This window comes from Amblyomma mixtum, chromosome 2, assembly GCF_055824585.1.
Source record: "Amblyomma mixtum isolate Tamu chromosome 2, ASM5582458v1, whole genome shotgun sequence".
Taxonomy (NCBI): Eukaryota; Metazoa; Arthropoda; class Arachnida; order Ixodida; family Ixodidae; genus Amblyomma; species Amblyomma mixtum.
In genome coordinates, this window is record NC_143013.1 from 236,203,488 (window position 1) to 236,275,576 (window position 72,089).

Below are 72,089 nucleotides of genomic sequence, written 5' to 3' on the forward strand. Positions count from 1 at the left end.
ATTAACGGTAGAGACAAAAATGCCCTTTTTATCTAACCATGTTCTAACGGGTAACGTACCGGTGTGTAACTTAAAGAAAAAGGTCTTTGTACACGGCGAGTCTGGCATGTTACGTACTTTTTTCAGTACGTCATGCCCCGGTAAACCAAAATACAGAGAGCGGTACATGGGCGGAGGGAAGAGCATACTAATCAAATCCTTATACAACTTTTTCCTCGAAGGCTCAGGGTATAAGCATGAATAAAGGCGCATCTAGGGAATGCATGGGTTTCATTAAACAAAAATGAAAAAAATAACGTAAAGAAACAAGTAAAAATAAGAAAAGAAACACAAATTAAAAAAATGAAATTAAAAAATATATATGAAAAATAAGAAAAAGCAAACACTGCGCCAGGAAACGATTTCGCCTTGCAGCACTCTAGAGAGCCAAAGTGCCCCCTCAACTTTTGTTACATTTTTTCTGACGTCAGGCAGATACCATGGCCGCTGTCAGTGAGCCGCGAATCTCCGGCGGGTCAGAAACCTCCGCCCCTAGCAGTGAGGCCTGCGGAGGAGCGCCGACCTTTCAGTGTGCAAAAAGTGACGAGAGGAGTAAAGGCGCGGAGGCGCTGAAATTTTAAATTTGACTACAGAAAACTCAACGGAAACAAAGCGCCCAAAAAAATTCTTGCTGGACAATATCCGTGAAGCGGCGTCCTTTATGATCCCAGCCGTACTGCAAACTTTATTGAGCCCCTTCCAGACCCTTTTTAATATCAACCCAACTTCATCTTTTCAGCAACCACCAGCGACATCGTATTTTCTTTTTGTTTAACCCCTTCCCGAACCACTACACGCTGATCACTCGGAGTACCATTGTGGAAGCATTCATCGTTTTTATTATGGTTTTTCGTTTTTCGACAGCTCGAACCATTCTTGAAGTATTGCTAGTCTTTTCTAATGCTTGGTTTGGCAGTGAGCATTCAAACCTTTTCATATGTGGTCTAATCGGTTCAAATACGTACAACGTCTTCGCTCATCCTGAAATCAAGCTGGTTCTCGCCCGTCCTTGCCAGCTTCTTTGCCTTGTACGATTTCTTTCGCGCTACTTTTAGGCATCAGAATGAGGCTCCTCCTCCCTCTTTGCTTCCCTTCTTTCGCCTTTCTTTTTGTCTCTAAGCTGTCCCCTTGAGCACCCATCAGGCCCCATCTGGACCCGGCGCCGACCATGGGCATCCCCCCCCCAAAAAAAAAAAATTAAGGAGGAGGTGCTGGGCTTATTGTTATCCCTAAGTTCCTTGGAAATAGGTAGCCACCAAAAGCCCCACCAGAGGCGACGCTAACGCAGGGTAAATAACTTGACCATCCGTATTGTCGGAATGCCGACGAGTAGACGTGCGCAATGGAAACAGGAGACGGCCGCGTCACTCCTTTAATCTTACAGCCTCCGCCCAGATTATTTCTGCTTAACGGTCGGGTAGAATTTCAACCTCCACCACGTACAGTCTTAACAAGTAAGCTGTGAAGAGACCGAGCTCTGTGATCGATGCCAGAGCCTCCATGTCACCCTTGAGGCTCAACGTTGCCAAGTTCCTTTCACCGCGATATCATGCGGGGTGTCCTTACAACGTTGAGACATTCATTACCGAGAACTTAAGGGTTGGCTCAGCCTGCAAAAAGAATGAGCTGCTCGAGAGTTTCCTCGCGTTTCAAGAGAGTGCGTCTATGTGTCATTCGTCTGAATGCACAGACCACGAATGATGCCACGCGCATCGTCTTGCCTAAGAGGAAATGACGCCAGGAAATGCGTAACTTCTTGCGTTCCCTTTGTCCAAGAAATCTCTATCTCTCCATGTAACGAAACACAAGTGCTAAATGATGGCGAGAAGAGCGCCGCTCGCATTAGTCATCACGCGCCTGGCAGCGTTCTTTAAGTCACCGCTCACATGGGGCGCCTAGATACGTGCGGGTGCCGTAGCGATCTGCGAGTCACTAAATATCTGTGTACTGGAGCGTACTTTCCGTTTCAGGGCATTTCCTTTAGACAGCACAAAACAATGTGAACAGTGATGGTATCTTTTTGCAACTAGAGCAGCTCGGCTAGTTGGTACAGAAGGCAAAACTCTTACCTAAATACGCCCGGGGCTGTTTCGGGCCTAACACGCGGTATCTAGCTGTAACATTTGGTTAAAAATGGCTTGGAAGTAAGCATGTTCAGTTAAAAAGCATAGAATTTCTTCGCCATTTGCGCCTTCCTCGTCGCAGCGGGTTTGGGAGCTGAGGAACACACAGTTCGGTAGTTCTGGACATGTGTTTTGCCCTCTGAACTTGTTAGGACATGAGAAGACTGCATGCGCGCTCGCCGCAATGATCTCGCATGAGCTTAAGGAAGCTTATCGTATTGACAAATCAGGTAACATGCATATCGGTAGCCCCTCCATGGCGTTTACCCAGAATCAAATAGCATTTATTCTGCACCATGTTCTGGTTTGTATTTATCGTTTGTTTCGGTTTTTTTTTTCTTTTTTGTGCCACCTAGACGGCCGGGTCATTTTTTACAGTTGCGCTGGTGTTTTCTTTTCTTTTTTTTTAGTGCGAAAGCATTTCTGACAGCACTCTCCTGGTTTCAGCAGTGTGTGTCTGTGTGAAGCCTCTGAGTAGCAAGTGCAACTGACTAACTGGTTCAAGCGACATATCAGTCGCTCTCTGATTAGGCGGTGGCCTCCACTTGCAAACTGAGGCCGTAATGCGCCTTTCCTTAAATCATAACTAGCGGAATGTTTAGACGTTTAGGCTCATTTTATTTTGAGGAAAGCAAAAGCGCAGAAGTGGCTCCAGTGGTCAGTAGACGCCTCAATAGCGTTTTGAGGTACCTGGCGGCTGTGTCCCCCTCAAAAAACTGCGCTTTCGCATAACATTTCGTGCTTAGCAGTGCTAGGTTGCCAGCTATTTTCTTTCATTTTTTTCACTTACCCTTTCTATTGAAGGGCTTCGGGCTAGTTGCAATTTTAAAGAAAGGCTTAGCGGGAAACAGAGGATCAAGGAACAAAGAATTGACGGGAGCTAACTGGCAAATCAAGTTTCTATTTCAGGATTGCTCTTGGGGAAACGAATCTGAATCCCTAGCTGCAATTGTAACCATATACACAGAGATTAGCTGTGACTACAAAACCGGAAAGACTTGTCATAGAACAAAAAAGATGTACAAAAGCATTAAACCATTTTTGCTTTGAAGATGAAAATCTGAAAGCCTTACCTTCCAACATGAAAGATGACAAACGATTTTACGTGGAATTAAGCAAGTTGGAAGGGACACCTGCATCACAGCTGTGTTGATTGTTTCCGGTGAAAGTAACGTGTTGCTTAATTCCAGGTAAAATTATGCTAATCGTAAAAGGGCACGTGCGTCAGTGATAAATTGGTTGCTATTGTGATAAATAAATTAATTCGCCTAATACCAGTCAATTTTTTTTGTCTTCTTCGACAGAGGAAGCAGGGCTTTCAGGGTTCTTTATCTTCACGGCAGCTAGAATGCCCTAACGCGTACGTCTTGATTTTTTTGCTGTAATGTTAAAGAATCCCATTTGGTCAAAATTTTTGGAGCCCTTCACTACGGCATCCCTCATAGCCTGAGTTGCTATGGGACGTTAAAACCCAATAAACCAATAAAGCATTTTATGTTACATAATGACAAATCTTTCCGTGTGCACGACAAAATAAGTGCGGTTGGACATGCCTACTGTTTTCCGCCAGTGTGTTTCTGGAATAAAACCTTCTGTTGTCAGCTAGCGCTCGTCCTGAGTTCGTGCGCTAAGCTTCTCTGTCAAAATATGTACGGGGCGTGTCACCTAAACTGGTTGGTAAATTCTTAAAATAGTTCCCTTTATTTAAAGCTAGCTTTTCATGGCATGCTAATGTCGTCGGTAGCGGCCACCAGTAAACAGCTGATACGTGTTAATTACAATTTTTTTCACTCAAAATCTTCTAATTAGCTTTATAACTTTGACAGCTAGGCTCCCCACTTGTCGGGAGATTTGTAGGCCGCCATTCCTGACGTACTACCCCGTTCTTAGATGTTCGAATACGCCATTCTCGCCGCAGCTACAAAAACAAAGGATAAGTCGGTCGCAGCGACTAACCTCGCTGGTAGGCTACTAAGTTATTCTTGTTTCCTACTTGTTGTCTTCTGAGCGCGTTTGATTGCTCTTCCACATTCCATTGAGCTCGCTTGCTGTGCACTTCTTTCGCTGGCGGAGGCAACCTAACAGTGACTGGCCCAAAGACAATGTGCCATGAATGCTACGTACATCTTTAAACCGATCGCCTCCCGCGTCACCATCTTTTATCCCCACTAGAACCTATCCGTAGTTTAGAGCACCTTTGCCCCACCCTAGGTTTCCAAGCGGCAAATAGACAGCAAGAGGGAAATTCAAATTTTTTTTATTTGAACAAAAAGTCTGGAGTAAGAAAAATCCCGGCTCTTAGAACCCTTTACTGAATACGTGACGCATTTGAAGATGCAGATAAGTAAACACGCGACCTACGAATTGGGCACAGTGTGAATGTATTGGATGAGGTGCTAGCCACTGCAGTCCCAACTGCTGGCGATGACACCAGGCGTCAAAAAAAGTGGTGGCATACGCTGTTTATTATATGAGTGCGCAGGAACCTGTGAAGTGGTATTCAGTGCTGCAGGAACATTACGGCCAGCGAAGAAGCTCTTGCATTCAACGTGATCTATATGTTGTCAGAACACGTTAGTTCATACCGTTCATGAAACATTCTCATCACACTGATTATTGATGAGGATGATAGAACTAATTGATCGCACGTTGCAGCAAGTCTATCTATAGTCGGATACAACTCAAGAAGGAAGCGACTTTCCCCGTCAAAGGACCCCCTTCCAGCCAATGGCGTCTGCCCATTTACACGAACCTGCTAGCGTGAGAATGCACGGAGCGGACTGTTCTCGTCCAAGGAGGGCGGGGACTCTTCGCTTTTATCTGCCACTCCCTGCATTTTCACTCTAGCAGGCTCACGAGAACCGGCCAACGCCATTGGCTGGAAGAGTGTCGTTTGCCGGGAAAAAGACGCTTCATTCTTGAGTTCCATCCCTTTTTTACCCTTGAGTTTCTATGAAAACAACATAAAAGAAAGAGAGAGGGAGCCCGGACCAGCAACGCTTTCCCAAGCTTAACGCCAATTCAAGAAAACTACAGCGAATGTTTACTAAATTCAAATCGAAGCGAAACCACAGATTTGTGCTGCGTAGAAAACAACGGTGAGCAGGCAGTGCCGCGGGACGGAGCAGATGGAAGTTGGCGAAGACGACGCTCTCCAATGCACAGCGCGAGAGTAGTCTCGCTGAGCGGCCCTTAAAAGAGATCTGTTCAAGCAGCCGTGGGTTCGACACTAAGTCATGGATAATGATTCAATTTATTTTTCCGTTTTTCATGGTTTGATCTATAATTCAACTTAAGGTGAAATTTACATGGTCCGCAATTGAAGCCCGAGGAGTGAAGCTTCCGCTTCAATAAATGAAGAGAAGCTAAATGATGAAAAAACAATCTAAGTGTAAAAGCAAAGAAGTAAAAAACAAAACTAATAACAAGAAGAAACCGAAGTCAGAGCACAGTAAAAGTCGCAGGCAGAGAGTCTAAGCACAGAGTGCAGACCACGACGAAAAAAACGAGCATGACAAATACAAAACCACAGCACAGTCAAGGTCACTGTAGTGCGGGACTACTCGAGTCTTTTTTTCTTTTCGGAGGGTGCTTGGTTGTGTCGCTCGACGTTAAATCCGTCGCCTTTGTTTTTGTTTGCTTCTCTCGTCCATGCGCTTCGGGGAGCTTGAATGGCACAGCATGAACAATAGGGCATCATGCTGACCGCATACTTGACTTCGCATACTTGACTTGACGGCTTACATTGACCGCATACTTGACCGCATACTAGACAACATACTTGAATTGACATCCAGTGACTTCGTGCGGTCCATTGACAGCATTTCTCGGGGTGCCAAGGCCTCAGTGTGTTCAAGAATTCAAACATTGTTACCATTCCGCAACTTCTAAAGCGAGTTATTTCGTCTCTGTATCTGCGATCCAACTGGCCGGATCATCATATGGACGCTGGGATAGGAATAGTAGTACAAGCGACCCGCGGTTCCTCGCGCACTCCACTCGATGCCATCGGCAAAGCTGGCGTGCTGACCGTTCAGGTTAAGGCCGTTGAGATTCGACAAGTGGCACCGGTTGTACCACCACGCTCCGCGGTACTTGACGGCGCAGTTTTCCGGTGCCGGTGCGTTGTCGTTGTCTCGGTCGAGAGTGGTAAAGGCCATGTTGTTGCCGTCAGTCAAGGAATCCCAGCCTGCGTGTGGCACATGTGGCTCATTGTATTGATGTCGAGAGACAGGGCATCAGGAACGGCACAAATTTGCGCATTGCGCGTACACAGAGTCTGTCAAAAGTTACCATGCACCAGCGTCTGCTTTCAGGCGCTATAGTCGGGAAGTTACGATACCCCCGAAGCGCAAAATCTCTATAGAGGATAGGAGAAGTATCCTTGTCAGCTCTGAGAAACTTGAGATACCTTTATTGCTATCATAGGTGTGGCAGGATATACCGCAGAAAAGCACACCCTGTGGCCTGAGAACATTTGACCACCCTGTGCCTTGCACAATGACGGTAATGCACCCTATCATTTGTGGCGTAAACTCACACGTTTTTTTTTTTTAAAGAAGCTACAGAGTAATTCATCACAATGAAGAAAAAAGCAGCAGACGAAATGCTCGTGCTTAATTCCGGAATTATCCCACCAGAACAGGTTCAGCCCTTCAAAGACTCTGCATTGGAAACGTCGGATAAATGTTAAGAACTTCGAGAATTTCATCGTTATTGATTCTTTCAACGTATAAATGCAAAGAACTGGGATATTCTAAAAAAGGGCGCTTACCGCATAATACAACATACATCATTTTGATTATTTATAAATGTCTACGAATGGTAAATCTGCATCAAATCTATTCCATCGCTTGTCAATGCATAATTACAACGTAAAATTTTCAGGCTGTTTAGCCGTCACGCTTTAGTTTTGTGTAACTCTCTTCCGCCAGCCCCTCTACATCTTTCGGTGCCCACAAGTTGTCTTAATCTTTCAATAAATTCTCTGGAAAAGGCAGTTTCTACAATCATGGTGGCAACTGATACAGTGATACCAGCAGGCTTGAAAATTATTCCCATTTTTACGCTTTGCGCCATGACTGATACGGCGGAGATTACAGGGATTAAGAGCAAAGTATATATATGTACCGTCAAACATGCTCTAGAGATCTGTTTTACAGCACATTAGTTCCGCACCAGATTTTTCAGAAAAAGGAAGCCCAGTGACTCTTTTCTTCTGAACCATTTCTTACGTCTTCCATATAAGAACACAGTGATTTATTTTGGGGCCTATTCAAGGCTCGATTTTAACCCACGAGAGAGCTGCTACATCTATGCGTCTGAGTAACAGGTTGCTCTTGTAAAGGGATTCAACGGCAGCACAAATTATCAACATCTGCTTGACAATCACAGAATATGCCAACTGAAGACATCATCTCTTACTCTGTGTCACCGTGTTATCTGCAATTTCTGTTCTCAGATTTAACCTGCCATTTGAGTTAAAGTTTCGCGCTGCTGTACGTGTACACCGTACGCTATGCAATGTTGCACTTAGCTACCTCGCGCCCAAATATATATAGGATAGTGATAAATATTTAGAAAAAACAAACCTATTTATAATTCACGTGAAGAAAATGCACGTAGTAGTATTCCTGCAAATATGGCACTGCACAAGTAATCTAAATCACAGTTCGTTATTAGAACGCTTTTCCATCATCCATCCACCGAAAGTTCATCCATCTAAATCCCCGTCGATCAATGGATACCATACACTCAGCAGCGTAAGATGCACTCGTCTAAAAGCGTAGTTAGAGCGATACACGTTGGATTGGAGGGATGGTTGAGTTCAGTTCAATGGCTTATAACGCCTGAATCCAGCTGCGCCCATTTTAAATTTTGTTGCTTCATCGATTGTGCACAGTGCCCTTTCGACTCTTCCCTTGCAAATACACGCACAATTGTGCCCTCGCACTTTGTCCGCTTTCAAAATAATTTTCTGCTGGACTCGCTTCACGTACCAGGCGGTCCCAGGAGCTTCCCAAGTTGCAGCTTGAAGGACTCTTCTTCGCTGCCCACCCGGAAACTCTCGTAGTCCACAGAGACGGATTCTCCCGTGGCGTTTCTGAGGACAATCCTCAGCTCCATGGCTTCAGGATCCGCCGTCAGAGCGTGTAAGGCCTTGTTGCCTGCGCACGAGGAACGTGTCGGTTTAAGATGCAGAGGGATACACTGTGAACTAAGATGAGTCTAGCTGCCAAGGATAGTAACGTTACAATATAAGCACGATGAGAGTAGTCGATGAGAGTAGTCGTCCAGGATTCATGACCTGTCCTTGACCCCCCCCCCCCCCCAAAAAAAAAAAATAAACTCCTACTAAATCAAGGTTAAAGTTGAAACACTCCCCCGCTTACACCTTGCTAGACGCGCAAATATATATGCCGCCACTCTCGGTTTGAAAAGTATTACTTTCTGACGTGCAGTATATAGATAGCTATAAGTCAACACCTTTCGACACCAATGCAAAATACACCCAACCGTCAACGAGAACAAGTGCTATTTTTGCGATGAATATTCCAATTAATGCAATATAGTTTGGATACCAATTAAACAAACACATTGCCATAATAACAAATCTTACGTTTGAGCAGAGTGAGGGAGGGCTGACCAGCTCGTAAAAGCCATCAACGGTTCGTCAATAGGCAGTACTAGAGCCAAAGTTTCCCACTCATATAATTTGTTCTCAATAAATAATTTTCTTCCCCTCCTTCATTGTCATTGCTTTTAACATTTTATTAAATATCTTACTGCGACGTTTTAACATAATGAGCACCTTAATATGCTCCTAATATTTTCGCAATAAAAATTTCCTCCCGTCTACTCGCGCCCCGGCAAGCCCCAAACCCACCCTATTTCTCTTTTACCTCTCCCTTTTTAAACTCTACTCCGGGCCTTACTTCTTATGTTCGGCCACACTCTCCGCTGAGTGACTGCATTGGCAGATAATTTCCTAGAATTAAAGTGTGAAAGGAAAAAATATGGGGAAAGGAACGAGAAAGCGGCAGTTTTAGCCAGCCTTTTAGAAGTTTTAATAGAAACTACTTATTTGCACCTTACTAATATGAAAGAAGCTAGAAGATATGGGCCATGTCGAGGGACTTGTGGGGAGCCTAACAGTGGTTGTCTTCGTGGTTATATGACATATAAGTTCTGTTTTCTTCTACTTTGTACCAAGAAAAGCAAAGGGGAAATTACTTTTATATATGTCTTTCCAAGGTTGACCATTGTCGCAAATCATAGCATAATAGTTTTCAGGCGAAGGATGATTTTACAGAAAGTAGAACGAAGGAGCCGCATTCCGCCGGTAGAATCTGAACACATGACCTGCGCATGTCACCTACGGTGCTGTACAAACTACGCAGCGGCTGTCTGTATGCACTCGAAAGTATAAAGTTACGGAATCGCGGCCCTAGATAAATTTGCATATAATCGTATGGGTCATGTCGAGTTACTTGTGGGGAGCCTAACAGTGGTTGTCTTTGTGGTTATATGGCATATAAGTTCTGTTTTCTTCTACTTTCTCCGGAATTCTCTGTCATCTAAAAATGATTACACCACTAATTTCCCATCTGGATCAGCACCTATAAGAATTAAGTGTTACCTCAAGTTTTCATTAGTTTCAGTGACTGTAGGCTTCTTTCGCATGTGCGCAAAACCGATCCCCTTATTGTTATGTCTTTGCGCGCCTTGCGCGCTCATTTCCTGCCAAGCAAGCGCTACAGCGGCGACTACTTCCCTAAAGGAAATTGCATGCATTCGCCATCGGCATCACACTTCGGTTAATACGTACAGGGTAGTCCACTATTAGGGGGAACACACCAGCGCGATGCCGAGCTCTTCAGAGCGCTAGTGCGTCCTACACAGTGGTGCATCGAAGCTGACTGGTGCGGACTGTCAAGGACATGGAGGTTGTTTTTCAGGCCGTCGGTTATTTCTCCTCAATGCGCGGCCATGACGGGTGCACTCACGCCTCGAAGTGCGCGGCCACACGCTCCCGTGTTCAGCGCAATAGTGGACAACCCTTTATGTTGAAATTATGCATCAAAATTGTATATAATTTCTAACGATTCAAAGGCAGAAGCTGTACTCCATATACAGTGGCCCCAGAACCAGAATTTGCGAAAGTGGCTTTCGTACCGATCCAGTACTCTTTGGTTGGATCGCCGAAGCCTGTGGCATACTCCGTCCAGTTTCGGTAGAAGTAGTAGGCGCTGTTGCCGAACTGTCCACGTCTTTGAATTACCTGCGTGATACAAAAAGACAATATGATTACTCCAGCAGATTATAGCACAGCAGTTCTGGAACCCCACCATGTGAACACAAGTGCTTTCTTTTTTTTTAGGAAAGGGGGGGGGGGGGGGTGGCAGAGTCGATATGCTGAGCAGTTTCAACGCGCAAGGATAAAAGGTAGAATCAGCGTGGTAGAGAAACTCTGTTTTGCATGAGGTTTATTCTTCGGCATTTTTGTTCATTTACTTTTCTTTCTTTGGTTTTTGCAGCCGTAGCTGCTAGAATGATGTTTCTGCGAAACGAGGCCTCCACCTCGACCGTTTCAAACTCGCACTCTCCAACTGACTGCGAATGCGCGGAAGGATGGAGAGAAAAAAAGGAAGACAGAGAGAGACTGTTAGGAAATACTCGCTATCGTTTACTCTCGCCGCCAGTAGCTCAAGGACACCTAAAACGACGCGCGCACGAGAAAAAGTTATCCCTGGGTCTCAGGAAAGGAACGGCGCCAGTACCAGGTGCCAGCAACAGTCGCCCTTCTCTGTGCCCACCTCAACCGCAGCTTGAGGGGAAGAAATGAAAACGGAGTGGAAAGAGAAAGAGTAAAAGGGACGTTATAATAGGCAGCTCAGGAATAATTTCGACCATCCGGGCATCTTTAACGCCCCTAGGCATCCCACAGCCTATGCGGGTTTTTAGCACTGTGCGATGCCAGCGCACGTTAATGTCGATCCACTGCGCATTAAAGAACCCCAGGTGGCAGAAATTATCCGGAACCCCCCAATACTGAGTTCCTTACAGCCTGAGTCGCTTTGGGCAGTAAAACACCATAACCAAAACCACTTATCAGTTTTGGCGTTCGTCGTGGCACTCTCCGCTTATGATATTCAAGGGATGGTTTTCAGAACAAGATTAAGAACCTCTAGACGTGCAGTACGCTACTACTGATTTAAAATGGCATGTATAACGGCAATGTAACATTTATCAGCCTGAAATTTGAACAAGCTTACATGAAAAAATACTTAACAAAATTACTCCTAAAATTTAATTAAATTACATTAAAAATTGCTTCACCATTAATGACACAAATGTAATGAAATTACTCTTCACATTCCTGCTCACATTGTAATTGCTTTTAAAAAGTAATGCGAATACTTTTACATTACTTTGTAGTTTTAATGCATATAAAGAAGTAAATTGGTCAAAACTCTTTGAAGCATTCGGATTTTCTTAATTTACTGCACCACACACAGGCAACTGAGCTTCAAAGTGAGCTTCGAATATTTTTACGCTTTTCTATTACGCTATTTTTTGCTATTACGCTATTTCTATTAGGCTATTACGCTATTTATATTGGCTATTTCTTGCTATTACCGTATTACGCTATTTCTTCCGGAGCACTACCCAGGCTGTAATCATGGACATAATCATCATCGCCCTGACACACACGTTCTAAAAATCATACTTCTGCTCCTCACATTTCTTAGACCTGTTCGCGTCGCACTTTTGTACTCTGCTTGTACTGCACGAGGCAGCGCGGGGCTTTAAGTACGCCTAACATTTCCTAAAGGAAGCAGTGTTGCAGGTCTGGTAAAACGTCAGCATTCTTTTGCAAGTTCATCGTTTTATGTAAACAGTCCAAGTGATTTAGATAGGCATGCATTGAACGTAGCTAGAACTGAATCCTTGTTTATGGTCGTAATTTAACGCATATTACCGTGAGAGCCGATTGCCTTTTATGGTAACAGACTGGATTCTAAAAGAAGGCAAGGGCTGCAGGAGGCGTGAGCGAGTTGTATGGACGGATAATGTTAGGAAGCTTGGGGGAATAACGCGGCCGCAGCTGGCGCAGAACAGAGTTAATGAGAGCTACATGAAAGACAGCTTTGTCCTGCAGTGAGGATTGTGAGGTTCATGATGACGATGACGCCGACTGTGAGAGCACAAACTGGGCACTTCACTCTTCTTCCCTATCTTCACCTTGCAATCCGTCCTGCATACAGACCGCGTATGCAACGTTCAGCGAAACCGGTGCTGCTGACGGCTTCTTCTTGCCACCGTATTTCACACCTGCTTCAAGGCGGCATTTCTGCTTATGAAGTGTCCAGTAACCACGAGTGCTCCATTCTATGCCCGGCACCAGGAACAAAGTCGCTGCATGACAGCTGTTCTAAAACAACTAGGCCACTTTATATTTTCGGCCTAATGTACATAGGCACCGACTGGAAGTGTATACACTTTCTGCATGGTCGTAAATTATGTCCACACGGTTCAGCTTGATGCAAAACATTTCATTGTGTGTTTTCGATGCATGCGAAATTTCCCCCTCTTGGGGCATGCCACCGAGATCACCAGAACATCAAAAAAAAATATCTTTTTTTCTACTTTACTTTAACGCGAGGCTCCTGCGCCTACCTGCTGCACTTCCCGCAGATTTTATTAACATACTCAAATATGAAAAAAATCTAACCACAATGCCATTCATCACCCCAGAAAACGTTCCACTTTATCAATTGCCTTCCAGGGCAGTGCAGTCGTCCAGAACGCCAGCCCGACGTAAATAAAATTAGTGTTAATATGTAACTATCACTATTTCCATCATTGACCCAAATGACCACCTCTGCATGTTTTCAGAGAAGCTCACGCTTTTGTAATGGCCCTTTGGAAAGTCATTGATCTCATGCCTGCATTTCTGGGACACTCGGCTGCTGCTACAAGTTTAGCCTTTTCTACCATGAAGTGAAGATACATCTCCACTGCCTCCTTAAATTTGACTCCGCGCTGTTTTCAGGCACTCCTAATACTTGTGCAACATTTCTATGCCTTACCACCCTACTTTTGCCACCTGCGGCTGTGAAAGAAGAATGCGGCACATATTTTATGATTTTGGTAACTTCCTCATAATTACAGCTGAAAGCCTTACGCTGCGCAGCGTTATAGACCGCTATGAACATCGCCTCCACAATGAGAGCAAACTTCTTGTGCGATGGTTACATCGCTCACCAACCCTGAAATAATATCGGGCGTTGTCTCAGTTCTTCATGGTGTCATGCTTGCGCGACTAGCTGTGATATTGCAGCGCCTTCCTTTGTCCTTTTATCATCCCCCTCTTTCCCCTTCTCATTCCCACTTCCCTCGTTCTTGGTAAAGAGTAGCAAGGAAAAATGACCGGTGAAAAGGACATAATGGGGCATACAACGTGTATGAATAAAGGAAACCAAACAAGCTTTTGAAAATTCTTCAGTTGTTTGACAATCCCGCGAATAACTAATGAGAAGTTCATAAAAGTGTTATAGGACAAAGCAAGGAATTTATTTTTCAGGTGCCAGGTTTTAAACGCTACGATGGACTCGCGAAATGATGCGGATGTGTTTATCGCATACTATATGTTCCCCACTGCTGGTTACAATGACTAACGCGAGCAGAGTTTGCACTGAATTGCGCGATTAGCACATTAGAGTGTAGTCTCAATAACACATCACATTTCTTCCTCCTTAAACCTAACCAATTTGTTTGGTCACGAAATTATGAAGCAAGCAGAAATTCGGAATAGGCAGAAAACTCCCAAATTTCTCGTTTTACCAAACAAAGTACCTTTTACTTGATTATTAACACTTGGACCGGCCTGATAACGAAAACTAGGCAAGCTGACTCTCGCTTGTTCACGCATAAATTTCTCTCCTACGAAGACGTTCCATAGGTTCCTGAGTTACACAGCGAAAGAAGTTGTTACCAGGTGCCCTCCAAACATTCATTCATACTAACCGTCCATCCACCACCATCCGTGTCCATGTCGCAGTACACAACCTGCCCCACCAAGTCGTCAGCCCGCACGAAAATGTTGTACGTGCCGCTTCTTGTCTGCCCCGCGTGCAAGTGATCGGTGCAGTGCCGGGGCCGTATGCTGTCTGCAAAGAGGAATAAATGATACACAGAGTTTTTTAACCATATTAGAAACAAAACCTGAAACTAAAACCGTTTAGAAGGACGTCGTCGAAGTTTGGGAACCCTTTGAGCTGAGCAATCAGCTGTTAACAGCGTCGTTCCAGTCTTCGATCTTCCCGCCTCTTTTGTTGGTTTTTTTGAACAACTTTAGTTACTCATCCGAATGCCGCAAGCCACATTAGAATCCAATAACCTCCAAAATATTGCCCAATCAGAGCTCCGGATTTTGATGCACAGATTCTATGGAGAGTTTACAAGTTTGTATGAGCAAAAAGTTGAGATTGTACGCGCATTCTACATCCCAAAGAAGCTTAAAGTCCGCTTTGCTCTTCTTAAGGCACAACTTTGCTCTCCTAGCCGTGTGGATTATTCTCTAGAATCCATCGCGGGCACATGAATGTGGAAGTGGCTTTCAAGTGGTAATCTAAATGTTTCTTTTCTTTTTCATTCAAAAACGGAGCTAGCGAGAAAATTATTTCACTGTTTTTGAGCACATTCTCCAATACGTGGAAATCACGTGATTCAGAGTTTTACTAAAGCCTGATTCTAAATGAAAAAAAAATGCATGTTGACCCCATGCGTCGGTTTTTGCGCCTTAGCATGAGGGCTGAATTTCATGCCGCCTAGCAGCTCTCCAGGAGAACTCAAAACTGTGGCATTTACTATAGCGAGTGCATATATAGGGTCAATACTTTCTGTGTGGAAGACGCTCCTGATGAAGATTTGTAATGTGTCTCTAGCTGCATGAGCTTTGTCTGAGCGCGTACTGTAGTGCTGCAACAGTACACCAGGGGTAGTATCCTATAAGGATTAATTATTCATATTCCATTTTTCATCCTTTTGGTCCTCTGAAATTGGTCACGGTTGCTCGGGAGCTGGCTGTGGCTTTCAACTGTCCACGGTCTGCGACCGGATCATTGGCTCATTGGCGACCGGACCTCGTCATTGGCTGCATATCGCAGCTGATGAGAAACTGGTGCCTTCGGCGAGTGCCGAAGGCTATCGTCGACGCGGGGTCATGCCACATTGTGGTTTCTGTGAGTGGCCGCTTTCTGCTTTTGTATGATTCTGGCGCTACGCGGACATCCCTCCAAACCTAATGGAATATAGATATCAATATCATAAGTATCCTTATAAAATACGGCCTGATATGTCAGCAAACTGGCGTGGATTGACTTGATTGCAGGTTTCAGGTTATCGTAAGTAAGGTCACAGTACAAATCAGTGTTTAGACTTAATCCCATCAGGATGTAATTAACCACGACTGGCTCTGTATACTTACTCTCTACAGACCAAGAAGAGAGCTGGTATATATGAGTTTGCCAGCCAAGGGTGCCGTTCAAACCTTCATCGAGTTTGGCGGCGGTATACATTAAAAATATATCGTATATTGCCGATTATAAGTCGACTCCGGTTATAAGTCGACCCCCCCAACTCGCCACCCCCTTTGTGAAAAAAAAAGTTAGAATCCGAAATTAAATCGACGCTGCCGCACCCTGCGGTCCTAGCTCGCCCAAAAAGTTTTTCAGAAGGCCGAGTCATAAAGAAACATTTATTCGTCCACGAGACATCTCTGACTCGTCATCGCTTGTGAGGTCACAGTCGCGATCGATCATCATCTTATGAGCCACACTGTTGCTGCTGGTCGTCGGAAGCGGTGCCGAGATGCTGCTCGTGGAAAACGACGAAGGGACGTGCAGAAATGCATTTCTGCGACGTGCAGAAATGGCGTCAGGCACACAACAACGTTGCACAACAACACGCGAAAATGCTTCTCGGCTCTTGTGACTGGTCACGTGTGGTGCAGTTTTGGATTGGATTGGATTTGTAGACGCCCATTTGTATTAAACACTGCCAGCCCGGCCAGCTTTGGCCGTTTTTCCTTGGAACGCCCACGGTTTGTCGATAACAAGTTGCTATCGTATTAAAACAAACCTTTGGTGCATATCTCAATTAAATTCAAGTGTTTTAAAGTAAATCCACTTTCGCACCATGTCTGACAACTATTATAGAATGACGAGCGCACAGGGTGTGATATTATCCGCGGCTCGGTCGAAATTACTTTTGATCCCGCATATAGGCCGACTTTAAGACTCCGCATATACGTCGACTCCGATTATAAGTCGACCCCCTAACTTTAGAAGGGCATTTAAAGAAAAAAACGTCGACTTATGTGCGGCAATATACGGAATTCCCTTCGGCTTAAAAAAGATCTACTGGTCGGCTTCACAGAAGGAGACTGGTTAATGCTTCAACTGTGGAACAAATTGTACACATGTAGTTATCAGCAATCGCGACGTACAGCGGTAGAGCACCGGACGCGTAATTCGGAGGTCGTGGGTTCGGATCCCACCGGCGGCATGTGGTTGTTTTTTCTTCTGCTTTTCTAATCAATTAGCTTTAAGCGATAACATATTCAGTAATATTCTAAATCGAACAACAGCACAAAATAAATAATTAAATTAAAAATCCCCTGTGTCCCTTGGTTTCTGTGGCTGTTGGCTTCTGTCATATTTATAACGAGCCCCTCAAATCGCCTTCCCTCGTTTGCTTAATTGCTTAGCGAGGGCCTCGGTTCTGGCAGCCTTGACGCCATAGGAAGCATAAGAGGGGTCTCACACAGCTCCTACCCTCGCCATTCGATGACGTTCTACGTCACATCAGCGGTAATTCAGGACGTGCTACGTCCGCCGCTTAAGAACGTGGGTGGCGCTGATGAACACCCTAAAGGTGAGGTTATTTGTAAACATAAATACCCCCGAAAGCAGAAGAATTGACAGCCGTCGCCGTAGCTCAGCGGTAGAGCACCGGACGCGTAATTCGGAGGTCGTGGGTTGGGATCCCACCGGCGGCATGTGGTTGTTTTTTCTTCTGCTTTTTTAATCAATTAGCTTTAAGCGATAACATATTCAGTAATATTCTAAATCGAACGACAGCACAAAATAAATAATTAAATTAAAAATCCCCTGTGTCCCTTGGTTTCTGTGGCTGTTGGCTTCTGTCATGAGTTTATAATGTCACGTGACGGAATGGGAACGGCAAAGATACCTACAAAGCAAATCATGACGGAAGTGCCGCAGCAAATAAGTGCTGCGACAAGCGCCATGCTTGGCTTGCCTTATATATGCCCACCGAGAGCATCGCACTGTCTTGCCCGGTGAGGCGTTTTTTTGCACAAAGACTGTGGGCACCCAAATGATCGCAGAAGTGCCTTACACGTCGCGTTCGAATCTGGGGGCGATCTTAACCGAATTGCTAGTCGAAACTTGCGTCAAAAAGAAGTCAGGAGTCGAACTGTCAACCAACAGTTACACGGGCGTCTAAGGGAGCCGGTCGGCCTTGCCAGTCGTGGTCCTTTTCGCTGGCATATTATAGCCTGGAAGTACCCAAGGCGCCTTTGCCGGTATAATGCTATCATGTTCTCCGCAAGTAGTGTAAATAAGTGGTGATTACCTTCCTGCTAGAAGTTACCATAAACGAGAGGACGACAGGAAAGGGGGAGTTTTCACTGTTCCCTGAAACGTCATTTCGAGCCCTAGATTGTTCCACGGTAGCTTGAAGTGTAATGCAAATATGTTTACGCGGACTGCCCATTTTTGTGAATTTAAGTATAGTTGGACGAATTACTTGCGTACTTACGAAAGTACACATTAAATACATTGCCAACATCAAAATGCGATTTCCTGAAATTCGATTTCGAGCATTAGGTTGTTCAATAGCAGCTTGAAGTATGCAGCAAATATGCTAAGGCAGACTGCCAATTTGCTAGAATTTAAGTACCCATTGGGCAAATTAATGGCGTATTTACGGAAGTACACTTCAAATACGTTGACAACACGCAAATCTCATTTCCCGAAACGCAATTTCGAGCACTCGACTGTTGAACGGCAGCTAGAAGTGTGCTTCAAATACGTTCAAAAGGACTGCCCCTTTGTTAGAACTGAACTATACTTCGGATGAATTAATTTCATATTTACGAAAGGCCACTTGCAATACATTGACAAGATTCTAAAACTGCATACATAGTTTTTCACGTATTTGAAAAGTGATCGAAGTATGTTTTAAGTGAGGTATTTCTGGCATATTTTAGGAATATATTGACACATGCATTCGTAGAAGAGACAGAAGTAGCGCATGCGCTAGAAGAGGAAGAAGTTAGTTGGCTCTCTCGCGCGCGCTCGAACCACTAGGAGACCGCCGCAGGTTTTTCGTCTCTGCGCGGGTGTTCTTTTTGGCGTTGCACGCTACAGTTTGGTGGAGCAGTTCTGGGTACGCTTCCCGACCTGCAAACTCCGTACAGCGTCACTACAGACCTCACACCGGTTCACCAGCGACCCAGCCGCCGTCTCCGCGGAGAGTCGCCTGAATTTGGGCCCCTTCCCCCGCCAACAAGGACGACGCAGCCTCGACCGCCGAGTCCAACTGACATGGCCACTGACACCAGGACCCAGCCGCCGATCCAGCCTCTACCGTCGAGTCCAACTGCCATGGCCGCTGACACCAGGCCCCTGGCGCCGATCCTTTGCCACCCACCGCGAACACCGCCATCTTTTCACGGTGACGTGTTCGAAGACGCTGAGGACTGGCTGGAGACGTTCGAGCGGGTCGCACGCTACAACGGCTGGTGCGACGAGCGCAAGCTGAATAACGTCTACTTTGCCCTGGAAGAGTCTGCTCGGACGTGGTTTGAAAACCACGAGGCTACACTTCCCACCTGGGAGACGTTTTGCCGGAGTCTCCTGGCTACGTTCCCCAACGCTGACCGCCGGGAGAAGGCCGAAGCTGCGCTGCACTCCCAAAATCAGCGCACGAACGAAAGCGTGCGCATGTACACCGAAGACATGGCCCGTCTTTTCAAGCGCGCCGACCCCAACATGACAGAGGAGAAGAAGCTGCGCCATCTCATGCGTGGGGTTAAGCAGGAGCTGTTCGCGGGCCTCGTGCGCAGCCCACCCCGCACGGTGGCGGAATTTCTAACCGAGGCGACCACGATGGAGACGACGCTGCAACAACGGGCCCGCCAGTGCAACCGGGACATCAACTGCATGGTGCCCGAAGGCTTTTCGTCGTGTCTCGGCGGCAGTGCAGACACCTTGCGTGAACTAATTCGCTCCGTTGTCCGGGAGGAACTGCAACGGACCCATCTGCCTCAGGTTGCACCTGCGCCGCTGGCAGCGCTGTCCGAAGTTGTCAGGGACGAGGTGCGACAGGCTGCGCAGGCACCTCCTGTCCCCGAAGCGCCATCCCGGTTCGATGACCGACCCACGTACGCATCTGTTGTACGTCGCACGACAGGCTACGGTCCCATTACCCCAACGCCTGGCGTGAGCAACATCGGCACATGTCACGCAAGCGTGCCTGGCTACGGTGTGACCCCGTCGACCTCCGTGAGTAACATCGCCACGTATTCTGCAACCGCATCTGCTACAGCTGGGCCACGCCCTCGCAAGTCGGATTTGTGGCGTACACCGGACCGCAGGCCTCTCTGCTACCACTGTGGGGAGCCTGGTCACCTCTACCGCGCCTGTCCGTACCGCCAAGTGGGCCTTCGCGGTTTCCATCCTGACGCACCCTGCCCTCAGAACGGCGAACGACCGCATGAGATTGCACAGCATCTCTGGGCACGCCAGAACCCTGCCTACTCTGGAAGGCGCGAGTCCCGTTCCCCTTCCCCTCTCCGTTATCGCTCTTCCAGCCCTGGCCGCCAGAGTAGCTCTGGTGGCCGTCGCTCGCCGAGTCCGCGTCGGGAAAACTAACACCAGCGACCTCTGGAGGCAAGGCCGCTGACGTCGGGACGTGTCAAGATCCTCCATCGCGGAACCCTCGAGCCGACGATACCCGGACAGAGAGAGGCAGCGACAGTATCAGATACGCTGCATCCGATCTGCGTGTGACAATTGATGGCACTGACATTACCGCGCTGCTCGATACCGGTGCTGATTACTCTGTTATGAGCCGTGCCTTCGCTGGAGAACTTAAGAAGGTTCTGACACCGTGGACGGGGACCCCCATTCGCACCGCTGGTGGCCACCTAATTTCCCCTGTGGGCAAGTGCACGGCTAGAGTTGGGATTAGTGGTTTTACGTACGTTGGTGAATTTGTCGTACTCCCCGAGTGTTCCAGAGACTTGATTCTGGGGAACGACTTCCTGCAGTCGAACGGCGCTGTGATTGACTTTCAGGAGGCACGTGTCACGTTCTCGACCAAACAGGCCGTGGCGCGCTTTGACTCCCGCGATCCCTGCAGCAACGCTCTGCGCATTGTCGAGAACGACGTCACGGTGCCGCCGCGGTGCAGTGTTCTGGTGCTCGTGCGGAACGACCTCTTTCATGACTACGAGGGCCTAGCGGACAGCCATAGTCCACTGCTGCTTAAGCGGGGACTTGCCGTTGCAAGAGGTCTCGTCCAACTACGTGACGGCCGCACCCACGTCCTCCTGACTAACTTTGCCAACGAATATCAGCACCTGGCCAAAGGCATGGCTATTGCCTTCCTCCACGACGTTGCTGAGGTTCCAGGTTTGTGCACCGTGGGAAGACCCTCTCGGGAGTATGCTGGCCCACATCACGTTCTTCAGTCAGTCAGAATAAATCCTGCCTTGCCGTCGGTTCAGAGGGATCTTCTGTCGGCCCTCTTGGCAGAATTTGCGGACTGTTTCGCTACGTGCTCGAAGGTCGGCCGAACTCCACTCGCCAAGCATCGTATCATCACTGACGAGTCTACGCGACCCGTCTGCCAGCGCCCATATCGTGTTTCCCCGGTGGAGAGAGAAGCCATTCAGAATCAGGTTGCCGAGATGCTTGCAGACGATGTCATCCAGCCGTCCACTAGTCCGTGGGCATCGCCTGTGGTTCTTGTCAAAAAGAAGGACAATACTCTGCGTTTCTGCGTGGACTACAGGAAACTTAACAGCGTGACCAAAAAGGACGTTTACCCGCTGCCCAGGATAGATGACGCGCTCGACCGATTGCGGAACGTCAGATACTTCTCGTCATTGGATCTTAAAAGCGGGTACTGGCAAATCGAAGTGGACGAGAGAGACCGGGAGAAGACGGCTTTCGTGACGCCTGACGGCCTCTATGAGTTTAAAGTGCTCCCATTTGGTCTGTGCTCAGCACCGGCTACTTTCCAACGCATGATGGACACTGTCCTCTCCGGCTTGAATGGCAGTCCTGCCTGGTGTACCTGGACGATGTCGTTATATTTTCGCCCACCTTTGACCAACACTTGGAGCGGTTGCGCATTGTGCTACAAGCGCTCAAATCCGCGCAGCTCACCATCAAAGCCGAGAAATGCCATTTTGGCTTTGAGGAACTTCGCTTTCTTGGTCACGTTGTCAGCGCACAAGGTGTTCGCCCGGACCCTGACAAGACCGCTGCCGTCTCAGGTTTTCCACGCCCAACTGACAAGAAGGCCGTTCGCCGGTTTTTAGGCCTGTGCTCCTATTATAGGCGCTTTATTCAAGATTTCTCGAAAATCGCGGAACCGCTGAACGCACTGACCCGTGACGACACGCCCTTCCTCTGGGGGACCGACGAAGAGGCTGCATTTGTCGAGCTTCGCAGCCGTCTGCAAAGCACTCCGATACTCGGCCATTTCGACGAGCATGCTGCCACGGACATCCACACTGACGCCAGCAATGTTGGCCTTGGTGCAGTACTGATCCAGTGGCAAGACGGTGCAGAACGGGTCATCAGTTATGCTAGTCGGACACTTACGCGCTCCGAGACCAATTATTCTACGACGGAGAAAGAATGTCTTGCAGTGATATGGGCCATCTGCAAGTTCCGACCGTACCTCTACGGACGACCCTTCCGTGTGGTAAGCGACCACCACTCCTTATGCTGGCTGGCGAGCCTCAAAGACCCCTCAGGACGCTTGGCTAGATGGAGCTTACGCTTGCAAGAATACGACTTAACAGTAGTTTACAAGTCTGGCCGCAAGCATCAGGATGCTGATTGTCTGTCGCGCGCGCCTATCCCAATCAATACCGAAGAAACCACCGATGATTTTCCTTTCCTGGGCTCTGTTAGTACCACCCAAATGGCGCAGCTTCAGAGGGCGGACACGGAGTTGGCGCCGCTCATCGATTACCTCGAAGGCAGTGAAGCTCCCATTCCGCGTGTTTTTCTTCGAGGGCTTCACACCTTCACTTTACGGTCTGGTGTTCTCTACAAGCGCAACTTTGCCAACAGCGAAGAAGTGTTCCTACTTGTCGTACCATCACAGCTGCGGTCTGAGATCTTGAGTGCCTGTCATGATGCACCATCCGCCGGCCACCTTGGAGTCAGCCGTACACTCGCGCGGATTCGACAAAAGTATTATTGGCCCAGGTTACTCCCATCGGTGCGGGCCTACGTCAAAACATGCCGTGAATGCCAACGTCGGAAGACTCCTCCATTGAAACCGGCCGGATTTCTTCACCCCGTCGATCCACCGAAGACCCCTTTCCATCAAGTGGGCATGGACCTCCTTGGCCCATTTCCGAAGTCTTCGTCTGGAAAGCGTTGGATAGTCGTTGCGACTGACTACCTCACACGGTACGCTGAGACCACGTCTCTTGCCAAAGGCACTGCTGCTGAAGTGGCGCAGTTCTTCGTCCACAACATTGTCTTGCGTCATGGAGCACCCGCCGTTGTTGTTACTGACCGGGGAACTGCTTTCACGGCCCGCTTAACCCAGTCCGTGATGACTCTGACGCACACGAGCCACCGACGTGCTACGGCGTATCACCCGCAGACAAACGGGTTGGTAGAGCGACTCAACCGCACACTAGCCGACATGCTATCAATGTACGTTGACGTCGAGCATCGAACTTGGGACGCCATTCTGCCGTACGTAACGTTTGCGTACAACACCGCCCTGCAGGAAACAACCCGACTGACCCCCTTTCAGCTTGTCTTCGGTCGCCAGGTGACCACTCCGTTGGATGCTATGTTGCCCGTCGACCCTTACTGCGACTCTGACGCTGACATCGACGTAGATACCTTCGTTCAGCGTGCTGAGGAAGCGCGTCAACTGGCCCGCCTGCGCATCCACCGTCAACAGGAGGCTGCCGCCACTAAGTACAACTGTGGACGCCGTTTCGTCAGTTATGCTCCCGGCGATCTTGTGTGGATTTGGATACCTGTTCGTCGCCGCGGGCTCTCTGAAAAGCTGCTGCGCCGATACTTCGGCCCTTACGAAGTAGTGCGCCGTATCAGTGATGTGACTTATGCAGTAGCTCCCGCCCCGACAGCTTGTTCATCGCGCCGGTCGCACCGAACTGAAGTCGTACACGTTGTTCGCATGAAGCCTTACCACGACCGGCTACCTGACTGAACTGCGGTCCACTGCAGCTGTGTTCTACCCTTTCGCTGACTTTTCACTCCCAGCCGCATCGTGTCGATGCTGCAGAAGAGGGGGGCAGTGACACATGCATTCGTAGAAGAGACAGAAGTAGCGCATGCGCTAGAAGAGGAAGAAGTTAGTTGGCTCTCTCGCGCGCGCTCGAACCACTAGGAGACCGCCGCAGGTTTTTCGCCTCTGCGCGGGTGTTCTTTTTGGCGTTGCACGCTACAATATTTCGAATACCAAGCATGAAATTTCAGGCACGTATTTCTTACATATTTTTAGTGCATTCATGAATACAAAATATGTTTAAAATACAATTTAAATAGCCCACCATATATTCCAAACGTATTAGTTTTTGCTAAGGGAGTTGTAAACCTGAGGCTGTTTTCAATACTGATGAGTTAAGTATTTTCCGTTTTGGACACTTGATCTCCTGGCAGTGGTTACTTACGTTCGGTGATGTAGCCGCGGCTTTCTAGTGTCCGAAGAAATGGACGGGACTGTTATCCCACGAGCGAACGCACGTCGCCATTGCCTCCATATCACAGCCAATTGTTAAGCGGTACGTGCGGGGTGTGACGAAGAGTATCATCAGCTTCGGAACCCGCTACCTTCATATTCCTGTGACTGACCGCTTCCTGCTTTCGTCTGGTGCGGCTGCCACGGTCACGTCATGCCAAGAAAATTGAAAAGGGGCATTCATTTCATATGGATTGTTAAATAATTCGACCCTGCTGAAGTTACAGACAGACATACTGGACGTGAATTTTTCGGGGAAATTTAATAAGCGTTAGTGACGGTATTTTCACCGCCATGCTAAAGCAACAAGGTGGGCTACCTCTCCTTGGTGAGTGGTACAGCATAACCACAGTAGAAAGACATACGACAAGGCTAACTTTTGTCACCTGATAAGGTTACTTTTTCACCTCCAAACGTAATACGTGGTATAAAGTGCGTTCTTTCCACAAATATCTGCGATATGCTGCATACACGAGAACATAACGTTCTTCTTTGCCATAAATAGCAGCTCTCAAAAGTACTTCAAGCCACAAAGCACACATACCACCTCTATCACTCCTTGTTGCCGTTGGTTTATCAAATGAAGGCGCAAAAAATCTCGTTCTATTGAATCAAAAGCCACAATTCGTCATGCATGTGCCCATATGACTGCTGTGATAATCTCTACACTGACTGCGACTGATTGCGCGAAGCGTGCACGCTTAGTTCTTACGCCATGTCTTCGCCGATCTAGCTATCCGCGGTCTTCCCTTCTTAAAGGCGCTAAAAGAATTGCAAAACATGTCTTCAGGATGATTGCTCTACTTTCATCTAAATCTGCTGAATACACGAGAACATAACGTTCTTCTTTGGCATAAATAGCCGCCCTCAAAAGTACTTCAAGCCAGAAAGCACACATACCACCTCTATGGCTCGTTGTTGCATTTGGTTTATCGATAGAAGGTGTAAAAAATGTCGGTCTATTGGATCACAAGCCACAATTCGTCGTGCATGTGCCCATATGACTGCTGTGATAATCTCTACACTGACTGCGACTGACTGCGCGAAAAGTGCACGTTCAGTTCTTACGCCACGTCTTCGCCGATCTAGCTATCCATTACCTTCCATTCTTAAAGGTGCGAAAGGAATTATTGCCAAACATGTCTTTGGGATCATTGCTCTACTTTCATCTAAGTCTAAAATACCATAATTCCTGGAAACTTTCCTTACCGTGCACACATCTCGTAGCAGTTCTTACTGCCACTGAGATAAAGGCGTGCAAAATATAACAACTCGCACATTTATTTCAAAGAAACCTTCAGCATACCAGTCCAGCTTGAGTGGCACCCAAGAGTAACATAAAAATGTGAGCTTACTCTTGATGTCGGAGAAAATCGTCATGAGTTCTTTGACGCGTTCTTCGGCCTGTGCGATTGAAGGCTTCGGTACTGTAACAACCATCGCACTCGTTGCGCACAGTGCGAAGCAGAAGACAAGAGGCTTATTCCAGGCCATTGTCTCAGAACGCCCGTGCACCTTTCGGCTCTAGAATGTAACCTTCTGGGGGCAATCCCTGCGAACGGCAGAAACGGCCAATTACAAAAACAATGCTTTACAAAAACGATGAGTTTTTACTTCATCAGTTTCACAACGACAGCTCAATTAACACATCGTATAATGAGTCAAGCAACGTTTGAGGACGTGCACAACATCTGCCCTGTTGTTCTGGTTTCAATGGACTGGAGTTCGTAACGCACTATGGTCGTCTGTCTAGGGTCAGTCGAACCGTCAACTGAGCCAGGGGTCGCATATTGTCTCGATTATTTCTTATATTTATCCCTTTAGCTCTTTTCAGCTGGCTGAGAGCACTTTCTTCTACCAGGGCCGATGGCATGCATTGCTCCCTGCCTATCAGACCAGGGTCACACTGAGGCTGACATATGTATAGCGAGAGGCCTGTATCCCTCGGACAGGTATACAAAGGGCTGCTGATGAACTGTGCAGATGTTAAGGGATAAATCTAAGAAACAATCAAAAACATTCAACATATTATGAAGCTATAGCTTCAGCTTATCCATATCTTCACGAAAATTTAGAGCGCTTAAGAGCTGCATTCCATTCAAATCGAAAGAACCAAGAGGATGTTGTACGTTGACCTCTACAGATGGCAGTCGGTGCGAAACACAACCGCTGTCCCAGATCAAGCATTTTTTTCTGCTTTTGATCCTCTTTTTACCTTTAATGAATCAAGCTCGTCGATCATCCAGTGCTACTAGAAACAATAACTAGCCTTAGCTCAAGATGATTAGAGTGTAGGTATCCTGAACACCGCACCAGTCAGTTTGCGTCTACGTTGCTAAAAGGCACGTGGATTTGTGCGTCAAAATCTGCTAACAGCGCATGCTTCAAAGCGAAGCTATTCGATGTCACTTAACTAGCGGTACGTGCGAGCAGCTCACTGAAACTCAACAAGAGATATTCAACGTTCTTCTCAGCCGTTATACTGCGTAGGAAATGTCTAGCTTGCAGTCACTTAATGCATTAAAATAATAAAGAAGTAATACTGCCGAAAATGCCGCCATTATTTTATCCCATATTTACTGCGCGCTGACGACAAGCAGTGCGTTTTGACGCTCGAGCCAAAAAGAACTGAACTTGACCAAAACGAGCGTGCTTCGTAGTGCGCCCACACAGTAATTGCGCTATTGGGTGCCGAGTAAAAATGGCCACCAACAGCCGCCACTAAGTGCAGGTACATTTGAACTGGAGTAGTCATTACTGCGCGTTATACCCCGCGCCATACCGTATGATGGCAATTTAGAAGCAGGCATAGAAGGTCGAATTCCTAAAGCCGTCCGGAAGAAAGAGCGGTTCATTGTCCCTCCGTATCTTCGGCATCATATCGACGACAATCGCACTTTGTCAACAGCCCGAGCTAGCTCCACCGTCTCGCGCGCGTTTATCGCGAGCAAATATGAAAATAACCTTTTCGTTCTCAGCCTTCTGTAGCTGACGACAGGGCGAGAGCTTATTCAAAACTGCATGATTTCAGTACCGCACAGGGAAGTAAAAACTCCAGCTGTTTCTGTGCGCATATTCAAAATCCGTATCTTGTCCATATGATTCGCAAAACGCGGCGTTAAGTCCTGAATGGCAAAAATAAAGGCTCAATATGCGTTAGGAATTGGCGACGTCTATAATTGCTTCTCTTCGCATCAGTGATGAGGGAGTTATATAGTAGTTGAGAGTGGAAGGCTCTGATGTTAACATCGCTACGAAAGGTGGTTTACAAGACATAATTTGCTGGATACAGCGTTGCCTAGAAGAACGTCTCTTTTCAAGAAAAAAAAAACGAGCAGAACGCTCGTAGTTATTTGCTTAAGTCCAAACAAAGCATGATAACATTAAAAGACTAAATGGCGGATCCTCAACTCATGGGGAACCGTAACAACATTTTTATATATTTCTGTCGTATTTATCCTATCTAATAGCATTACTCCAAGGTATCTCTGACGACTCAAAACAGGTGTTGATAAAATGCCATGATCAGAGAATAGAGCACTTCGCGAAGTCTCTGGCTTCAGTGGCACGTTTTTGTACTTATTCACTGAGTCCCGTCTTTTTCCTCAGAGAAAAGATACTTCGGGCACAATAAATAGGCATTTCGATGATTGCAAACTGCAGGCGGCAGCTCATCTTACCGGGTGCAAAGAGCAGTAGCTTGAACGTACCTGACAGTTGTCCACGAGTCTGCACTTTGCCGAGACCGTCCTTTCCCGAGGGAATCCTCGCGCCAAATGATAGGTGCGTCTGACTTCACGCGACGGCAGCGCTATTCGTGCAGCACCAGTCGAGCCTTCGCGCACTACTGGCCACCGACTGCCAACTTTCGCACCACTAAGCCCATTTGAGACGGAGATAGAGGAAGAGAAAGAAGAAAGAGGGATATGAGCAGGCCGTTGTCGGGCGCCCCTTGACCGTCAAGGACGTTGGCTGGAGGCAACAGCCTCTCAGCATTTTCTGAGTACCGCACATTACTCTTCGGGCCCGCAACGCATGTGGTCGTTCTGCGGCAAAGGAGTGGTATCGATTGCACGAGACAGTGCAACCGGAGCATTCTTGCTTTCCTCTGGCACAGAGGGCCGCAAGCAGGCAGGAAGGTAGAGGAGCAGCGATGATAACTGTCTGAAACTGCGCCAAAGAAAAAGAGGAAAAAGAACACGTAAAGTACAGACCGGCGCCTCATACGTGTTCACTTTTATGAGTTTTGTCTGTCTTTGTCCTTAGTGCAGTTTTACAGTTATTTCATAATGCACCAATAAGCCGAAATATAACTTCCCACTGATGATTCACGTTCTGGCTGACGGTCACTGACAGCTCGTGCTATGGTTGGTCTTTTAACATGGATAGGGAAAGACGTTATTTAAATAAGGACTACAGCAGCCTAGGTGGTAGCTCGACACTAATTATTTACTAATGTAGCACAACATGCAAAAAAAAATATAAAAAATGTACGGTGCATGCGACTGCCTCGTCAGCTTCGTTCCTGTCTGTATGCGGTTATTTGTGTTTGGAAGTAGCATCAGTGCTTTGAGTGGCTGAGAACGTAGCTCTGGAGCCCGGAGTACAGTCTACCTGGTGCCAAAAATCAATGCCATATCAATGAGGGGCGAAGAGGACAGGTTCATAGCAGAAAAGGGGGCGACAGGCCGTAGCGGCAGGAAGGATACCGTATTGATGGGAGGCTATAGAGAAAGTAGAACGAGGAATATTTTAACGAAGCAACAAAAATTGCGGATACGATTTTATCATTTATAATAAGTGTTCCCCGACAGCCAGGTTGCGTTCCTTTCATCAAGAGGGCTTCAGCGCTGAGAAGTTGTACTGGCCCACTGCTTCCAACGAAATGAGGTTTAAAGCATGATCTCAGAGAACAGTTAGGCATTGCCTACTGCTTCCGAAGGAGGGTAGTGTACGGCTTCTCAGTTATCTGTGGGGACCTACGCAAGGCCGAGGGAGCTTACGCGCAGGACGAGAAGGAGCACCTCCCATATCAGAATAATCAGGCCAATGTTCTTGTTATGCGCAACTGAAAATAGTAAATCTCGCTAGTGTAGCAACTATTTGCCAACTACTGTATTGAGAAGTCATTCTCATAAGATACAACAGCGGGCCGCCGTGGCGAAGTCTGTAAAACTGATCACTTGTCATGGAAGATCTATTGGCAACCCGATCGGAGGGAGAAATTGTATTTACCAAGTGCGTTTTATTAACTTTTCATTCTAACAAATTGGCCTCATTTCGCTTATCATAACAAATGCTTCGTTACGGTGCGGGAGGGGTCACTATCCTCCGGTTTAAATCTGTTCCTGGCGACAATTTCCGCCAATTAGTGGTGCCATGGGCTGCAGGCATAGCTCCGTTTGCATCTAAATTTCATTTCAAACAAAGAAAAATATTACAAACGTCGCTTTATGAATAAATCAAGATCCCGCGCCTACAAGCGAGACCTAGAGAGGAGGGAGGCTAAGCTAAACAAGGAATAACGAGGAAAGCCACCGACGACGCCTTTGAGCGGATGCTGAGAGGAAAAGGTGGCTGGCGGCGTCATTCCCGGCGGAAGCGAGTGTCTGCCACACGTGGTGCGGCTTCTGCTGGAAACGTTATCGCACTTGTGAGTGTCGCAATTTGACAGCTCGTGCGGAAAACCCCGGAGGCTAAGCAGTCGCGTCAGCGATTCGATGCCTCTTTCGAGTCTGCAGTCAGACGTTGCCGTGTTCATTATGCCGTTAACGCGATAGAACCAGTCAGTCAACACAAAGTTATCGGCAATGACAAACAGAGCAAGGAGAAGAACGTATCGTGTTGCCAACAGGGACGCCGGCAAACAAATTCATTGGCGTGGTGTGACTGGCACAAAAAACAAAACGGCATTTTTTCAACACAACAGAATGCCTGTGTGGTCTGAAATGTTCCGTCAAGCGCCATTAAAAACACGTTTAAAGCACAGCACTGCTAGTTTTAGTGTAAGAAATCGCATGAAACCTATGCAGAATTGCCACTCATGAGTTCGCTTTACTCGTGAGTCGTGGATGCCTGGCCCATGGATCAGGTCGTTTAGGACATTTGGCGAGTAAACACAGGAAAGGTGCCCTCATGACACGAACACGACTTCGTGGGTATACTATTTACAATCTTAAACGAGTATTGAGGTTGCCCTTGAAGGAGTAATTTTTGCCTGCGCAGTTCTTATCCTGTTTGGAAATCGTTTTTGTGTTTTGGGGCGCGTTGTGCCCGTCAGTCGGGGCACCATGCTCACGAATGGAGCGCCACATGTTTGTGCGATGTGTGTATATGTGTGTCGTTTCTTTTAGGCCGCCTGGCTGAACTGTCAAATTTGACAGCAGAAAAAATACACTAGTCGCAGCGGCTAGTGAGACACTCCTTGGCAAGCCTTCAGGAGTCACGATTGCTGAGGCCACCACCCAGGCATTTTCATCGTTGTTGGAGTGAGCACAACGGTGAATGACGTGCCTAAGGAGTACAAGAGCAATAGTGCAGTGTACTGAAGAAAAAAGAATTTTTTTTGTGCAGAGTGGCAAAAAACTAGCGAGTTTAATCTTGACTGCAATGCAACCTAGCTATCGGTCCTGCAATGAAATCAAGCTATAGGTCCGATTAGTGTTGCTTTGTCATAAAGGCCGGCATGAACGTCAAAATATTCTTTCAAACGATGAGAACGCTTTTATTTCTGTCCGATATTGTGCTTTCAGGATGTCCAGAGCTTATGGTAAGAGGGGAAAACGAAAAATATCTACAAGACGATTACGAGCCCTCAACGTGGCTATTCACCGTTACTGGTGCGAGCGAATGCAAGAATTTCGGAACATGAACCGCAGCGGTAGCCTATTTGCTGGAGCCTCCACCTCGTATGCCGGACTTGTCGGGTAAAATCCCCAACGCACCTACAACCTAACCGTTTGCAGGAGGTACAAGCTTTTCCATAGCCTTGTGCTCGGCTCTTCAATGATGAAATGACCTGGGAAATGTGTCTCTGACCCCGCAGTTGAACGGCGCAACGTACCGTGTCCCGTGGCGCTCTTTAGCGAAAGATGCAGTTGCACCATTAAATTCGAAACCATTATCATCTTCAGGTTCAGAAAACGATGCTTAGTTTGGAAGAGGTGCTGGTAGTTAGGGGGAGGGAGTGGGAGCTCTTCATCTTCTTCTTCTCCTCAGTAAACATGGCATAAACGCACGCGTGGATGATGATGATGATGATGATGTCCTCAGGTTTCTCGGTCATACAGGCTCTTCATCTTTGCGTTATCATCGTCTTCTTTTGTTCTCCTCGTTATGGTGCCTTGTCGTATAGCTTAACCCATTAGCGCCCAGCTTACTTTTGAAAGTACAGTTAATTTTTAAGATTTCAACAAGAAATATTGAAATTTTCTTTTCAACTAGGTCATGGATTTATCACCAGGGGATTGATCGACGCGCCTTAACTAAGAATTCGTGTTTCCTCTTCTTAGTATGTCATCTTTCTATGGTGAAACTTCACGATGTTTGTTTCCCAAGAACTGCATCGGTAGTCGCTGCCTTATAATTTTTTCGCGGCCACGTTTATGTGCATATTACGCTAATTTCAAGTATAGAGCAGCACTTAAGACGAAAGTAAACAATGGATTCTTTGAATGTTCCGCAACATGGGCTTTTTTTGCACTATCATGAATTACATGCTGCTGTACTTTCTATAGTACGCTGGGTCTTCCTGTGTGCACAACTGCGCCTATTTATTCCATGTCATAGATGTTGAGGTTCCTTGCAATTCTTAAAAAAAAAACTTCGTCGGCTCACCGAGGCCTCAGAGGCTGCTGTACATGTCACTAGCTATCCTGAATATGACGATGGTGTGATTTTTATTGGTTATAATAAAGTTTTCGTTATAAAAACTGGATGTTCTGCAGAATGGACGGTTACTCTCATGCATCTCACACCTACTCTGGAAAGTCCTTGAGTTCTGAAAAGAAACTTTTATAAGCACGCGTTGTCCTGTCATTGCCTGAGGTGATTTCAATGCTTAGTGACCATTTCATCTTTTTATGGCACTTTTTTTACCAGCCAAGCCATTCTGATAACTCTCCGCCGGGAGGAATTTCGGGCTACAGGAACCATTTGCCAGAACGGGTTTAGGAAGTGTCCACTTGGCCAAAAGAATGCAACAGAGTTGTTAAAGCCAGGAAAAATTGGTTCTTGCTTCAGTAGTGTATGTTACGTGCTTTTATTGTAGTCTAAGGACAACAGTGTTGTTAGTATGGCCTGAAACTACAACAGCATTCAGTCTAAATGTTTTGTAAAGCGATGGTTCCCTAGAGCGCACAAAAAACAGGACTTTTTTAAGCCAAAACTCCTCTCTTTTTACAAAAGTGGCATGGCAGGTGTCGACCGTCCGAATCAAGCCGTCAACTGCTGCTACATCGGCATCAGAGACAAAAAGTGGCGGTGGCTGTTGACGCGAAAGCTCCACTTTGCAATTTTGAACACCTGAACAATCTACCGAATTGCTAGATACGGGCTTGCTGACTATTTTTGCTTTGGTAAGAATGTTACTCATCATTACCTACGCGTTGACAAGCAGCAACCAGAGGTTAGCAGACACTCTGGCTCAACCGTGTATGATGCTTCTTTGAATAGGAGAGCGATTCCTGCGCAAATTAGAATAACTGCGGTGCCAGTATAGCCAGAAAAGATTCATGAGGGCCTGCAAGAAGTTTTATATCACCCTGTGTAAAATCATGGGCACATTAACAAAATTCACGCCACCAAGTAGGAGTGGAGCGCAGTAACCACATGTGCTATGGGGAAGACCCAGTGTACTATAAAAAGTACACCATTGTAACTTCGGAATGAATGAAGCAATCGTAACAAAATTCAGGTAATCTGTTTTTCTTTATAAGAGAGCATTATGTGCTAAAAATGAAGAACATCCCTCAATTAGATTGTTTTTGGGCCCTAATGGGTTAATGCGTAGTGCCACTGTGTGGTGGCCAGTCAGCGTGAAAGGTGACGTGTCTTTGTGATGTAGACGCCAAGGGCGCAGCAAAACGAGCAAGAGATCGGCACAGCATATGATGTTCGACTGCATTCCACCTAATCCCGGCTCAAGTCCTCCTCTGTACACTAAACCAGCAGAGTTAGTCGCTAAATTCTACAGTATCACAATGTTCCCGGGTGTTAAAAAGGACACCCTCGATATTGTGCAGAATTCTTCAGCGCTAGAGAAGTTTGAATGGTACGCAAAGGGCGCGAGGATTTGCTAACGTATTAATTACGCATATTTTACACAACACAATCATTGTTACTTGGCCGTCTCCGTTGCGTACTGCGTAATTTTTTCTTTCCAGGCGATGAATGGTCTCCTGTTGTCACGCCGTCGGACTGAAAAGCCACTGAGGATTAACGACTGACATGCTGTCTGCCCTTCTGAGCAGGAAAAACACACTCACCCAACGGTCGCAACATGTTGTATTCGAGCCCTATTTGATCAAAATTTGTATATCAGCCGCTAACTAGTTGTTTTGAATTTTTCACTGACTGTTTAAGAAAAAGCTTCTTAATGGTTATCTTGCTTTCTATAATCTACAGGCTTGAAATATACATCCATCAAATTATTGCGAAAGCATTTCTGGCAGCACTAAGCGGGTTTCAGCAGTGTCTGTCTGTGTGAAACCTCTGAGTACAAGTGTAATTGGCTTACTGGGTCAAGGGACCTCAGTCACTCCCTTAGTAGACGGTGGCCTCCACTTGCAAACTGAGGCAGTTATGCGCCGTTCCTTAAATCATAATTAGCGGAAGGCTTAGACTCCATTGATTTTGAGCCGCCACGGTGGCTCATTGGTTATCGTGCTCGGATGCTGACCCGCATGGCGCGGGTTCGGTCCCGGCCGCGGCGGCTGAATTACTATGAAGGCGAAATCCTTGAGGCCCGTGTACTGTGCGACGAATGAACAAAGATAGGACGAGAGCTAACTGGAAAATAAAGGTTCTATTCCAGGAGCGCTCTCGAGAAAAAGAACCTGAATCCCCAGCTACAATTGTAATCATGTACACAGAGCTTGCAGTGACTACAAAACCGAAAAGATTTGTCCTAGAACAAAACGAGATGTAGGAAAGCATTAAAGCATTGTTGCTTTGAAGACAAAAATCTGAACGCCCTACCTTCCTACATGAAAGAAGACAAACGATTTTACTTGGGATTAAGCAAGTAGGAAGGGACACCTGCGTCACAGTTGCGTCGATTGTTTTGGGGGAAAATAACGCGCTGCTTAGTTCCAGGTAAAATCATGCAAATCGGAAAAGGCCACTTCCGTCAGTGATAAATCGGCTGTTATTCTGCATAAGTAACTTACTTTGCCAAATTTCTGGCAACATCTTTTGTGTTCTTTGATAGGGGAAGGCAGGGATTTTAGGGTTTTTTATCTTCCCGGCAGCAACAATGCCTTAAAGTGTGCGTCTTGATTTTTTTCTCCGATAAGCATTTTACGTTACACGACAAATCTCTCTGTGTGCACGGCAAGATACGTTTGGCGGCTGTTACATACTGCTAACCCCCCCCCCCCCCCCCCCCCCTTGACAACACAAGAGATGACGCCTCGAATGCCCCATTCAGCGAGAAGGTCCCTAGCATTTCTCAACAATGAAGCTGCGGAATGGAGAGTCAACTAGACGAACTCTGTACTTTACTGAGTATCTATATTGTTCTCCGCTATTAGGTGAAACACTTAGCACAAAAGCCAACATTTCAACTGCTTGCTCAATTTACCTGAAGTTTCCTCTCAATGAATACTTTAATTTCAAGACACCTGTATTAAAAAGCCCCCTATGGGAACACATTTATTATTTTAACCAACTGAAGGACAAAATAGATTATTAAATACCTGTCTTGATTTTTAGTCTCAAAACATACCTACAGACGCGACCTAATAAATATAACGCCAAAAGCTCGAATCTTAACTATCTGGAAATGATATCACTACAAATCACCCATTTGTCTAGTGAAAAAACTGCAGGAACCGGCTAACGAATATGCCCGAAAATGAGATTCAGAACACCGAACCCATCTCTGCTTCTGTCTCCAATACTTAAATATATAAACGCTAAGCGGAAACATAATTTAAAGCAAGGTAAGTGTTCCAGGCAATCTGTGCAGTTGAAAACCACAGACGGGCTCTCCGCAAGGATCAGGTTAAAATTATTGAAGCTGTTTTCGAGCAGTCAACGCCGTTTTTTGAGCACAGCAAATATCGTGAGTACCAACTGGTAAACCTAAGACTAAAGTTGTTTGGCCCCACATTACTTCACAATCACTCAGCACATACGTTAGGTTATTCTGCATTACTACGCTAAACTCCGATGGTGTTTGCATTTTAAGGACCGATTGCTTCCTCTAATTGCAAATGATTCCCTCCCGAATATAGCCGGAGATGAAACCACTACATGCGTCTTGGAGTGGTGAATATGGAAAAATATCGTATAGATAAATTTCTGTGTCACTTTTTTGCAGTATGTCCGTCACACGCCACCTACGTGTCTGCTCTCTACAGGTCCCTAAAATATGGACGCTTTGATAACCAGCCGAGCAAAAGCTTGGTTTTTCAATTATTTTCCTCTATATATGTCCAAAACAAACTGCCCGCCGCAGATTACTTTTCGTCGTTTACCGTCACTCATACTTTTACAGATGACTCTGCTAATCGGCACATTTCCGCTTTATCATTTCTTGTTTTCGACCCCTTGCTAAGCATCCTGAATTTGAGGCGTTTGTCGTCTCCTGCTTGTGAGTGTCCTCCTATCTTCCAGAAACCGCTACATCGTCGCAAACTGCTCTGAACTTACTCTATACTTACCCACCTGCCCAGTGCTTAAGCATCCGCATCGTGGGCGGGAGGTGCAGAAAAAATGCGTTAGCCCTGACGCTCATTAGATACGCTGCCTCGCACGAAGTTGGCTTTCCTTACACTTTTAATAAAGGCGCTTGTGTCTAATACAGTCAAGTTGTAGTGGATTAGTTTTCAGTTTTCATGGTTATTTTCTCAGGTTTTTTTTTTTTTTCGTGCTTGTCAAACGCCGTCCGTAATCCACAGTGTTCGCTCTGTCCAGTATAGAGCTCTGATTTATTTTATGATAAAGAACAATAGTGCTCTTGCTACCCTTCGCGAACTCGCGACCGCGTTCGCTGTGTTCTCCTCACCGCACTTCAGGACAACAAAGTGCCCCCCTGAATATTTACTGCACATGAGATAAATGACACTTTTCATTTGGGTGCCAGCACGTCGGCTATTATATGTTGCCTGCACGAGGCTACTCTGCGAAGCCGTGTAGCATCGCAGAAGCCGGCGTTCTCAGAGGCTAACAGAAATGCAAGGCTTGCATTTGCGCAAGACCACTCATCATGGACGGGTGCAGGACTGGCTCTGCGTGATGTTCTCTGACGAGTCAACTTTTTTAACACGTTGGTGCCAGCATCAGCGAACTTGGAGAGCTGTAAACACCAGGTGTGTATTTTCTGCCATGTGAGCATGTAGACTCTGCCACATTTGAGGTAGAATTCCGTCAAGGCAATAGCCGTCATGTTTAAAATTGCTACGGGGAAAGAAGTTTTTGTTATATTCTGGGACCTATCGATACTTGGTCCTTATCTGTATACTCTTCGTGCTACGTTTTTGTTTAGGCATTTTCGCCGTCTCTGGTGATGGCAAAATTATATCATAGCCACGAAATCCTCGGTTCTTTTTCTCTGTTCAGGTTCGAGCCCAAGAATCTCCATCGCGTTGCAAGCAGCGGCCGTTGCTCCGTCAGTGTGTGGGGAGTGGATGTGCAAGGACGGCCTTGGACTGTTGGTTCGCCTGCACGAAAAATTTCATGCCGCAGCTTACCGCGACGTCATCCAGAGCGTCGTGGTGCCCTACGCCCTGGATGGACCATTTCCCGACGGGCTGTACTATTTCAACAGAACCGCAGACCCATACACACGTCCAAGTCAGTTACCTGTCTGCTGGAACAACTGGGAATAATGTTGATCAAGTGGCCTCCGCAAGGCGCTGACATGAAATACTGGAGAATTTGTGGTGTGTTATGAAGAAGGCCCTTTCGTGGCGGCCACTCCAGGCCAGCTCCCAGGATGCTTTGTGGGCCGCTGTGCAAGAGCAATGGGAGCGCTTAAGGACTTCGGACTTTGCGGCCCGGCTGTATGAGATCATCCCTTGGCTAATGGCAGCGGTCGTTGCCGCTAGAGGCGATTTCACGAAGTGCTGACTCTTTGTCAGACAGCTGCCTATTCCTCACCGGAAGAGCGCTACCGACCCCTTGACGAGGCCTCCCTGAGTGTCTCGTGTATGTCTGATGCCCAGGTTTCGCGCATCCATATAGTTACCCTGAATAAAGTCTTTTCTTTGTTCAATGGCGTACGGAGAATGTACCAACTTTTTTTTTATTTGACAAGTGTGCCATGATGCATAAGTTGAGAAAGGGTGAGAGAACTGCAGGCGGTAAAAAGTCAATGAGTGAAGTCCATTTCTCTTAGGTAGTCCATGCACGTTTGACTTTTCAAGGACAAATAATGCGGAAGGTAGCAACGTTGCACGCTGTCGTGAGTCTCTTTTCTTGATTCCCGTGAACCGGCCAACGCTTGTTTCTTCGCGTCGCAGACACACGGGGATAACACGGCCATGAAGGATGCAAATTCAAAACGCTGGCTTCACCCAAGCGGGCCAGAGCCGCTGCCACCAGCGGCACTGTGCTGCGCAAGTTTCGATACGTAGAAAGAATGATTGTGGCGCTCCAGGGGCGAAACGCGAAAAGGAAGGTCAAAGAAAACAGAAACAAAAGTATCCTAAACCGAATGGGCTCGACTATGCTACCTTTCGACAGACTGATGCTTAAGTGGGACCTTTGGCCAGGCTTTCCGCGGGGCGCATTTTATTTGACGTTGAAGTTCGTGGGAGTGAAATTACTTGTGTAGGATGGTATGGGGGAAAACTTATCATCTTTCCCATGTATTCGATTTGCTGTTTCTTCTTTTCCTCAAGTTTTGATACACTGAGCGTTTGAGAATTTACCCAACCGGTTTTTGTTCCCCCTCAGGGCGGGGACATACCCATTAAACGAGGCTGTGTTGGGGGAACCGGGGGTTGTTTACGTCAGGTGTATCTGCGAGGCAGTGAGGCGCAAATAGTTTTCTCCTTGCTGTTCTTCTGCGCTGTTTTAAGAGTAATTAAGCATTTAAACTGACCCGAAGTTCACTTCGAGTGATGTGATCCCACTTCGAAACTGGGAGTCGCTCTGTGGTTATTTACCATCATCAACATTATATTCTTCTCAACAACATCAAGAGACAGCGAAGAAGGTCTCAACTGAGTGTTTTTTTCATTACCTTAATTTCTTTCAGTTTCATCATCATCATTTATTTAACCTTAAGGGCCCTTGGCATAGGGCATTACATTACCATCACGCGTTCGGCTAATAACGCTAGACTACATATATACGCCACTTTCATCAGGATTTATTGAGTTAATGTTGATGCCTGTGCGGAAAATGACGGCTCATCCGGGATGAGGGGCACCACTTTCTCCAGCCGTGGGGGAATTTGATGCCTCGTAACAATTTTTTTGCTGATGAGGCCTCTAATGTTCTCGCATCAAAAAAGGAATAAGAGAATAGGCGCTTCGCAGCAACTGCATCCGCCCAATAATATCTTGGTTATTAAACAGCTCTCATGAATTAGTGGGGGGGGGGGGGGGGCGTAATCTAAACGCAACATCATGGATTAGACTGCGAATATCTTAGTGCGTCGTTTCTTGGGGGGAGAACGGAGGGGCTGTTTATACAGCAGCTCAGTATATTGAGTATTCCGCTTTATTTAACTGCGCCACCATCACTTCAAACATTTTCAGTATGAATGAAGGATTTCGGTTGCCTTTAAATAACGCAGCAGGTGAACACGCACGTTTCGTAGCAGAACGAACATCTATAAGGCTAGAAATTTTCTTTCTTGCAGGTACATTTACTGTTTGAAACATGCGTGTTTCGTCTTGCAGTTATAGCTTTTCTTTCACGACATAAGTTACAGTTTCTACCAGGTGGAGTAGCCATGGTGGCTCAGTGGTTATGGTGCTCGGCTGCTGACCCGAAAGATGCGGGTTCGATCCCAGCCGCGACGGTGAAATTTCGATGGAGGCGAAATTCAAGAGGCCTGTGTACTTTGCAATGTCAGTGCACGTTAAAGAACTTCAGGTGGCCGAAATTTTCGGAGCCCTTCACTACGGCGTCTGTCATAGCCGAGTTGCTTTAGGACGTTAAACCCCAGTAAACCAATAACCCAATCATAGCCTCAGTCGCTTTGGGACGTTATACCCAGTAAACCAAACCAAACTAAACCTACTGGGTGTCCCAGGTAACTTTAGCCGCGTTTTAAAAAAATACCGGGACACAATAGTTCACCGTAACTAAAACTATATTGTTCTCTGGTATATATCAGATATTCAAGAATTTTTTATTTTGTTCTAATCAAAAAATATAAACTGTAAAAAATAATTGCTTAGCAATCGCTTTAAGGATAAAAACTCTGACGTCAAAAATTGTAGAGCGTCCGGAAAAACGTCTAATAGATGATTTTGTTTACATTCTCTTTAGATTGGTGTTTTCCGCGTTAACATGAAAGCACATGAAATGTAAAAAAAAAACGCGCCGCCATCTCCTTGCCCACCGCGACATCGGTGTTCAAAACCGTCGAACTCGTGAATGCAGCTGGGTTCGAAGGGCGCCACGAATACGGCAGCTCAAAAGGAATGATGTTGGCGCAGACGAGAAGATTGAAAAGAACTCTAGCTGCAGGCCGCGTTCACTTATTTCACTTTGTCTATCTAGCAGGTCTTCTCGAGGCATGGCAGCGAGCTTTTGTGTCAGTACGCCCTCATTATCACTGAGAGACAAGGAGTTTTCTAAGTCCACGCGTGTTAATGCTTCCGGTCTCCCTTCCTTGCTTGTTTTTCTTGCGCGGGCACATGCTGCGCCACTGCCCCATTTGGCTTCTTTACCGTATGTCTTTCTTGACTTGTCGATGCTGAACGCTTTTCAATACACATCAACAGCAGTCCAGCAGTCATATTGTATACCTTTATCCATTTGTGTATTCGTTTCTTGTTGCTGTTGAACTTGATCTTCGATGTTAGTTTTCAAAAAAGTTGTTATACGTTTTTTTTTTCTTATGCACCGAATCGAACGTTCATGCAATGTTTTCGAAAACCGACTTTTGACGTTAATAACTCACGTCTCTCATTAAAGCACTATATGTAGGGCATCGAACGCGCAACGAGGTAGGAGGTATAGTTAGTCGGATAATGGTATTCCTGTAACGCACATAGTGAGACAGAACACCAGCAGATAAGGCAGTAGGCAGACAATGCGCTACATTCGCAACACGGACTTCTAGTCAAAAACGAGAGTCATATGTGCAAATGCTTTGTAACAATTGCTCGCCGCCTGGCTGAAGTGACCTGCCACGGTGGCTTGGTGATTATGCTGCTCGGCTGCTGACCCGAAAGACGCGGGTTCGATCCCGGCAGCGGAGGTCGCATTTCGATGGAGGAGAAATTCTAGAGGCCCATGTGCTGTGCAGTGTCAGTGCACGCTAAAGAAAGCCCAGTGGTCGAAATTATCCGGAGCCCTCCACTATGGCGTCCCTCCAAGCCTGAGTCACTTTAGGACGTTTAACCTTATAAACCTAGACCTAAACCCTGGCTCAAAAGCGGTGATGGTCACCAGACAAACCCGATACTCCCGCCCCCTTTCTCTGACCCCGTTCTTTGCAAAGACTAACTTATTTCAGCACTCTTTCTTTCCGCAAACCATCAATGACTGGAACAGCTTACCAGCTTCGTGTGTATGGTCTCTTGACCTGATAAGTGACCATTGTTAGTTTGTTTTTTAGTTTGTTTTGTTAGTTGCTTTATCTCTTCCACGTCATTTCGCGCTGCTCGTGTTCCGTTCGCACTTTACTATTATTGCTCAATTTGTGGTCTGTTTCTGTATCCACTCCTACTTGGGCCTCACGGCCTGCAGTATGTCATAAATAAAAATAAATAAATAAAATAAACAATTAGTTCCGCCACCATCTTTTCTCTTTCACAAAGACACGCGCACTAGACAAAAAGCGCGGAGCATTTCTTATTGAAAAAGAAAATATTAGGGCTCAAGCCATGGGTCTGTCCATTAGCCTGTTTTCTTTTGAAGACAGATATTTAATAATCGCCTTGCGTTTTGTGCCAATTGCGCAAGCACTTACTAGTTTTAAGGTGTACAGGCCTTGATTGTAAGTTTCGCACAGGGCCTGTGCGCCTGTGATTGTAAGTTTCGCATAGGGCCTTGATGCCCTCGAAGAATGTCAAGACAACAGGCCAATCATATAAGCTGTCTGTTCTGGTACCATATGGTACGGACTACATGGTACATGCGGTTTAATGGCTCCAATCTGCACCTACCTTAAAAGAGGTGCCGTAGTGGTCAGGGATAACTTCGGCCACCGGGGATTAATATGCGTTGACATCGCATATCACGCGAATGGTTTTGGCATTTCACCTCCGATCTAAATGCGGCAACCACAGCTAGCGCATGTTTACCATTTCTGGGCAAAAAATTTGGAATATCGGAATATTGCAAGGCACTGTTATAGAAATATTGAATGTAATAATCTATGCTTGCGATGTGCAGCAAAATCTTTCAACCTTTTTTTCTCACTTCCACCGAGTACCTAAGACTGCCACAGAAAACCGGAACCGGAAAATGCGGAACGTTTTTGACGATAGAAAAACGTTAATAGCAAAAAAATGCGACCCTGCCGAGCGAAGATCTGCGGATGTATTTATTGACTGTTATATTGAAACCTTAGGATATATAAAAGAATTGCGTTCATAATTTTTTTCCCGCTGAAAAAAAGGTTTTAGCCAGAATTGCTCGGTATGTTTGATACCACGACGTAAAGTTCTGCAGCCGGACGACATAGTCAGTGAGTGTCACTACGGCGAGTGAACTGTCTCCTCGTCTAAAAAAAAAACAGTAAATGTACTCGCTACCAACATTCGTCCCTCTCTTTATTGTTACATAACTAAGCCGAAGTTTGGGTCCTAATAGCAAGTGATCACCAGTCAGACGCTCGCAACTTTAGGTTTTTATTAGGCAACGTTTATTTTCCAAGGGTCTGCAAGTAATGCAATGCCTAACTTCTTTAACCTGGAGCCTATATTATCGATTCGGGCTGTCCTGACGTACGAGTTCTCATCAGGTGTGACCGAAATATGTCCAGCTGTCAGGGTACAGTATGAGTAATGTGAGGAAATACTTGCTTTGTTTTTATATGAGGCGAACAACATTCCATGAAAAACGGGTAGGGGCGGAAGGTAACTGAGGTGCGTAGAGACTGGCTAGCCACGCTCTGGGCTTGCCAACGCCTCGAGGTCACTAGCCTTTTTTAATGAGCTTCTCCGCATACGCCATAGCTGGCCGTATCATCATCTGGACGCTGGGGTAGGAATAATAGTAGTCCCTAGAGGGTTTTCCTCGGATCGCCCACTCAATGCCATCCGCGTAGCTGGAGTGCGGTCCGTTCAGGTTCAGGCCATTCAAGTTTGCCAAGTGACAGCCCCTGTACCACCAGGCTCCGCGATACGTGGCGGCGCAGTTTTCGCCTACCAGGTCGTAGTCTCGGTCGAAAGTCGTGAAGGCGAGGTCGTTGGTGTCGCTCAGCGCGTCCCAGCCTGCGTATTGTGCGGCACATTGGGCTGAGTGTCAGAGGGACGGTGAAAGTCAAACAGAGTATATCAGCTAATGTAGTCGCAAACAGCAATGAAAGTCACCCGTTTCATAATTCAGCGTGCTTTCGGACGCAATGACTTTGCCCCGTGCGCCGTTACAACTTTTACTTATTTACATGATGTAGGAAAAATAATTGGCATCTTTTTTTAAAAAAGTGTCTTGTTAACAAATATGGAACTGTTCAGATTTGGACGTCAGGGGTTCTTTTTCCTCTGTTCGTTAATTCTGCTTTCTCAGAAAACTGCCACAATTACAGAGCTAAGACCGAAGCGCAACGCAGTCCGTTTTCTCGGCAACCTTGGCAATACACCGCCGATATTAAAGACTTTAAATACATCCAGGCGTCTGCGATAACGGCCTCTCCGCTCATCAAGATGTAACACACGTGGCAGTTGAACTCTCACCTGGAGGCGTTCGATAATGATCGTGGGGAACTTTTATACCAAGCGTTATTAAAATAGGGACGAGGAAACACAACCAAAGAAAAACTATAAACAACAGGCAATCAACAGCAGATCATATCGTTTACAATAGCGAATGCAGATGGGCTCGCAGCGCTCAGAACGTGTCATGTCCATGCTGATGCATGCTGGTGCTGGGGCAGGAGAGACGGGAATGTCCGCACGCAGTGCTCGGCGCATCATCTAAGTTCACGGAAAGCCAGATCCTCCGGTGGCCCCTCAAAAGGACGCTATCCAGTGAATGAAATCGACTTGTTCACATGATATCTCATTGAAATATCTGGCGCCTGCCACGGCCCATGTGCAGGCGTGAGTTTGTCCCGCTGCCGCGTTGCCCCGTCCATTTTGTTTCTTTTACCGTGACAGCTGTTAATGCCAAGCTTTCAATTATTCGAGGTCGTAGTGACGGGCCCTGGTCGTCACGCATGGTGTCGTGACAAAGAGGCACTCTGATAGACAAGATTGCCAGTCTTGAAAGAATGACGAGATTCGTGATCGCATGCGATTCCCTCCTTACATCCCTGTCTATCAATACTTCTTTCAGACCGCAGACTCGTCTTAGATTAATCGGTCCATAAGCGACCATGCATGGCTTCTGCCTAATCTGAGCCCTCTAACTCCCTCTGGTTACTACGCACGGGTATACTCCATCACTATCGCCTAAACCCCGAAAGTTACGAAACACTCCGACTACCACTGGAATTTCACACTACCTCAGCCATCGCTAATTAACCGGTAAACTTCAGTATCCTCGGCGGTAGCGTACACCGTCAAGATATGATTATGTGACCGATCACGAGACGATCGTGGATTCATGGTCGCGTGACCTCTGACTTGTGCTAAGCACTTGGCTGCCTTCCCTCAGCAGTAGTTGGGGTACTCCTGGTTGCTGCCATATCTGTAGGTCCCAGATTTTATTAGACGGCTTAGACACTAGCAAAAGGCACGCAGCAACACTGCAGAAGCTCTCATTGAGCTCAGCGCTTTACGCTGCAGAACATAAACAGCTGCCATATTTTTATTTAGAAAATCGTACATGACTATTCATGCAAGAACAATCTCTGGATCGTTGACTTTCACGCTCCATTTACAGAGGTCAGTGTGACGTTTTCGCATTTCTTATGCTTCCACTTGAGAAAACCTGCGCTCAGTCGACTTCTGTCACGCTGGGACGTGTGTTTTCAAAAAAAAATTCGCCCATCCTGCCTGCTCAGTTTTTTCTTACATACTCTCCGTTGCGCTTCTTACGTCCTACTTGTGTGGCCAAGGGGCCTAAAATTCTTTCCTCTTTAGACCGTAACTTTAGTTGTCATTTCAATACTAAATGACGCCGGCGTTTCATTACGTACCAAGCGGACGCAGGAACCTTCCCATCCTCATCCTAAACAGGCCAGCCTCATTTTCGACCTTCACACTGTCGTAGTCAATAGCGACGGTGTCGTTGCCCTTCAGAATGACCCTCAGCTGCATCCTTTCCGGAAGCGTTGTCAGAGCATGCAACACCCTGTTGCCTGCAAAAAATCCAAAAGAACCAATTAATTCAGCGCGAAGTAGCAAAGAAAAGAGCGAAAATATTGCTTGAAGGAAACGGCGATGTATATAACAAACTGGTTTCCGATCAAGTCGTATGTATCACCGTGAACAACAACGTAACACATATATGGTCTGTTCTGAAAGTAGTAGGACTCATTTTTTTAAACAAAATTTATTCAAGAGATTAGTACAAACGATTACAATTTTTCAAGGTAGCACCCTTCCGCACCTACACGCTGCTGCCAATAAGTTTTACAGTTTTCGTACTCCTCCAGGAACGCCTGGACCGGAATGCTGTTTAGCTCCCTCGTCACGGCCTGTTAAACCACCTCTACCGATCCGTGATGTTTCCCCTCGAGCGTCGATTTTATTCTCGGGAATAGAAAAAAGTCTGGCGGGGCCAAGTCGAGGCTCTAGGGAGGCTGAGGCAGCGTTGCCGCCTTGTGCTGGGCAAAAAATCGGGGTCCTCATTCACATGATGAAGAAGATCCTACCGGTTGGCCTTTTCCTCCTCTGACAACAGTCCCGGCACCAACTTCGCGCACGCTTTCCTCATGGATAAGTTTTCTGTCACGATCTCAAATACTTGGGTTTGAGGAAGGCTCAAGTCATCAGCAATCATCCTGATACTCATTCTACGATCACTGTTAAGTAAATGTTTCACTCGCTACACATTTTCGTTGGTCTTGCTGGTCGAAGGGCGTATGGAGCGGTCGTCTTCCTCCACTCTTTCCTTACCTTCTCGGAACAGCTTGTGCCACTCAAAAAACACCTGATCTACCCATGGAAGCGTCACCGTAGGCCTCCTTAATCATGTCATGAGTCTCTTTGCCCGTTTTGCCAAGATTTACTCAAGATTTGATCGCGTATCGCTGATCCAGTAAACGCTCGACGATTCTGCGTGACGAGACGTTTCGACAGGGGTTCACAGTACAAGCGACCTCCTCTCTTCAACAGCCGAGTCCCGACTGGCGATTTTCCCCAGCATTCCCAATATCCCCTTTCAACGATCCTGCACGCACAGACCGCCTCTCGTCCGCCCGTTCGCCCAGGGAAAAACCAGTCCTACTACTTTCAGAACAGACCCTGTAGTTAGTGAACGGGAAAGCCACCTTGCGAAAAACAGGTTTGCCGCGCTGATTTATTCATCGAAAATATTTTTATTCAGGGTGGAAGTTTCCTGCAACGTATCAGCTGGCTTTTTCCGCCCTTCACCTTTTTAGCGGCATTAGTGCGTTGTGTATTCAGGCGATATTCTCAGCAGAGGTAGACGTCATTCATTTTGGCCTAAGGTTCACCATGGGCGGCTTGATGACCTGCAAGTTTGACGTCGTTCCTGTTAGAGAAACAATTATATCCCTGCCTCTCAAAACATCTTAGCAGCCACCCTGCGCTCAACTGCGCAGATGTGAAGAGGATACTTGCGATTTCGGTGATGTACAGTCGGGGACAAAAGTCTCCGGACCACGTCTTCCTCAAACGAAGCTTATAGCTCTACTATCAGTCAGCGGCTGGAGACTGCACTTGTGGAGATGAAAGAACAAAAATTTAACTTTTACCTCCACAAGTGTGGCCTCCAGCCGACGACCAATAGCAGTGCTATCGGCTTCGTTAGAGGAACACGTGGTCCGGAGACTTTTGTCCCCGACTGTACGCGCTCATGCGTACCGTGATTACAATGATGAAATCTATCGCTATTCGCGCGTCGGTGTCCCGCGTCACGAACGCACAGCAGTACAGGCCAGATCAGGTTGAAGTAGAGGGAGCCGCATCTCAAGATAAACGTGTGAGCAGCAGCGATTCTTTCCTGATCACCTTTTTATGTAGTGTATACAGAAGATTATCAATGATACACAAGGAGTCCTTGGGAGCCGTGCTGGCTTGGGTTATTGGTTTGGTTTATTGGGGTTTAACGTCCCAAAGCAACTGAGGCTATGAGAGACGCCGTAGCGAAGGGCTCCGGAAATTTCGAGCACCTGGGGTTCTTTAACGTGCACTGACATCGCACAGCACACGGGCCTCTCGAATTTCGCCTTCGAGAAATTCAGCCGCCGCGGCCGGGATCGAACCCGCGTCTTTCGGGCCAGCAGCCGAGCGCCGTAACCACTGAGCCACCGCGGCAGGGCTGGAGCCGTGCTGGCGGAATAAGTATTGTGCTCTTGCCCACATTCCGCTGGCCTCTCTGGAAACCAGCGCCGTGCGCCCGCCGTCGCGCAAAGCAAGCCCAGACTCTCATCGGACATGTCGCCGCTTGGAGCATGATGATGATGATGATGATGATATCCTTGGAGCATGAGTCATCCTGGCTCGCCGGCGCAGACCCTTCTTCCTTCTCCTCACTGTCGGCTCGAGATTGCTACGACCATAGTCCTTCAATGTTTTTTCCTGGTCACGAATCTCCGGCCAAAGTTTCCTATAGGGACAGCGCGCGCCGCTAGCGGCGCGGCTGTCGGCGAGGGGGCACGAGTGGCTGCGCGAGCCTTGCTCGCTGCGGCTGCTTTCCAGCCAACAGGCTCATATTCGCAGTTCTGCACACCTTTCCTGGACCGCACGAGCGTTATTAAGAAATATAGACCGAAAAGAGCAAGGGAAGTCTTCGAGGCACTAATCATTCAACAGAGAGGACAGAACTGCGTCAGCAAGCCATCCATTAAGCTACTTGACAAAGAAATTCGCTATCTAACTTTGTGACTTCTGCATGCACCTGCAATGACTGCACTTTATGTATCTGAGTGTCTGTACTGTTTATCTTTATGTTTTTGTGTTCTTACCTTCCGGATATATATATCGCTTCTGGCGGAATAAAAATCGAGTTGCTAGTAGCGCCTTGTGCTGTGTTGTTCTTCCTTCGTCCCGCGTCTAGCGCTGCTTTACTTACACATCAGAATCACAACAAATTTTTGTAGAAGTGCGCGTTTTGGCCAAACAGTGCCGGCGTGCGGTGGTGATATCAGGCAGCCCGTGTTACGTTCCAAAAGGCACTGATGGAGCTGTCAATGATTAAGTCGAGGTTGCGGCTTAATTACCTTATTTCATGCTCTACAAATGACTACAAAAACAAATATCTTCGGCATAGCTTTCTGACCGCAACAAAATCAAGTTCGCATGACACGGGAACGAGATCGTCTCATTTCCATATTTTTTATCCCTGTATTATTACAGCCGGTTGCTGCTTATGATTTATTCGCCGCTTTCCGCAAAATGCTTGTAGGTCACCACACGACACTCGACTGCCAGTTGTTTGCAGGTTTCTATTTTGAAACTTTTTTGGAGTGGCTAAACTAACATGGTTCGCTTGACTAACTGTAAGTGGCTACGGGTAGCGCCAGATATTGGCCTGTGTTGTTCCTTTCAAATTCTTACATTTCAATTGCCCTCAAGCGACAAGCGACAACACAAAGTAGGTGACCAGTCGATAAACTAAACAAATGGCAAGAAACACCAATAGTAACCAATAGGGTGAAGAAAGTGGGAGATGGTGGGACACAGAGAAAAGACCGTCTAACGCTTTCCGTCATTTAAACGATATCAAACGTGCCCAGAATGTCCCGCCGTGTTGACGCCGGCCTCACTCTATTAGTATGGCCCCTGAGCGGAAAACTAGGTGGACATCGAACAAATAAATGGGGTAAATAATCTTTCCAAAATGCGCTCTCCGGAGTTCGGTACTTCAACTATAATTCTTCCCCATTATTTTTTCTCTAGTTGTTGTTGGAAACTGCAGCTTATAGATTAAGGGCTGACAGGCAGCAAGCGATGCGTCACCGGTTTCAGTATCAAAGACAGCACTGACCAATAGCGATGGGGCAAAAAAAAAGATTGAGTAAAGAGCGGTTAAAAAATGCTGCCCCAAAGGGCATCTCCACTAAACTGCACGTCAAATAGAGGATGTTCAAAGTTAGACTTTACTGATTTTTTAAAAACATGCGAATCGCCGTACGCTAATGGCAGACGACTTAGACGAAGTGGGACAAAACTTTAGACATGCGTATCTCAGGGCACAGGCGTGTTACTAAAATTGTACAAATGGAATAGCCCTGAAAAGCAAATAAGTTCTCAATATAAATTTGCACGCTAATTTCAGGCAATAAAAAGTTAAAATGATTTTTAGCTAACTATTGAATTTATGCGGAGAATTAATACCCCAATTTGTGGCCGCTTGGCAGCATTACCAAGGAGCAAAAGCGGCATTAGCGTACGGCGATTCGCATGTTTTTAAAAAAAATCAGTCAGGTCTAAGTTTGAACACCCTGTGTATCGTACTTCAGTAGGATAAAACTTTAAATAGCAGCAGTTGGTAATAATGGGCCAAGGTCGGCGGCGTCCTATGTAACTCTGTTCACCAATAGGAATACTAAGCGGAAACAGATTTCCAATGTTTGCCTGCATTAAACAAGCCAGGGGCAACAAAATTTTTTAGCTCATAATGTTGTATGCTGGTTACCTTCTCTGCCATGTTTTGACTACTGACTACATTTTGTCGTGGCACAATTCTGTGCGAGGGTCGCTGAATGTGGGCGGAGCTTCCCTGCAGACTTAACTTGTATCCGACAATAAAGCGTTGTGCAAGCTATAGCTTTCCCCAGTAAATGTTAGCGGAACTCGCGAAGATATTAAAACCGAAACATAATGTAGCTCCTCGTAATGTAGCTCTTTTGCTCCTCGTCAGCGCAAGGGCTACCGGCGGCGCTGTAGTCACAATTTTGGCACCTGGTGCGAGGCGACGGAAGAAAACGCAGAGATCTGGCGATTCCAGATCTGAGCCGGCGCCGAAAATCCTCTCAGGTGTGGACCATTGAGTGCCGCAGAGAAAGCACGCGTCGGCAACGACCTCCGGATTCCTCTGCACTGCATGCTTTACTCGCCACAAGGAAGGATCAGTCCACTTTTGAGAAGGCAGCAACGTGGCTGCTCTCCCCGGACCAGCTGTAACCCTTTCCCATGGGGAGAGTTGGTGCGGCCGGCTGAATACGGCGATTAGATATGGGCTGGAAGATTTCATCAACCGTTCACTGTTTCTTCACATTTGCATCAGGAGGGCCCAATTCATATGTGCTTGAGTGTTTTGTCGCACTTTCGTGCCTGCGCCCAGTGACGATGCCGTTCAACGCGGCGTTACGCAACGCTGGGCAAGCACTGAGTTCGGGCTTAGTGCGCGTCTGCTGTGAGACACTTGTGGGCGACGTACTATCACTGTCAACTAACATTACTGCAACGAGAAGTTTGTTGTAAACCGTGCTATCACAGTCTGATGTGTACATGAACCACGCAGGCACTATCGAGAGAGCACGTCAGCAGCGAAACGTTCAACTGAAAACAATCCCGGCCTGTACACAGTGAATCCGTCTGTGGCTACTTGCAGTTGGAATAGTTCCACATTTGTAATTTCTGTTTTCTGGGGACAAACCAGAAAATGCTTTCACTCCCGGTGCAATTACGCGAACAACTTGCCCTCGGATATCAAGTAAACAGATGTCTATGTAATTTTTTTTATATTTTACGGCAGTTGAATAGTTCTCATCTATCTCTCTGTGTTTTTTTTTTCTGATAACGTTACAGCGCCTTGTCGGCCTAAATATACTGTCGTAAAAGATCTGGCAACTAGATCGTAAGTCTGGTGTAAAAAATTCCGTACCTATCCAGTATTCTTTGGCTGGATCCCCGAAACCCTTGGCGTACTCGGTCCAGTTTCGGAAGAAGTAATAGACACTGTTGCCGTACTGGCCCCTCTTCTGGATTACCTGCGTCACCGAGAAAGGGCACACATTTCAGACCGTGGCACTAGCGAACTCCCGAAGTAATTGTCATTTTTACTGAAGCGAGAACATGAAGTTTCTGCGACGACGAGATCTTCAGAATCTGCTCCCTACCACAGTGACATCTACTTTTGGATTCGATGAACAATATTTCCAAACTGTGCGAATGAAACTCATGTCAAGTATTTAGTAACCACACTGCCTATGTCATGCTTGATCGAATAGTAATATGACGCGCCAGGACGTCACAATTACTAATTGCATTTTTAATCTGAAACGAAGAACTTATGGCTATTATCAAGGCATTTTGAATTTATTTAGCTTCTGAGAAGAAATTTACGCCTTCGTATTTGGAGGAGTTATACCCGTGCCACACGCGCACAAGAAATGGCAGTAAATGCTTAAGGCCTTAAGTTTGTTAATGACATTATTTTTGGAGTTGGTGCTACACGTCCACATTTAATGCCATTATCGAAAGTGGCGATGACGATAACGCTTGCAAGGTGGTCAAAAGTTTCATCTGAATATAAACATTCCTAATGAGTATAATATATCGGGAATGTTGTTCAAATGTAATGTGAAAACGACTTTCCAGAAAATACGGCTGTTCCTGCTTTACAAGTCGAAAAAGTAGCCATAAACTCACATGTCAGCACATAAGTCGAGAGTACCTGTCAATAAGGCTGGTTAAAATGGCTCTCTTTGCAACGAAAATGCGATATAGATGCCTCATCTGACTGAAAGTTAAGAATCAACCATTTCCTACTGGCTAGGAAGTTGTTACTAACAAAGCTGCACGCTTTTCTGCGTGTGGAATGGGAACGAGAGTACACATTGCACGGGCGAATGAGTTGTGGCGAACTCAGTAGGTCGCGAATGGCAGTAAGGCTAATGCCATTAAATTTATGCGTGTGGCACCACACGAATGCCATTAAACTTAAGGCAGTAAGCACTTAATGGCATTAAATCTGTCCGTGTGGCACGGGTATTACACCGGATGTTTTTTTTTTTTGTTTGGAAGGCCCAAAATTATACAAAAGTAGGGTTTTTGAGGTAAAGAGAAGACCTTTGGGGCATAGTAATGCCAGTGCTGACGGACGTCAAAAAGCAGGGTAGTAGCGCTAACTTGTAAAGTGATAAACTGAATTTTAATAGTAAACGTTTACCTACTTCCTACAGCCACCTGATTGTAATCAGAGATTTTTAGCTGCCCGTTAGTAAAAGCCACAAGAGTTTCTAGAACTTTGAAAACGTGATTACCATGGCTGCTGCTTCTCGACTAATTTGTCCCATTTCCCGCGCCATTTCAAAACCGTGCGCTTGCAAGTGGGCTCAAAACGACGTCACTCATAGCACGACTCTTCCAGACGGGCCTGCCACGTGTCAATCTCAGCACCGCTCGCGTTGGAGTGCTCTCCGCTCCTGCCACTTCTGTGCTCTGACGCGGGTGGGGCAGAGGATGTCACGTGTGTCACGCAGTGTCGCAACTTGATTGACATCGCTCTGCGCCATTCCGCAGCAGAAATGGATGGCCCAAATTAGTCGATCCACAGCGATGAGGTGATCATCTTTTCAAAATTCTAGAAATTTATATGGCTATTGCTAACGCCGGCAAAAAATCTTTGGTTGAAATCAGTCGTCTCTCAGCAATAGGCAAAAAAGTGAACTATCTCTATTGAGTTGATCACTTTACTAGTTAACATGATTAGCAAGTTTATTGACGGCTGCCAACTGTTTACCTCAAAAACCTTATTTTTAAAAATTTTGGAGCTTCTAAAATAAAACACCAGGTATATATTATCCAAAAGATATCAGCGAAACGTTTTTGAGGATGTGCATTTGGAATGTTCTCAGTCCGCTCTCTCTTTTCTGCAAGTGTATAGGTCCGTGACCCCCTTGCTTTCAGTCTCTGTTCATTTCCTAGATTTCCATTTACAACTACAATGGCATTATGCTAGCAGAAATGCACTGGCTTGCATTGACTGCGCTCTAGGTGTCCTGATACCGGTACAACAATTTCTGCAAGACATGGGGTTTTAGCGCGAGAGCGTTAAGGATCACGTTCAGGGGAAAACCCAGCGCGATCTTCGTCGGCGGCGGCGTCGTGAGCGAAATATCACCAGAACAAGTGATCCGCCAGCCTCCTAGGTCACGCAACCTTGTGACGTCATCACAAGCTGCCCAACGGGGCTGGCGGCAACCTGCATACCGGATTGTCACCAAACTGCCCACTATGGCAGGTGGCAGTTATATCAATGATTGGCCGCGAGGTGTTGCTCGGGAAGAGCAACCTAGGTCTCAGAAGATCCACTGATGGTTTTTGACCTATAGTTTAACCGGCGCACCGCTGCGTCAAAAGCGGTATGAGGGCCTGTGGTAATGTAAAGCAGATAACTACGAATTCCGTATATGCGTTCGTGTAGGCAGAACCTAGGTGACAGAGAACGAGTACTTACGCGGGAGGAATTCCTGATGCTATCGCCCTGTAAAAGCTTGGGTTAACCGTTATGTGGTGGTACATTAAGAGAAAACAGCGTCGGTGTCTGCGAAGTGATACTCAAAGAGGACCCCAGGCTGCTGAAGGGACCCATCAGCGCAATCGTGTCATACCATTAAGGTGGAACTGAAGTGTGCCCTCAAGTTTTGAACCTGCGGGTAAATTTGCCAGCACAATCAGGAATGCTGCTGTTTAAGCAGTGCAGGTTCAAGTAATCTCGCCCCTCCCCCGTCCGCCAAAAACCAGCGCTTGACAACTCGCAATAAGCGACATTAATTAATCAAACTTCGAACACCACCTGAGTCTACCTCAAGATCGCCGCCAGGCTTCACCTACCGTCCATCCCCCGCCATCCATCTCCATGTCGCAGTGCACAACAGTCCCCATGGGATCTTTCGGATTCGGAAAGATGGTGTAGAGACCGCTTGTCCTCTGTCCTCCACGCAGTAGGTCTGTGCAGTGCCGTGGTCTTATGGTCACTGCGAAGGACATCGCTTTATGTAATAGGGCGACAGTTCCCTTGTGCCTTTTAATCAAGACACTGTCCAAAATTCGGTGTATTTAGAGGATTTCCCAAGAAACGAATAAAGGCACAGGTTTCTAAAGGTATAGCTACCTCGCACGATATCTAGAAAAAGCAAATAACTTCACATCCCACATCAACCGCTATAAAAAGGGCCCTTTTTCATACAAAACTTCACTTGCCATTCTCGTGGTGCTTGTAAACGTGCGCAGTGTCCAATACGACTGCGGCTCAAAAAGCTGTGAGCCTAAAAGAGAAGCAAGAATCCGAACCCAAGGGTTTATTTTTATCAGCCGCCAACGAACATGTACCGCTTGACTGTTGACGCACTTGATGGCGCCAACGCACTTGACACATCGGTCCCCAAGTGATTTAATCACTAAAGAATAAAATATTTCTTGAACCTTTGGAAATAGTGTTCAATGGCGACTTCAAGCTCATCATCAACGGGAAATCGCTGCCCTCAAAGGCCGTTCTTGAAAGTGGAATCGCTAAGAAGTCAGAACATTAAGCCGTAGCGCAAACAGAACATTAATTGTGGGCGCCTTCGAGTACGCTATCTCGTACAGCGTCTTGAGCTACGTGGGGTGTTCATGTTGCGGGTATCGTCATGAAACAGTGAAAACTGTGCTGAAATTTCCTAAGCTTGCATTTTTGATGGCCTGGGAACTCTAAAGCTGCGCTTGGCCATAATAGGCGTCTCTCACATTTGTCTCGGCTGGTCGGTAATCAATCAGCAGAACACCGTCCCCATCCCAAGAAACTGCCACCTTGATCCCTCCAGGTGGAACTCTCATGAAAATAACGGACGCGAAAGTAATTTTCTGTCCTGTCGCGCCACGTTGCTTGCTTCAGGTGCCGTACTGGTAGATTTCACGCTCGATCAACCACCACACGCACCATCGTCGCCAAAAGTAACCGATCAGCGGGGTTTGTTTCTCAATCGGGCAGCGGTGCGCTTTTGGCAGCATTTAAACTGGACATCCGTGTAAGCTAAGGAGATCCTGCGTCCTCACTTTCCGCGACATTTCGTCCGTAAGAGTGCCGTTAGGTCTCCACAATTCGCTGAGTAGCAAACCCCGTTGCTCGGTTGCTTTTGGCTGAGCGTTACAGTAGCTCTCATTACTTTCCATGAAGACTAACAATTCATCCCAACATTAACTTTCAATTTTCTTCTCTTCATACTTCACTATTTGGCTCCCAGCTCGAACACACCATAGATCGACTCGAATGTCAATCCCGCGTCCAGCTCCTTTCTACGGGTACAGCACTAATACTTAGTTCCGCAGCAACCCTTAGATTCGTCACGCTCTTATTGCTGGTGATCGTCACTTGCTCTGCTGTACACTACGTCAGTGGCGGCTTAATTGGCAGTCTGTCCCACGGAAATTCCTTCGGAGTCACCCTCAATGCCTAAACGAATGTGCTGCCCGCAGTTAACTGCATACGAGGGCATGCAGTTCTCCCATTTCTACGCGCTCCGTGCTTGCAGCAATGATTCCCTCTTCACCCAAACATGTGGCTATGGTACACCACAGGACGCCTCTTTTAGTACTGTAAGCAGTAATAATCCCATATGGGAGTAAATTACTTATCCCTTAGCGTGGGACCGTATGCGATACGCCGTTTTTTTCCTAGAGTATCTCATTTAGCTGCTTAAAAATTTTTATGCGTTGCATATTGCAATCACTCAGTTCAGCCCTTGGGCGCGGCCGGGCAGCCACCATTGACCTTTAGTGCAACCACGTGACGTGACGTGACGACAGCCGGAGGAAAAGCTGGGCCCCAACTCGCGCGGTCGCGCGCGGCCGCAGCCACCACCTGACTCCCGCTCCTCCCGCTAGGGGCGCCGCGCAATATGCAACGCATTCTTGGCTTAACCAAGCTAAGCCTGGGCATCTTTTTTTTTTACAGGAGCTCAAAATAAAAGTATTCCTCCCCATAGAATAGGAACACAAGCATGGCAGGATGTGTGTGCGTCCTCATTCATTGCGTATTCTCCCAGGCATCCTAGGAGCGACAAAACGAAGAGGAATTGGCTAGGGCAGCCTGCGTGCGACTCGTTAGATAACTGTTTCTGAATCATCACAACGTCCAGCCTGCTCTATTGGTTACCTATTTTTTTTTTTGCCAAGAAATGGCGCCATTTCGCACATAGCTTTTATTTTTAGCTCCCAGTCACACTTGAATGGACTCGCGTTTATTTTTACTCAACTTGAAGGACTCCGTGAATCATTCTTAACACTTCATAAGACTTAATTTCTGCATACCAGTTTTAGAGTTCGTTCAAAATACAGTAACGGCACACGCCAGAAATACTAAAAACTACACAAATCTACCAACAAATTGCCTCTTTGTGTATTAGAGGTCTCATTGCATGCATTTTATGTATAGGCTGTAGTACACAGAATTCTGAAAACGCGGCTCGCAAGAGTGCTTATGACACTGCTAACCATCGAAAAAGTTTTTTTTTTCATTAATAGTGAAAAAATTTGCTTCCGCATTTCTTGCAAAAACATCTTACCAATCAGCAGCAGCGGTATCACGTTCTAAAAGAGTCACGCTAAAAGAACTCTGTACCAGTCGTTGTGTATCGAGAGGATCAATGTTAGACGCCTAAACTTACTTTTAATATTTGCCAACTCTTTCGCCAGTTCTTGGACGCGGTTCTCCGCATTTGCAATAGAGGGGCTGTCTGCGGCCGCGAAAGGTGTTGCAAACGGTGCCACACAGACCAGGAGCACGCTGATGTAGATGCTGAAACTCGAAGTCATTCTCGCTGAAGTCAGAGGGCTCGACGTTTTCTTTTTACTGACGGGCAGTTCCTAGAAGGCAGCCTCTTGAGCTGAAATAGCCAAGAAGATAACGCCATTTCAGAACGGTTTTTGTTGCCTCGGTGGTCTTGACTATAAACTGAGAACTGAGAACAAAGTTATTCAGAACACCATGGTTCATATATACACTGTCAAGCCTTGTATATTTAGTCAAGCAATCAACAGGTACCGACGTTACAGTGCGATTTCGAATTCCACGTTACCACATCACATTAACTCGGAGAGAAGAAAAGATGCGGCAACGGGGCAATCCAGTCATCTGCTTGCCCTAGCCACTTTGATGATGCAAGCTGACTCGAAATGACGCTCTACCTTGCCCACTGTAGGGTAGTCTGATTGTAGCATGTGTTACCGCGCTATTTTGTCAGCGAGAAAAAAAAATGGCTGAGGCTTAGCTAAGGTTAAGCCTAGTCAGATGCGAAGCTTCTCGTTCAAATCAGCCCTGCTTCTAGGCGGCATCCCAACACCTGACCGCCTCGTAAGTGCCCGGAGAGCGAGGCAAGCTCAGCTTTATACCGCTGCTGTAGCGTCACGTGGTCAGCTGCAGCGCCTCTGATGTGGAGCCTCCCCCGCCGCGGCCGACCGCGAGCCGGCAGCCCATCTCTCCTCTGCTGTGACGTCATGTTGTCACGTGGTCACGCTCAAGGTCAATGGTAGCTCCACCGCCGCGCTCGACGGGCTGTAGTGTAGCTCTAGTAATATGCTTCGCATAAAAAACAGTATCACACGATGAACAAGCACAACAGCTTAACGCAAACAGCAGGGTACACATCGAATGAGAATTGTCACGCTGTGTTCTGGACTTAAAGTCACAAATAGACGAAGTTGCGAGCATGACCTGCTGAACTGCATGAAATATTATGCAGGTGTGCCGCTCGCCTTTCGGTCTTTACTTGAAATTTTTTCACTTCTGTTGTGCATGTAGATGTAGCAGATTCATCGGCTGACAAGTTGGTATCTGCGGTCACCACAGAACATGGTACCCTCATAACTGAGGGCACTATACGCCCTAAGCACACACATGTTGGAGAAGAAACAGCTATTGATCTAGCCATTGCGGGATCCTTGGCAGAAACCATTGTCAGCGACTCAAAATTGGCGATACGTAACTACACGTTGGGGAGAACCTCCCCACAAGCAGCACGGATTCTGCAAAATTATCAGCCCAAACGGCGAATTCGCCTCATCTGGACGCCTGCTTATGCCTCCCTTGCTGGTAATGAGGTGGCTCATAACATAGTTCGAGAACTGTCCCGCCGAGCTGGGTCGCGCAGCCCGCCCATCCTACACTGAGGAAACGACAGATCGTTTTCTCACAGCGAAATCCCGCAGCGCTACAGGCTTGCAAGACTCAGATTTCCCCCAGCAGATGAAACTACAGGCCAAAGCCTGGCGTAAACTTCATATTAACGCCTATCCAAATTTCCAGTTGTGTAGCTTCTATTTGGAAGGACTCTATTGAGACAAATGCAAAAATTGTGATGCGAAAGCCGATCTTAATCGTATGATCTGGAACTGCCCGCAGTCCCTACCCGCGAGTCGATTCATTACCGACTCTGATCATTGGGAGGCTCTAATGCTCAGCCCCGACCCGGGGACACAGATCAAGCTCCTCCAGCTGCCTGAAGACGCCGCCGCTGCTCAAGGGATAGCGGCCGCGGCCGCCGTTTAAACGGGAGGGGAGGGGAGAGGAGGGGGGGGCTTTTGGGTCGCGCCACTGTATCCGCTGGATATAAAGTTTCATCATCACCATCATTTTGTAAATTTTCACCGCCTTTCTTACTGTTAAACCTAAAAGTTTTTTTTTGTCTTGTTTCGGAAGAATTCAGCATTATTTATGTTACCAAAACTTCCTTTGTTTCTTGTTCACCATAAAATTCAGTGAATATTATTTCTGAAAACAATCGCCTTGGCAACGTGTTCAACATATTCATGTAGGTGTATTTTATCACCCGTAATATTAACATTTTTTTCTGCGTTCACAGCGTCATGTTCATCTCCAAAAAAACAAATATCTGCCCGACTGATTTCTATAGTGCCATCTAGCAAATCCTGGTGTTTCGATGGTACAAATGCCAACCATTTTGACATCTTGAATTACGTTTTATGCAGCTGACCCCTTAAAAAGAAAGTAGCCAATGCTGTTCTTACGTTCAAACCAAACTAACCGAATTTCTGAGGCTTGTTCGCAGAATTTAGGCCGAAAACCAAATATCTCGACAGAAACGGCAAGCAGCGTTTCAAAGGCTTCACGGCGTTGTGAGTGTGACTGCTTCACCGGGCGCACTTTGCGGTATGTCACGGCGTGAGTGCATTGAATTCCTTTTTTTTTTCGTTCAGTTCAGCCAAATTATAATGGATATTTCTTTCCACTGGAATCCCCTCAAGTATTTTTAAAATGATGCTTTGACATCAATGTCTGAGTTCCTATTTTAGTTGATATTAACTTCTCAAAACAAGCTGCGCAGAATTGTGCGCGCGCAACAAAAAAAAATAAATAGATGCAGGTCTTATTGATCACAGCCTTTCAGAAATCAATGGTATGCAAAGGCACTTTGCAAAGGCATTGCGCATATTTGTAGACGGTGCAGAAGCCCGTGTACTTCGTGGAACTACGAAAAAAAAAACGGGAATCTTTTCACAGCATGACAACAATTTATTGCTACGTTAGGAATACATACCATCTTACAAGCGATCCACTCAGTCAAATTTTACTATCTGCAGTGGCTCACTGGCTTTCCGATTTGTCTACTGTGCCCATATTAGTTTGATCTAAACTCTGCTGCGGCAGTCTCATTTCGATCGAGGCGCAATGGAAAAAACGTCCGTGTGATTTCTGATGAGGTGCATGATAAAGAACCCTAAGCATTACAGATAAAACTAAGACCTCCCTCATTACACAAGCCCAGCTTGAGGACATTCAACCCAGTGGCCTCAGTCATGACTGTGATCCTCTCGCCTCAAAACTCAAGCTTTGTTGTTCAAGTGGGAGCAACGTTTTCCGTAACACTGCTGTTCAACTGAGCAGGATTGTCGTTGCTGGCTACTTTGCGCAAATTGGATGCATTCTGGAGCGCCTAGCGGATAAAACTTTTGGCTGGTTGCCAGGCTCTTTCATGCTTTCTTTCTGCTTTGGGTGACAAATATTTTCAAGCCATATTTCAGTAGTGCTGCTGTGCTTAAACGAAGCAGAAGCATCCGCTTTGAAGCCTCATAATTTGCACCGGCTTTATTCATAGGATTTCTTCGGTACAGTCACCCTGCACTTGGAAACTTGAGGAAAACGAACATACGGTGTCTATTAGCATTCAATCTCAAGCTTTCCGGACGTGCCTAAGACTGCCCAGATGCGCGTCTACAGCCCCAACAGTACTTATTGCCCAGGAGAATCCAGTGACCACCTATATTACAATGGATTTCTTGAGAGCGCATATTCGACACCTCTCTGGAACTTCCGTTCACCATCTTGCCAGTCTTCCTGCTAACCGGCCGCGTGCATCGTCTGTGAAAATTATTGATGCTCATCGCGACTTTTTACCCTCCCAATGTACACCAGCCTCTAGACCGTCCCGTCCATAATGGAGCTTGCACCAACCTCGTGTGTTTTTTCCATACCGGGCATCAAAAAGTAGGCTGCTTTATCGCCAGCAGCATTAAAACAGAACACTCTTGAATATTTGCATGAGAAGCACGGACACCGACTGCATGTACACACCGATGGCTCAGTGACCCCCTCCAGTTCCTCGGGCTCCGTGGTAAGGACCATAGTAATTAAAGTGAGAACATCACAGCAGTCTTCTTCGACTGGTGCAGAACTATACTGCTATTCACGTTGCCACTGAACATATTAGTGAACAAACACCCCAGCAATGGTCTGTTTTCACTGATTCGAAAGCAGCCCTCCAAGCCTTACAATCTACTCTTCGTCATGGGTCCCATAAACAACTGGTCGAGGAAATCCGAGAGCTACGCCCACCGCCACCAATAAAAGGCACGATATTATCTGCCAATGTCTGCCAGGACACGGCGGCATCGCCGGCAACCACGCGCGGATGGGGCCGCGTGAACTGCTCACCACGAGGGCGATCTTGTGTCCATCCCCATCTCGAGAGCCGACGCAGCGGGTAGGCTTCGAACACTGGCCCTAGAGATCACGCTTGTGTTGTGGACTTCCGGCCAGTTTTCAGCCAGCGTCTATTATCCCTGGATCCTGACCTGGATTTACGGCTTCCATCCGGCCTACCACGTCGTGAGGCAACTTTGCTGTGTCGCCTGTGGCTTAATGTCGCATTCACAAACCACTTCTCTACTGTGATCGGCATAGGTGACAACCCTGAGAACATATCTCATATTCCTTGTGAATGTCCAGCGTACAGTTCTGCAAGACATTTATACGCTCCATGGATCTAATTGTATTATATGCTTTGTCTGTGTTATTGTTTTTATTATGTATTCATTGTATCCTACCCTGCTAAAATCCCCAGAGGGGATTGCAGTATTGATAAATAAATAAATAAACATTCTCTCCACCTTGCGCTGGAACCCACCGCTTCACGCCCACTAACGGAGTTCCAGAGTCTGGGACACTGGCCGCGGAGATGATCGGCGTTGAGGGCCTGCCAGGCCCTCCTGCGGTTCTTGCGAGTGTCGGGCCTGCACGACACTCTGGGACTTTGCCCAAGCCCTTTCGCCTTATGCTTTTTCTCGTCTCCCTTTCCTCCCTCCCCTTTATATGCCCTCCCTCACCCCTTTCCCCCAGTGCAGGGTAGCAAACTGGTTTCATCTACCGGTTAACCTCCCCGCCTTTCCTCCTCCTCCCTCCTGCACCGGCTTTGTTAGTTAGTTTGTTTGTTTGTTTTTAGCCTCTGCAACATAAACGAAACTAAAATACAATCACTGTCGGAGTGTTTATTCCAGTCGTGTGAGGGTGCGGCCACAGCTTTCACTTCACCCGTATATACGTGTACGTTTAAGTTGCCGGTATATATGGCTCCATTATATAGGGAAAAGAAGGCAATTTTAAGGTGTCTTGGCTTCGGGTTTCGTTCCTTGTATTATTATGCTAGCAGCAGCCCTGGAACTGACCTGCTTTCACTATTTCCTATCTTTTGTGGACTATCGTAGTCTTGGTTTTTTTGTCTTATTTACGGTGGCAAGGTAAGCAAAAAAAACAATAAATAAACAGCCCTCTAAAAGCGAAGTGTCATTGAAAAGATTAAGCTTACCTGTCATGAGGAGAAAGGAATTTGAATAGAACGCTACTCCCAAGCGTCGCCTTTACAGTTCCGAATAGAGCAGAGGCTACGAAGCACTAACGCCACGCTTGAGCGTCACAACTTTCGCGCAAAATGCAAGACGGCACTTTTTGCACTGTGCAGTGTATTTTCGCGTGACCCCTCCCCCATGTCGTGAGGAACGAGCGATCTACTGTCTGCATCTGTTCACGTCAAATCACTCGCGTCTCAAAACACGGGTTGGCTTTTTTTTTATGCCCTCCTGACCGACACTGCGCTAGAAGCCGCCTACTGAGTCACGGAGTCCGAAAAGAGCAATCACCGTCGTGGAAGACAAAAGAAGCAGTCAAACAAAGCACTACCTATCGGACGAACTTTATTGTACGCTATAAGGCGTCAGTGTCAGTTTCACCGCAGGAGAGTGGCACTGCGTCTTCACCGCTCGCATAGAGAAAAAGCCCAGCAATCACACTGGCTCTCATGATGGTATCTCCAAGATAGCTTGCATTCACCGAATCACTGAAGCTGTAATGAAATGCACAGAATAGAACGGAACCTCACACAACCTCCATAGACCCGAATTGTAAACAACGTAAACGGATTCTTTTAAACGTTCAGGGTACATTAATTTCACTCCCAAGGTATGAATGAAGTATCTTGTGCTGCGTTTCGAAATTTTTTTGGTGTGTTGCAAAATGTTCAATGCAGGCAAATTTATGACTCTTCTGACACACATAAAATATTTGCCCCCATCCCGCCCTCTGCTTCCCCTCCCTTTCCTCGTCATAGAACAAACGTGTGCATCTATGCATTGATTCCACTGTTTGAAGTTAATAAATTCTTCAAAGTGCTTTACTCTCTTTTGAGATGCACGTGAATCCAGTTCCGTTTCGCTTTTTTTACCACCACAAGGCGTGCTGGTTCTGACTTCCACCTTTTAGAGAGCTCCTGAAGAGGAAGAAGGCGATAGAGCTTTGTTTTTTACTGAGGTAAACTACAACTTTGACTGCACTAGCTAGGTAGAATTTCTAAGAAAACGTTTTTTGCTACATTCACCTCTTCTCTTGGCGCTCGAATGTGATTGGGAAAATTGTGTATTGCCAGGAGTCGGAAAGATAAGGCTACCATAGATTACGAAGACAGCACATGGCTCCATGCATATACTGGCAGCCATAAAAACTCACGGCGATGCCACACATACGACACGTATCAAGGTAGCGGACAGTCTAGAGGTACGTTTATTTATGCCCAGTACTCACATCATACATAGGTCTTCACGAAAAAAGCACTGAGAGAACAACGTTCACAACGAAAACAGCGCAAACTTCTCGAAGGACGCAGAGAGGAGAGACGAGACACAGGCGCTGACTAACAACAGAAATTTAATTGTTCTGACGCATCGCTAAATATACTCAAGGCATCAGAAACAACAAGGGGGATTCCCCTAAACATTTGGCCAACACTGTTCCCACTTCGAGTTATTGATCAATTCGCTCTCGCCCTACCAGAAGCTTGCCGTCCCGGTTAGCTCAGTTGGTAGAGCGAATGCTCCGGTGAAGCGGTGGTCCCGGGTTCGAACCCCGGACCAGGACGAATTTTTCTTTAACTACGAATTTTCTGAGAAAGCTGTATAGCTTTCCTTTGTAGCCGTATGGCTGCGCTTGGGTGGATGCCAATGAGTAATTACTCCCTTATTACAAATTTACTCCACCTTGGGGGATTCCCCTAAACATTTCACCAACACTGTTCCCACTTCAAGTTATCGATCAATTCGCTCTCGCCCTACCATAAGCTTGCCGTCCCGGTTAGCTCAGTTGGTAGAGCGACTGCTCCGGTGAAGCGGTGGTCCCGGGTTCGAACCCCGGACCAGAACGAATTTTTCTTTAACTACGAAGTTTCTGAGAAAGCTGTATAGCTTTCCTTTGTAGCCGTATGGCTGCGCTTGGGTGGGTGCCAATGAGTAATTACTCTCTTATTACAAATTTACTCCACCTTGGGGGATTCCCCTAAACATTTGACCAACAAGAAGGATAAGACATGAATGATAGACAATCGCAGCAGGAAACGAGCAGGTAATCATTACTGCTGAGCTGTCGCAAGAAACCGAAATTCCTTATCCAGAAGGGCCACCCCAGGAAGCTAGCAGGTAATCATTACTGCTGAGCTGTCGAAATGAAACGAAATTCATCATCCAGAAGGGCCACGGATGGGGTGGCCCTTCTGGATGAGGAATTTAGTTTCTTTTCTACAGCTCAGCAGTAATGCTTTTCTGCTCGTTACCTGCAGCGATTATCTATGACTCATGTCTTATCTTTCTTGTTGTTTTGATGCCTTGAGTATAATTACCGAGGCGTAAGAGCAATAAAATTTCAGTTGCTAGTCAGCGCCTGTGCCTCGTCTCCCCTCTCTGCGCCCTTCGAGAAGTTTGCGCTGCTTTCGTTGTGATGAGAAACCGACTACCTCGTGATGTGTTCTTCAAGAACAAGGTTCTTCTTTCCAGTGATGAGCTGCTGATCCTGATTAAAAAGGTGGTCAATAACCCTCGCACGTTCGCTAACGCATATCAGGCAGGCGGAAAGATGCGTTAGTAACGAGAGAGCATTGCTATCTTGTACCGTTATATGAGGTTTGCATTTCGCTTTGTAATCATCTGAAACTCATTTTGGCGCCCAAGTGTTAACTTGTAGTGATTTCTTTGCTCACGTATCATCTTTGCGTCCCGTTTTACAGACTGACTGAAAAAATAGAAACGGTCCGTGGCTTAAGAGTTTAAGCCACTCCGTCCAGCCACTGCATAAGCCGTAGGCGTAACATTGAAAAGTAAGTAAAGCTTCTCGACTGCTAAGGTGATAGCGGTGGTGGAGTGCCTGTAAGGTTCATGAAGACGCGAGTGAGATAAAGAGAACCGATTGAGGAGTGGAAGACACTTCCTATGCTGCGCACGCGTTACGTCCTAAAGGTAAAAAATAAAATAAAAGAAAGGAAAAGCGGTCATTATCATGAAGTGAAGGAAATTGTAAAACAAGGAACAGTTGAAAAATACAAAGGGCAAACGTGGTCAGCAACATGCGGAATGGGATCGTATTTGCATGTAGCGAAGTGGGTTACAACAAGTTTAAATAGTCGCAGAGTATTGTAGGTCGTGAAATCTGTTGAGCAGCAAAACTGGAAGAATGGCTTTCAGGGTTGATGATAATGCCTTCATGCTAATGCGTTTATTTGCCTGAGTAAGACCAGGAGCACATCCTCCACCATTGAGACAGAGTTTCCCGTCGGACCAGTTGTCGTTAGTCTGTAGCACAACTTTACCTAAAAATGAACTCGAGAACAGCGCAAAAACCCGACTATAAAGGACTTTCACACTTTGACTTTAACTGCGAAGTTTCTGAAAAAGCTGTATAGCTTTCCTTTGTAGCCATATGGCTGCGCTCGGGTGGATGATGTCAATGAGTAATTACTCCCTTATTACAAATCTACTCCACCTTGGGGGATTCCCTTAAACATTTGACCAACACTGTTCCCACTTCAAGTTACTAATCAATTCGCTCTAGCCCTACCATAAGCTTGCCGTCCCGGTTAGCTCAATTCGCAGAGAAACTGCTACGGTGAAGCGGTGGTCCCGCGTCCGAACTCTGGTTTCTGAGAAAGCTGTACAGTTTTCCTTTGGAGCTTGGGTGGATGTCAATGAGCAATTACTCCCTTACTACAAAGGACTTAGACCGCGTCGCAACTAAGTAGAAAACAGTAAGGTTATGTTCAGTTTTCAGTATGCAGATACAGTACGTGAACTATTTTATGCTTCATTTTCTCGAAGACAGTTATGCACATGCAGCATCCAATCAATTTTAGGCTTCCGTTGCCCGGAGCTGTCCCCATGAGAACCATTTATAGGGTTTTCTGCACCTCTATCATAAACCAAGTGACACTAATTCCAACACAATTCTGCTTCCAAGTGGGTTAAGTTTGCAGATCCCGGCCCGAAACGATTTCGCAACGCAGAAAGCCTCAATAACACGTGCTTTCGGGCACTGAGAGACAGCTGTTCTTTCTTCACTCGATTGGACAGCTCATTCATCAGTTGCGTCGTAAATATAGGGCACTTCTTTAGACCCCAAGGGTCAGCATTGTGTTTTGCACGATGTGTGCTGGGGATATTTGTCCGTCAATGTGTACGTCAAATACCTCATGGCTATAAAAAGATGAATGTTGTAAACGCCAGGTGTTTAGCCGATGGCTCGTCAATTTGAAAGTAGTTAGATCGTCCTTGCGTTGTTATGATGCAAAACTCTGTACCCTCCCATTCATTTGCATTGCTAGCTGCAAGATTAGCGGGAAAACATCCTGTTGTGGAACGCGGACAGTGCACGCTGTATAACATGGAAATGGCTATATGCACTGTTCAGTTTATTCTGCGAAGTAGGATTATTAGCCGTGTACATGTCATTTTGCTCTGCCTCTATATGTCTGATTCGCACGTTTCCGCCTCATGTCTCTTTAACCTCTTTTTATGGTTTTGGCTTCCTAGAAGGCACTTTCGGCTTAAGATACCTACGAGATTCGGCAACATGATCTGCCCTTAGTAACAAAACGCTAGCGCAACTATTACACAGCCTTGAAAAAGAGTGGAAAACACGTTTCCTATGCAGTTTTAGGTAAGGGGCCTCCTTGACTGCCGCCATTTATTGCGAACCAGTAAAAAATTGTTCTCCCGAACAACCGGAAAAATAGTGCGATTAAAATTAGTGATTGAAATCAATAAAAATGAAGAGTTTCTAGACCATTCTACACGTGTCTGCGTGAACGAACCGGCAGATGTGAAGGGACGTCTCGTCACTTCCCAGATCGTCGCAAACAGAAGAGTAAGGCGTTTACTGCTGTGTCAAGCCCCTTAGTGAAGACAAATAGAAAACCGACAAAAGTCTGCTCCAACCGGTCCTCGAAAAAGTCTGTGCCCTTCTGGAGATAATGGCAATAAGGTTGAGATGCTTTATACGGAAGCTTTGTGTGCCCTAGCACACTAGGCGTCAGCTTTTCTGAAGTCTTCTTCCTGTGCCTGGAACGTTCCTGTTCTGACAAACTGGAAGAACATTCATAAACAACTGCCAAATTGTTCACTTTAGACACTTCCTTTGATATGGAAGTGTAGGAAGAACCCGCAGCGTTGACCGAAAGACCGCCTGAGCAAGAGGCTTGTGAAAGTTTATGACTTGCTTTAACATGAACCACTACGTTTTTCTTCGCTGAAAACCAAATTGTCGGCAGGCAGTTTATGAACATGTAGTGCACGACACCGACGAATCAGCACGAGCATAAACCACGCCTCGTTAGCGTTCCGTCAATTTGCCACTAAAGGAAAGTAACAAGCCGAGCAAGACGAATAGATTATCGGTTGCGTTACCGAGAAAAAAGCAAATTAAAGTCCCAGTAACTTTACACATTCAAGCCGTCTGCCGAAACTGAACGCAGGTACGCCATTTCTGTGACAAATTTGCAGTGGCGCCCTACCAAAGATGCGCCGCTTCCAAAGACCGGGAACACTGCCAGAATCTGAAAACGGAAAGCCAAGAGATCCGTAAGAAGTCAAGACGTCAGTGTGCGAGTGCAAGCCGCCTTGTCCCCCCCCCCCCCCCTTCCCCCCGCTGTAATGACGGAAGCTACCTGCTGCATTACACGCGGCTTCGTTTCGTTGCTTGGCACGCGTACGCTAGAAATACGCCTCCTGGGTACGAAAGAAACTAAGCGAAGTTATCGAGTGCAGCCGCAAACTCCAGAACAAACTGCTTATCGCGCTCCCGCGCGTATGCATCGGCCACATCGACGCGAACTTGTGGCCTCCAGAGCGTTGTGTGCTCGCGAAGAGTCCACGTAAGCTTTGAGGAACCCTCAAAATAATGGAAGCAGCAGTCGCGTTCTAACGTATTTCATTCAACATCACATCTGAGTGAAAACTGCACGCGCATTGCTCATAAATTGGCGTGCTGTGCTGTCCATTATCGAGTATTTCTGTACTAACTACGCAGGAAGTATGATCGCATACGACCCTCGGGATTCACTCTGGGGCGGTTGCGATTTCTACGTTATTGAATTGCTTTTTGTGGCTTGTAAGCGGCAGAGAATCAGGATGCGTTTCGGAATACACGCAAAATCTTGAACACTCGCCAGCTGGTTGGACGTTTTTCTCACGGAAGCGAGTATACCGTTACTACCAATATAGCTGTGTATAGCACTTTGAAATCAATTTTCAAACTAAGAAAACCTTGAAGGTTTTAAATAGCGTTTATTTCCAACTTCTTTAGCGCTTACAAGACGACCTATTACCCGGCGTAGTGGCTCAGTGAGTTTGCCAGCGCCTGTGAGTTTGGGGTTCGGCAGCTCATTCCAAGGCCGCCGGTTCGATCCCGGCCATGACATCCATGTTACGAAGGAGGTCAAACGCAAAAACGCACATGTGCTCTCCGATGTCAGCGCGGATCATGAGCCCCAGGACAATTAAATTTACCCGGAGGCCTTCATTACTGTTACCCCCCTAACCATGTGTCGTTTCGCGGCGTTAAACGCCGCAATTTACAGTTTACGAAGCGATTTAATTACTCAGGCACTTTGTATATCGTCATTAGTGTGTACGTAGAGTGCAGTGGGCGAAGCAAGTACTCGCACGCTCATTGAAGTTTGTCTTCAATAAAGCATGGTCTTTAACAGGCCACTTAGGACATCGCGCCATGCTGTTTGCCTCCAGACAGCCCAGATGGCTGACGAAAGATAAAGCAAAAAAGAACGAAACTATGACAATGCTGGTTAGAGGGAGAAAACACTAGCGGAGAACACCTGTTTATGCTACCTCTTTCCTATCTCAGCAAAACATAAAACTCACAAACTGTGAAAACGCCCAAAGTACAATGCCGTCCCAATAAAGACATGCAGAAGAACATGAAAACACCCAAGCGCAAAAACAACCCATTTCCCTCATGCATCTTAAACACTCATTGTGCGCAAGAAAAGATTGACTGGCCGCTCTAGTGATCCCACTCTCTGCAGATCTGAGTCATGCAACGTGGAGGTCACAGCTCCCCCCCCCCTCTCCCAGCCCTCCGTTTTGTTTTTGATTTTAAGCTCTTCCGTCGTTTCTCTTGGACAGCACGGTTCATACTTTATTTTGCTTCTCTGGAGTTACTTTTTTGAGTATGATTTAGATTAGGCAGTACTACAAATGGCGCTTCCTTCGCAAAGAATAACTTCAAACTAAGAAAATTTGTTCATTTCTTGTCTGTGCCGTCATTTTTCCGTTCTTTTCATTATGCAAGTAACTGGCACTCTTGTGTTCTCTTCCACGTGTGTGGTAGTATGCTCACCCCGCTAACTCCACCAACCATGCGCAGAACGTCGAGGGAAACAGCTATTCGGAGAACGGGCAAATTATAGCTGATAACCATGGGTAAGCGCTAAAAGCCGTCAAATTCACTCTTAGATTCAGGAACGGTGCGTTCATACAGAGTGTGCTCAGAATTAAGGAGGATAATAACGCATGTTAGTGAACGTTCATGTTTAAAAACGGCGCAAGAAAAGCCGACGCTAAGTGAACGAAAAAATGAGGTGGTACGCTGAATCATTCGCCAGACATTTATTGCTTATTTTTATTACAGAGCAGTTTTCATTTGTGTTTACATACCCAAAGCTGTTGCTGGACAGTGACGTATGCCTCGCCGACGGATGTTTTTGTGGACTATGACTACCGCTTCACATGCAATGCAAAACACCCCTGCACAATGTCGTGACAAAAGCTATAAAAGTGCAACTTCAGTGATGTCAAATGAGTGTTGCTTTTCATCGAAGGGCGCACTCAACAGATCATCAACAATAATAAAACAAGACGAACAATTCTGAAAGAAAAAACAGTGTGCACTTTAAACAAAGCAGCGATAATTTCATGGTAAGTTGACGCATGGTGGGATAGACGGCTAATTGCAGGCTTTCAGCGCGAGATCACTCTTCAGCTTGCTTTATGTGGTTTTCAATGAGAAATAAGTGTTAAATCCTTCTTTCTAGGATACTGAAGTGCTCAATCTTTGCACTATCAGGCACGATACCTTCTTTTCTGCCTTTATTAATTACTTGTTTTCTTAAGTGGTCGGTCCCTTCAAATTCAACTCTTTTTGTGAACTGCGCGGCCCCAGATTCACAACAGAGTGCCAGTAAGACACAGCTGTTATATACTTTCCTCTTAGCGGATATTGTTAAGCTTCCATACATTATCTTAGAGTTTCTGTCAAATGCACTTCACCCCATCTGTATTCTCATAGTTATTTCACTCCCGGGGTGCGAATCTGCGGGTACTACCTGTCCTGAGCGGTTGTAATCTCCTACTGTTTGCAACGTGTCGTTGCCTACCGTAACTGCTCTTCCCACACGATACTGGTCAGCGTTACTTTAGTTTCTTCGCGGATTAGTTGGATTTAAAGCCACCATTCTGCATTGCTGGTATAGGTCATTGATCATGATTTGCAATTTATTCCATGAGTTATTCAGCAAGGCAATATCATCAATACTGAACATTTCTTAGTACGCTTTAGTAGGCTTGTAGTACTCAACTTTTGTTTTTATTTGTTTCTAGGTATTTGTAGTACTTAAGATACCTAATCTAATTTTCTCGTTGCAGACAGTGGCTGTTGGGAATACGTGACAAAAGTTTTATTACGGACGGTGAAGATGGGTTTACAAGAGCGAGCTGACGGGCTACTTTGTTTTGCATGGAGATTATAGTGCGCAAGGCACAATACAAGGGACAAGACAAGACGTGTGTGTCTTCCTGTTTCGATCTCCTGTTTTGCGCCTTGTACTGTATATTTGAGGCGTCAGTATGTAACTGGTCAACAGAGTACAGTTGAAGTTATGTGAGAAAAAAATTTACTCATGGCTATATTAGGCCGACCACATTCCGGCAGAAACGGGTAGGGAGCGGAGCCTCTTGGCATGCCGACGTGACTGAGGTCAATGCCCAGCTTAAGTGTGCTTGTCTGCAAATTCCATAACCGGTCGTATCATCATCTGGACGCTGGTGAAGCTTTGGTAGCCGCCATAACGGAACCAATCGATACCATCCGCGTAGCTAGCGTGCCAGCCATTCCAGTTAAGGCCGTTCAGGTTGGATTTGTGACAGGCCCAATACCACCAGGCTCCACGATACAGGACGGCGCAGTTTTTCTCATGCTTGTCATTGTCTCGGTCGAAAGTGGTGAATTTCATGTCGTTGCTGAAGGTCATCGCGTCCCAACCTGCGTATTGCGCGGCATATTGAGCTTAGTGTCACAACAACTTTGAAACAGGTCGAGCAGAGCATATCGGCAAACAATCACAAACAGCAATGATAGGCACCCGTTTTATAACATGGCATGGTTTCGGATAGAATTCTTTGCCTCTTTTCGCCGTTGAAACTTCGTTTTCAGGGTATCTTTTGAAAAAGTATTCGCAAAAAGATTCTCACAGAAAAAAAAACAGCTCGAGCATATCACGGCCCCGTGTGTTCACTGTGCTTCATAGAAAGCCGTCCACAGTTGCTTACCTGGACGGAAGTTCAACATATCGCTTCTAGCAGAAATCCTGGTCATAATCCGTCGGCTTCACGGATCCATATCGAGGGGTCCGCGATAATAACCTCACCCCCCCAGGCAAAGCAACACATGTGCCAGTTTAACCCCAAACCTCGAGGTGTTCTCTGGTGATCGTGAAGGAATTTTGATCCAACGAGTCATTATGAAAGCAAGGTAAATACAGAACCGAAGGAATAATTTGGAGACACTTAGAGTCCGCATTACGGGTAGGACGCGACATCGTTAATGGCCCCTTCAGTGACCTGGTGTGCTCTCTGTGTATTACTTCGCAAACAAGGACGCTGTTTTTCCTTTCACCATTACATAACGCTTAACCTACCCTTAAAGGTACAAAGAGAATTACCTCCCACGCAAGCACTCCTTCTCTGTCGCTAAAGTTCTGCCTACATGAACATATATGCGAAATTGGTCATTCTCTAATTTATATTCATAGATCGCAGTGACTCCTCATAGCCGTACTTGCGCAGTGGTGCAGGGGTTAAGCTGTGCGCAGCTAGCTATTTCAGACAGACATAGGTGGGGCTTGTGAGACCCTGGTCCCTATTCCTGAAAAACCGCTCACGACCAATTAGCTGG

At 46.5% G+C, this 72,089-nt stretch overlaps 2 protein-coding genes and 1 pseudogene across 2 annotated transcripts in view; all 3 read right to left on the reverse strand.

Annotated features, from left to right (window-relative positions):
* Nucleotides 1-5,607: 5,607 nt before the first annotated feature.
* Nucleotides 5,608-28,242, reverse strand: LOC149363016 (techylectin-5A-like). Its single transcript, XM_089573333.1, has 6 exons — nt 27,935-28,242; nt 25,580-25,776; nt 14,193-14,335; nt 10,338-10,443; nt 8,162-8,329; nt 5,608-6,351 (listed from the first exon to the last, which is right to left on the reverse strand). The coding sequence occupies exons 2-6, from the start codon at nt 25,716-25,718 to the stop codon at nt 6,050-6,052; spliced, it is 858 nt and encodes a 285-aa protein (XP_089429459.1). The 5' UTR covers nt 25,719-25,776; nt 27,935-28,242; the 3' UTR covers nt 5,608-6,049.
* A 14,437-nt stretch (nt 28,243-42,679) lies between these two features.
* On the reverse strand, nt 42,680-56,614 carry LOC149363017 (techylectin-5A-like; annotated as a pseudogene).
* A 14,291-nt stretch (nt 56,615-70,905) lies between these two features.
* Nucleotides 70,906-72,089, reverse strand: part of LOC149363018 (techylectin-5A-like) — a 13,261-nt gene continuing 12,077 nt past the window's right edge. Inside the window, exon 5 of the mRNA XM_089568414.1 lies at nt 70,906-71,177. Within this exon, the coding sequence (XP_089424540.1) occupies nt 70,906-71,177 (272 nt within the window). The remainder of the gene's footprint in view (nt 71,178-72,089) is intronic.

What these genes read in the sequence shown, in the direction of transcription:
- LOC149363016 (XM_089573333.1), bottom strand. Translation starts at nt 25,718, where the DNA reads ATGGCCTGGAATAAGCCTCTTGTCTTCTGCTTCGCACTGTGCGCAACG. An exon ending in CGGATGGTGGTGGATGGACG is followed by an intron (nt 10,444 to 14,192) that starts GTTAGTATGAAT and finishes TGTATCACGCAG; the next exon opens with GTAATTCAAAGACGTGGACA. An exon ending in AACCAAAGAGTACTGGATCG is followed by an intron (nt 8,330 to 10,337) that starts GTACGAAAGCCA and finishes CCTCGTGCGCAG; the next exon opens with GCAACAAGGCCTTACACGCT.